The sequence below is a fragment of the Drosophila busckii genome, chromosome 3L (assembly GCF_011750605.1).
Source record: "Drosophila busckii strain San Diego stock center, stock number 13000-0081.31 chromosome 3L, ASM1175060v1, whole genome shotgun sequence".
Lineage (NCBI taxonomy): Eukaryota > Metazoa > Arthropoda > Insecta > Diptera > Drosophilidae > Drosophila > Drosophila busckii.
This window is the reverse complement of record NC_046606.1, coordinates 18,156,793-18,224,726: the sequence shown is the minus strand read 5'-3', so window position 1 is coordinate 18,224,726 and position 67,934 is coordinate 18,156,793. Positions and strand designations below refer to the sequence as shown.

The 67,934-nt window shown below is 38.9% G+C and overlaps 13 protein-coding genes across 15 annotated transcripts in view; 4 read left to right on the top strand and 9 right to left on the bottom strand.

Annotated features, from left to right (window-relative positions):
• The first annotated feature begins 85 nt into the window (after window positions 1–85).
• On the top strand, window positions 86–1,006 carry LOC108600858 (fas-associated death domain protein). The gene has a single exon (XM_017988663.2). It carries the CDS (start codon window positions 157–159, stop codon window positions 844–846), a length of 690 nt encoding a protein of 229 aa, XP_017844152.2. The 5' UTR covers window positions 86–156; the 3' UTR covers window positions 847–1,006.
• A 27-nt stretch (window positions 1,007–1,033) lies between these two features.
• Window positions 1,034–3,625, bottom strand: LOC108600857 (eukaryotic translation initiation factor 4E1). Of its 2 annotated transcripts, none has more exons than XM_017988662.2 (5): window positions 3,507–3,625; window positions 1,763–2,130; window positions 1,601–1,700; window positions 1,448–1,535; window positions 1,034–1,381 (listed from the first exon to the last, which is right to left on the bottom strand). In XM_017988662.2, the coding sequence occupies exons 1-5, from the start codon at window positions 3,528–3,530 to the stop codon at window positions 1,218–1,220; spliced, it is 744 nt and encodes a 247-aa protein (XP_017844151.1). In that variant the 5' UTR covers window positions 3,531–3,625; the 3' UTR covers window positions 1,034–1,217. The 2 variants fall into 2 exon arrangements, with proteins under 2 accessions (XP_017844151.1, XP_017844149.1); XM_017988660.2 differs by lacking the exon at window positions 3,507–3,625 and adding an exon at window positions 2,199–2,582.
• Window positions 3,626–3,800: 175 nt separating this feature from the next.
• On the bottom strand, window positions 3,801–4,601 carry LOC108599235 (transmembrane protein 70 homolog, mitochondrial). The gene is made up of 2 exons (XM_017986033.2): window positions 4,101–4,601; window positions 3,801–4,018 (listed from the first exon to the last, which is right to left on the bottom strand). Exons 1-2 carry the CDS (start codon window positions 4,548–4,550, stop codon window positions 3,812–3,814), a joined length of 657 nt encoding a protein of 218 aa, XP_017841522.2. The 5' UTR covers window positions 4,551–4,601; the 3' UTR covers window positions 3,801–3,811.
• Window positions 4,602–6,463: 1,862 nt separating this feature from the next.
• LOC108599069 (transcription initiation factor TFIID subunit 3-like) lies at window positions 6,464–8,402 on the bottom strand. Its single transcript, XM_017985851.2, has 4 exons — window positions 8,212–8,402; window positions 7,695–8,147; window positions 7,069–7,641; window positions 6,464–7,012 (listed from the first exon to the last, which is right to left on the bottom strand). The coding sequence occupies exons 1-4, from the start codon at window positions 8,375–8,377 to the stop codon at window positions 6,474–6,476; spliced, it is 1,731 nt and encodes a 576-aa protein (XP_017841340.2). The 5' UTR covers window positions 8,378–8,402; the 3' UTR covers window positions 6,464–6,473.
• A 1,255-nt stretch (window positions 8,403–9,657) lies between these two features.
• LOC108599171 lies at window positions 9,658–10,455 on the top strand. Its single transcript, XM_017985958.2, has one exon. The coding sequence runs from the start codon at window positions 9,754–9,756 to the stop codon at window positions 10,390–10,392; it is 639 nt and encodes a 212-aa protein (XP_017841447.2). The 5' UTR covers window positions 9,658–9,753; the 3' UTR covers window positions 10,393–10,455.
• Window positions 10,456–18,625: 8,170 nt separating this feature from the next.
• LOC108598882 lies at window positions 18,626–20,597 on the bottom strand. The gene is made up of 5 exons (XM_017985642.2): window positions 20,245–20,597; window positions 19,944–20,165; window positions 19,466–19,665; window positions 18,818–19,410; window positions 18,626–18,755 (listed from the first exon to the last, which is right to left on the bottom strand). Exons 1-4 carry the CDS (start codon window positions 20,533–20,535, stop codon window positions 19,134–19,136), a joined length of 990 nt encoding a protein of 329 aa, XP_017841131.2. The 5' UTR covers window positions 20,536–20,597; the 3' UTR covers window positions 18,626–18,755; window positions 18,818–19,133.
• An 844-nt stretch (window positions 20,598–21,441) lies between these two features.
• Window positions 21,442–26,607, bottom strand: LOC108599891 (UPF0687 protein C20orf27 homolog). 2 transcript variants are annotated; one of them, XM_017987079.2, is made up of 2 exons: window positions 26,422–26,607; window positions 21,442–22,020 (listed from the first exon to the last, which is right to left on the bottom strand). In XM_017987079.2, the coding sequence occupies exons 1-2, from the start codon at window positions 26,456–26,458 to the stop codon at window positions 21,515–21,517; spliced, it is 543 nt and encodes a 180-aa protein (XP_017842568.1). In that variant the 5' UTR covers window positions 26,459–26,607; the 3' UTR covers window positions 21,442–21,514. The 2 variants fall into 2 exon arrangements, with proteins under 2 accessions (XP_017842568.1, XP_033149692.1); XM_033293801.1 differs by lacking the exon at window positions 26,422–26,607 and adding an exon at window positions 23,839–23,989.
• Window positions 26,608–27,113: 506 nt separating this feature from the next.
• LOC108599889 (arginine-glutamic acid dipeptide repeats protein) lies at window positions 27,114–46,262 on the top strand. Its single transcript, XM_017987076.2, is given in 16 exon segments — window positions 27,114–27,619; window positions 28,374–28,615; window positions 36,757–36,888; window positions 37,841–38,074; window positions 38,134–42,727; window positions 42,730–42,951; window positions 43,015–43,138; window positions 43,207–43,351; window positions 43,417–43,574; window positions 43,820–43,879; window positions 44,108–44,191; window positions 44,262–44,379; window positions 44,867–44,966; window positions 45,067–45,161; window positions 45,222–45,265; window positions 45,795–46,262. Coding segments are annotated over 14 exon segments (6,057 nt in total). The 5' UTR covers window positions 27,114–27,619; window positions 28,374–28,615; window positions 36,757–36,825; the 3' UTR covers window positions 45,811–46,262.
• A 1,047-nt stretch (window positions 46,263–47,309) lies between these two features.
• LOC108598018 (carbonic anhydrase 2) lies at window positions 47,310–49,420 on the bottom strand. The gene is made up of 3 exons (XM_033293616.1): window positions 49,259–49,420; window positions 47,948–48,636; window positions 47,310–47,882 (listed from the first exon to the last, which is right to left on the bottom strand). The coding sequence occupies exons 1-3, from the start codon at window positions 49,311–49,313 to the stop codon at window positions 47,646–47,648; spliced, it is 981 nt and encodes a 326-aa protein (XP_033149507.1). The 5' UTR covers window positions 49,314–49,420; the 3' UTR covers window positions 47,310–47,645.
• A 1,350-nt stretch (window positions 49,421–50,770) lies between these two features.
• On the bottom strand, window positions 50,771–51,517 carry LOC108598017. The gene is made up of 2 exons (XM_017984631.1): window positions 51,487–51,517; window positions 50,771–51,399 (listed from the first exon to the last, which is right to left on the bottom strand). Exons 1-2 carry the CDS (start codon window positions 51,515–51,517, stop codon window positions 50,771–50,773), a joined length of 660 nt encoding a protein of 219 aa, XP_017840120.1.
• An 876-nt stretch (window positions 51,518–52,393) lies between these two features.
• Window positions 52,394–53,760, bottom strand: LOC108598015 (carbonic anhydrase 9-like). Its single transcript, XM_017984630.1, has 3 exons — window positions 53,697–53,760; window positions 52,669–53,318; window positions 52,394–52,616 (listed from the first exon to the last, which is right to left on the bottom strand). Exons 1-3 carry the CDS (start codon window positions 53,758–53,760, stop codon window positions 52,419–52,421), a joined length of 912 nt encoding a protein of 303 aa, XP_017840119.1. The 3' UTR covers window positions 52,394–52,418.
• Window positions 53,761–54,089: 329 nt separating this feature from the next.
• Window positions 54,090–57,164, bottom strand: LOC108598656 (carbonic anhydrase 1). Its single transcript, XM_017985367.1, has 3 exons — window positions 56,939–57,164; window positions 54,588–55,276; window positions 54,090–54,530 (listed from the first exon to the last, which is right to left on the bottom strand). The coding sequence occupies exons 1-3, from the start codon at window positions 56,991–56,993 to the stop codon at window positions 54,291–54,293; spliced, it is 984 nt and encodes a 327-aa protein (XP_017840856.1). The 5' UTR covers window positions 56,994–57,164; the 3' UTR covers window positions 54,090–54,290.
• A 4,899-nt stretch (window positions 57,165–62,063) lies between these two features.
• Window positions 62,064–67,934, top strand: part of LOC108598438 (opsin, ultraviolet-sensitive) — a 7,996-nt gene continuing 2,125 nt past the window's right edge. Inside the window, exons 1-2 of the mRNA XM_017985070.2 lie at window positions 62,064–62,138; window positions 67,335–67,904. Coding sequence (XP_017840559.1) covers window positions 67,681–67,904 — 224 coding nt within the window. The 5' untranslated portion in view covers window positions 62,064–62,138; window positions 67,335–67,680. The remainder of the gene's footprint in view (window positions 62,139–67,334; window positions 67,905–67,934) is intronic.

Here is a 67,934-nt window from a genome sequence, read left to right as displayed (position 1 = left end):
CAAATGAACAAACTGACTTTGATTGTTTACAGGTAACATCGATGCATCGGAAGATATCGTCAAAAAAAGCATCGATTGTCGATGTTTTTCTTTACAGTACAACTAGTGAGTAAACTAATTAAATAGACAATAGAAGTGCAATATTATATTGCTATAATGGCTGCTTCGGTAAGAGCTCATTGGGGCTACGATATGCTCAAAAAAATGGCAGTAGAAGGCGCCAATAAACAGGATCTCGACGAGCTAAAAAGCATGTTTGCCTCTGAAATAGGATCCATTAGAAAAAGTGATCGCATTTCGACCGTAGAAGATCTCATTGACTGCCTGGAACGCAATGATCAAATCAACGAGGAGAATGTGGAACCGCTGCGCAGCATAGCTGCTGGGAACGTGCAATTGCAGGAAGCGTTAAACGAATATCAACCTATGCCAATTTCTCGGACATTTAACTATTACCAAGATCAACGTTTGGCGGAGGAATTACAGCAGCAGCTACATATTAACAAAGTACGTGCACAGCCAGCTGTGCCACAGCAACAGAAATACGTAACAGTGGCTGCATTTACGGAAGAGAAGCGTTCGGCGGTTTATAAAAAGATATCACAAGAGCTGGGTCGCTCTTGGCGCGAGCTAGGCCGCAGACTGGATATCAGCGAAGGCACTATGGATGACATAGAGCAACGCTTTCCAAATGATCTTAAGTCACGCATACTACGACTTTTGCAGTTGTTTGAGGACGACGAGTGCAATGATCCCAGACAATTGTTGGTGCAGCTCTGTCGGGGTCTAGGCGAATGCGGTCGTAATGACTTGCGGCGCAAGGTGGAGCAGATCATGTCACATTAGTGATTCCATAGAATTAAGTGTCTATTGTGTACATAAAATCATAAGTGCTATAATTTTAAGAGAGGTCTTTTTTTACATATGTTGATCCCAAAACAAAGCTCTGATGTCTACGCTTTGGAACATCGCCTTTTTTCAAATTAAATACTACTTCAAAACATTGTTTACCTTAGTTTTTTGTTTTTTAATATTTTTTTCGCATATTCCATGACATTGACTACAAAAAGCGGAACCACTGATAATTTATGCCGGCTTTTTTCTTTATCTCTGTATTGTATTCTCTTCCTTCATTTTTAGATACGCTTAACCAACTACTAAAAAAGGCAGCACAAAAAATTCTGTGTGTGTAGCGTGTGTCGGCTCGCGGGCATCTTTTACAAAGTGTAGATAGATTTGACACTAGAGCCCTGCTTGACCATTGTGTCCTTGTGTAGTTGATATTGCAGCAAATTCTGACGTCCCAGACGCAGAGCATCGCGCAATTTGTGTCCGATCTCCAAAGCCGCCTCCTCATTGTTGCCATTGGCAGTCCAAATTGCTGGAAAAAAGAATCAGAATTTACATAAGATTACGAATTTATTTGTATTTGTTTTATACAGCTTACAAATCTTATTGCTCTTTCCACGTATGTTGACAACAGCGCCGCAAATCTGGTCAGAATGATCAAAGGCCTCGCCAATTAAACAAAGCAGCTAAAAAGTATAAAGTGAAATTAATATATCCAATTGTTTAAAGTTTAGGCTTAGCTTCTGCTTACCACATCTAGCCACAAGTTGTCCAAATCATTCTTGGAGCTTTTGTTAAGCGTTATTACCCAGCGACCTCCCTGCTTATTGGCAGCATCTTCCCACATAGGGCTGTAAATAATCAATGTCAATATAGCCCATCAAAGTCACAGTACGCATAAACGTGCACTTACCGTATGCCCTTCTTAAAGAGCGAGTAATCGCTGCCAAGCTTAATCTCACTTGGCGGCTTAATATGATTGTATAGACTCCAGAAATCTTCGACTGTGTCAAAGCTGGTTATCTCGTTTTGCATGTCCTCCCAGGATTTGGTGCGATCGTTTTCCAAATACCACAAAGTCCATGTGTTTTGCAGCGGATGCTTGAACAGATGCTCAGTGCGCACGGCGCCCTCATCAGACTGTTCGCTGGAATCTTTAGACTCTTCCTTATTCGCAGCTGGTGGAGGTACAATAGGTGCTGCATTCGGTGCTGGCTCCGGACGTCCTGGCACTACTGTGTTTGCATTGACTGCTTCGCTGCTAGCGGAGACAGCGCTGCTCTGTTAACAGGCAAAGGGAGAAAATTGGATTAACGAGTTATATATGTACTGATTTTATCATAGTTTACTTTGAACATGGCCTTGGGATTGGCAAAGTTCTTCATTCTGTGAAAGTCGCTCTGCATGTTGGTGCCGTACAGAAAAGTGTGTAAGAAAGAGTTTAAAACGTAGGTAAGGCTTTCTTTTGCTGACTGCTTGCGAGCTTTTACTGGCGCACACTTTTAAATATGTATATGTGTATGCGTGAGACGTTTGTTCACTTGACTTGGATATGTATTTATGTATATATGACGTATGTGATCTTGCGTGAGCTTTTTGTTGCTCTTTACGGTACGTATTTTTGCGTGTATTTGTCTTTGTTCGACAGGCCGGGCACAATTTATACGCCTGCAGTACTTTTTTTGTATTGTATTTTCTGAAAATTTTGTTATTTGTTTTAGAAATATGTGATTGCTTGAGCTGTTATGCTGCTTGCTGAGGCGAACGAGCCAATGACAGCCCCCTTGACACTGACTCCTCTTTCACTTATATGTCATGGTAAATTGGTAGTTGTTGTTATAATGTGCAAATATTGGCCCGAGTTTACTTTTGATTTCTGCACGCAATATTTAATATACACATATATATAAATATATGTTATGTTGAAACAAAATAACTTTTATCGGTTGCCTGCAAATGAAAGCTACAACTCCGAAATGAAATGTGATGCTAGCACGCTGAAATTTTTGACTACAACAACAAAACACACTCTGTTAGCTTTAAAACACAAAGTTTGCCCTGACGCACAAAAAATTTCAATCTGTGCTTCTTCTTCGTGTGCGTTTGGCAATAAGTGCTGAAAAAAACGGCACTTTAGCAGCGACGCCTTGCTATCGCCATAGCGAAAGAGACGTAACTGTTGTTACTTAGTTTGCTTATTGCACTGATTTACTTTGTCTACACACACATGTGCACACCTATACATTTAAATTTTTAAGGTATGCACAAAGTATTCCAGCAAGAAAAATTACAACAACCACAAATCCAACGCGCGGCGTGTTTCTAATATTAAAAAGAAAAAGATAACCGCGAATGCAAATAAGGCGGAGAGAACGTTACGTCAAATTGTGTTCACTTCAGTTTATGTTAAATTGTAATTTAAGATAAAGAGCGAGCGTGAAATCTTTTACAATTATTGAAAAAATGCAAAATTTCTAGAGTTTGACGATGACGTGCCCGTGCTGCCAGCTGCAGTCAAAACTCTGAAATAATTCGTCTCTCTCTCTTTCTCTCAACCGTAGCGGCCCCCTTCGCACTATAAGCTTGTGCAACAGCCCTGTTCATCGACGACGACCCTGCCACTGCTGAACCATGCGGCTCTGGGTTTTTTTTCTTACCTTTTCGTTTTCGGACACTACCATGTTAACAGCAAGGGTTTTTGTAGCTTTTAAACTATAAACTCTCCGCTTGCGTACTTAAAGTTGCGCTAATATTTGTTTGAAACGTTAAAAAACTGCGTGTCGTGTTTACAGTGCTGCCAACCAGCTGAATTTATAACTGCTCGATATTACAATTAGCAATCGCACAGCCGCCACAAACAAGATGAGGACTGTTCTCAAACATGTTTGATGGATTCCAGTTATGGCATTTTACAGCACTTACTGTTTGCCGAATTTCAAATACAAGATATGCTTGGTTTTCTTTATTTATCGTGCTTTTTAGTTTTCTGCAATTCATCATTTATATTCAGTTTAAAGTCAATGGGCTTGTCATATCCCATAAGGCGCACATAATGCTCAGGATCCTCAAAGAGAGCAGGATCCACAAAGAGCGGACGTTTGTTTACAACAAACGATGTAAACATGCCGGGGACTTCTGGTACTGTTACATCACTGGCTTTAAACTTTGTCTGTAATTAAAACAGAACGAGAGATGTGCAGTTAATACAAGAACAGCGTAATTGACTATTTTAACCTTTCGCTCTCACTTACTTGAATCTTCATCAGGAGTAACGATATTGTCGTGGCAGTGTACTCTTGTGTTGCGGGATTATAGTGCAGTTCGGTTACATATTTTTTTGTAACGAAATGCAATAATAATGGTGTAACAAATGTAAAAAAACCGCCAACACTGCAAAGAAACACTGCCATACCGGTGCCGCCAATTTTCATGCCCTGCTCCATTAAAATGGGCTGCGCTGCCAAACCTGCCAAGCTTGTAGAGAGCGAAAATAATTTAACAACTTTCATACGTGGTGCCAAAGTTCCGAAATAGATGCGTTGCAAGTTTTCATTTGCTGAAGATTGTGTTGCAAGCCATTTGTGTTGTTGCTGCTGTTGTGCAATTTTGTGAGCTAACTTCCACGCGCCGCAGTTACTTGATTGCAGTTGAGCGGACAAAAGCGAGGTAAGTTTTCTACTGCAACTGCTTATTCTTAACATTTTTGATATATTTTAAGCTTTAAAAGTAAAGCGTGTTTATAATTTACACTAAAAATATTGAATAACAACAGCTGTTTATATTAGCTACGTTAAGTTGGCTGCGTTTGCGCTCAGTGTTACAAAATGCAGGCTAATCGTAGAGAGGCGCGCAATCGAAATTTAAAGTGCTCGTTGTTTGTTGATAATGTTATTTCATTTATACAAAATTCGAATGTAACTGCAAATTAATATCCTATTATTGCGGTGCAGTTTGTGTGGAAAAACATGCTTTTTATTGCTGGATTGCGTACTGCCTTTAATTACTTAAGTTAAATTATATATCAGATATGAATACATTACATTACATTGTAGTATGTTAAATGATATTTTCAATCATCTTGCTTTAAATGACTTTAATTCATTACCGTTCAATTTAATTCAGCTTCACTCAGGCGTCACTAATCTAAAATTTTCAAAGTGACCAAAAATCACATTTGATTCTGTGCTAAGCCCCGTTGCATGCCACACACGCCCTCTAACTACCGCGTGCAAATTCGGTCAACTGGTCTGACAAGTGGCAGCCTTTTGTTATCCATTGCCTTTTGTTGTCATTTCATTATTGTTATTTCATGCATCATATTCATATAAGGCCTCCAAGTCCTGTCCCACCACAAACGCGGCTGATTTAGTTGTTGCTGCATGCCAATTGTTTTGCCCAAAAAAATGCATATGCTGACGAGCCCCGAAAATATTTCATGGCAAATAAAAAAAGAAAGAGATAGGGAGTGAGTGGGTAGTATAGAGCGGGGACATCGCATATTGCACACATTCAAGTTCGCTTTTTATAGCTTTTTCAAATAAAGCTTGTTTTTTTTTTGCACCATGCTCCTTTGATTAATGTGCATTTTGATTGCATTTGCAATTTGTTCAATTTAATATTTATATGCTGCCTGCTGTGCATTTAATGACTTTATTAATTTATCAAATTATGCGTAATTATTAATTTGTGGGCTGTCATTTTTTATACTCAACAGCATTTAATTGCAAATTATGCGCTCAATGTATAAATTACGCATACGCCGAGGTATGTTTGAGCTAAACGTTAAACCGCCCCTCAAGTCAAAACTCAGCGGCTGCAAAGCTTGAGAGGTATTAAGCCCTTGTCCTATCAGGGGTTGTATGTTGTTAGGACGTGTATGTATGGAACTTGAGTCAAAAAGTATAACTCAAGCTGCAAGCAGCTAAAGTACTCTTATACTTATACACTTTTCCCCAAGGTGTATGCAACGAAAATTGAACTCCTTCCAGTAGTCCTCCTACTTGCCGTAGTCCTTGCGCAACTCGAGCATGTTGTGTGGATGTTGTTTGAATCAAATATGTTGCCTGCTCTAGGGGTAGTTCGCGGAGTATAAGAGTCTTCAAAATAATTGAAACTGCAATATTTTTTTAATACACTTTTTTTTTGGATTTTTACATTTTTGTAAAAAATGGCAGACCCCATAAAGTATATATATTCTTGATCAGCAAGACATACTGGGTCGATACAGCCATGTACGAGCGCGTGTTTCTCAGCAACTATAAAAGCTAGATCAATCATAGTTTATAATGTATGTGCTCCCTATACCCAGGACATACCGCTTTTATTTTATTTTGTTTTATTTCTAAAATTTTAAAAAATTGCTATGTATCGCTAGTTACCTAATGAAACAAATTATAAAAATTTTTATAACAAAGCAAATAAAATTGGAAATATAAAAGAGTAATAAAATATGTGCTAATAATTTTTTAAAATTTATTTTGTAGCCTGAAGGCCTCAGTTGCTCTGGCCACATTATTGTAATAAAAATAAAATTATTGTTACAAATAAAATAAAAATTTTATTTAGATATTTATTTATTATATTAAAGTATACATCATATAGAATAAAGGTTTTATAAGCTCCGGTCATATGTTTTCTATTTTTTTTTTGTTGTGCAATTTATTTTTTTGTTTTTTGTAGTTGCCTGGTGAAAGTGACTTTGGTGGTCTTTCTCTTTTCTGCTTATTGTTAGTAAAAAGTTCATTGATTGGCTTCAATTCAAGTCGAGGATTGAAAATCGGAACGCTCGGTTCTTCAAATACTGTGGTGCCATTTTGTATCTCATTGTTAGCAGCTAACATGGACTTTTCAAGTTCTGTCATCTGCTTCTTTAACTTCTTTTTTGTATATCTTCTTTTATGTTTTTCCCCTATCTTTGCATTTGGATCGGCTTGATCGTTAACAGGCGTCTGCTTAATTTTTGTGTATTTCCTTTTAGGCTTTTCCGCTGGCCTTGGTTCGGTTTGATCTCTCTTTGTATTCTTATCGGAACTTTTTTTAGACAATAACTCAATAGCTGCAGCTGTAGCGCTGTTATCAATGTGGGGTTGGGAATTCAGTGCCGCTGCCTTTTGCCATTTAAAAATATCAAGTTGAGAGTTGCCAATCGGTGTCTTAAATTTGTCTAGAAGAAAATTGATATGTAAATTGATATACTTGACTTGTAAATAACAAACTCACTATTAATATCAGTTACAAATGCATTTGGAAGCCTTGCTGGTATAGCGGTTGAAATAAAATCAACGCCACTAATTGATTTGTTTTTTATATCTGCCGATGTCATTGGCAATTCGCTATACTTGTTCCATCTTGGCCAAGCTGTTTTCATCTTCTTGTCAGCATCTAACATATGCGTAGCGCTTTGATTTTGTTCGTCGTTTGCCTGTGGTAGCGAAGCTAATAATAAATCACGATCCACTTGCCTAAGCGACTCTTCAAGTTCTGCTATCTGCTTTGCAAGCTTTTGATTCCTTTTGGTGTATTTTCTGTTCTGATCGTTAACAGTCGCCTGCTTATTTTTTGTGTATTTTCTTTTAGGTTTTTCCGCTGACTTTGGCTCGCTTTGAGCTTTCTTTGTGCTCTTTTTGGAACTTTTGTTGGACAATAGCTTAATAGCTGCAGCTGCAGCGCTGTTATCAATATGGGGTTGGGAATGCTGCTGCGTATACAGGACTGCTGTCTTTTTAGTTGTAACAAGTTCACTGATTGGCTGCGATTTAAGTTGAGGTGGTGCTCTTAGCACATTAAGTTTGTCTGCAGCAAAATTCTTATTGTATTTTTTTTTGACTTGTAAATAACACACTTACCAATAATATTAGGTATAAATGCAGCAGGCAGCTTGCCCGCAATTGCAGGTACAATAAGCCCATCAGTTGTCATAACAACGCTACGTAGCTCATGTACTTGACCTTCCATGCTGACCATATCGCCAGTTGTCATTGGCAATTCGCCGTTTGCAGCTTGGAGCTCATTGTCAGTAGCTCCTTCATTTTGATTTGAGCGCTTTGCTGAATTGTTGTTTACTGTTGGATACATTGTTGGTAAATACTTATATATATGAGCTGGACGACTTAAAGCTTCAGCACTGCCAGTTTTGATGAAGTTCAGGGAGTTTTGCTTGGCCACTGGATACACTGGTATCTCGCGTGGAAATGCAACTGGTGCAACATTTTCAATATAGTTTAAAATATCAGGAATATTTATTTGCAGATTGGTCAAGCTAACTGCTGCATCCTTTATAGAAGGCTCAACGCGATTAGCTGCAACAAATATATATATATATAAAGTAGCGCTATTATAGCTAATAAAGGTCTCTAAACAAACCATGCTCAACTTGTCTGTGCAAATTAGTTGCAAACTGCTGAATGAAACGTTTCATATTATCTTGTAATAATTCCAAGGGCGCACTTTGTGTGCTGCTATAGCCAATTGTTTGACAAATTTGGGCAATAGCTACGCGCAACAGCTCTTGTGAATAATTTTCAGCCATTACAATTGTATTTTAACTTATTAAACACTAATTAGTAAAACAAATTTACAGCAGCAACGCTACAAAATCTCACAATCAGCTAAAAATTATTTTTGTGCTTTGATTTTGTTTGACAGCTTAGCCTGCTTTGTTTTTATACACTTTGACATTTTTGTAAAAAATGGAAAGGGTATTATGAAGTTGTTCAATGAATAGGTGGATAAACAGGGAGAAGGAGGATGGCAGCCCCAAAAGTTATCATATTCTTGATCAAGCTACGACGAGCTGAGTCGAATATAGCCAGTCCGTCATGTCGTCCGTCCGTCTGTATTGAAGTGCGTGTTGCTCAGCAACTATAGGAAAAGCTAGAGCAACCAATATTTTGCTATAAGAGTATGTACTGGTTGCCCTATATCCAGGACCACTACGCATGTTTATTTTATCTTTTTTATTTTCGCCCCTTTCCCTACGCAATCGAAAAAACTTATATAGCAGTACTACAAAAATCTTTCAAAAAATTAGAGGGAAAAATCACCAATTGCCTGATCATGTTTTCGACCGATTGTGAAATTTTTCAAAACGATTGGATAAATAACTTTAGGAATTACTTACATTTCAATTTTCAATATAGAAAGCGGGGTGCACGCGTGCTGACGAGCCATACAAACGTCGCTGCCGACGCAGCCGGCGGCGTGCTCGCTGACGACTACAGCGAAAGCAGACTAATGACGAAACGTTAGCTGTTTTTGTGATATGTGTTGTGAGTGCATGCTGGTGCTTGCTGCGACTACCCTAGTTCAAAAGTGATATTTAAAATTGTTGGTGGCGCCCACACTTTAACTCTGGTCCCCTTGTTTAAATTTACATTGCTGATTGGACATTCGCAGTTACTGTTAAGTTAGCAGGACAAATAGCAGGGTTAATAACAGTTTTTTAAATATGATGCATGCGCTGATCATGCAAAAGGTGAACTCAAATCTTTTATACACTTGGACACTTTTTAAGAGAGGATGGAAAAGGTATTTGAGTGTGAAGATGTATCGTAACAAAGTATATAATTCCTTTGATCAGCAAGACAAAACTGAGTCGATATAGCCATTACCGCTCCTGTCCTGTCCGTACTGTTATGAGAGCGGTGTTTTCCACCATCTATACAAAAAGCTAGAGCAACCAAACTTGGTTGTAGCAGCTCCTATACCCAGGACATATCGCTTTTATTTTATTTTGTTTTATTTCCTTATTACACCCACAATATTAAGCAATAGACAGCAATTCTCTGAAATAAAATTCAAAACCAAATTTTTGGTTTTTAAATTTTTTCTGGCAACATTTTTTGAAACAAAATTTTACATAGCAATTTGGTTTTCCAGCGCCTTCACAGCCCAAAAGCAAGAACGATGAATCTGGTGCGCATTATGCGTGTGCTAGTCCATGAATTTTTCTATCAACACTATCCGTTTATCTCAGTACTGTGTAGCTTAGTGGCCTTGGCCACTGCCTATCTGCACTATGAATGGAAGGTGCATAATTACGATTTAATGTCCTGGAAGCGGCTAAGCGAGGCCTGTTGCTCCGCCACAGATGTGGATTATTTTCAGCTCTGTGTGCTGCTTGCCATTTTGCTGATCAATGTACTGTTTGTCAGCCTGATTGTGGCCACTTATCTGCATCCGTTAGGGCCACGTGACACGGAGTTAACGTTGCTCGAGATTAAAGATCGTTATGCACGTTTTATACTGTTGCGACTTATAGCACGATTAGATCGTATACAAAGCAAGCTGTCTGCCAAACGTAAGTCGCTGAGTTTGCATCATTATACGCGTGCTCACAATAGCATGGTCAAGGCGGTGGCTGTGTTTCGCAAGGATGCGCGCAAGCTGCTCTTGCCCAATGAATCGGAAATTATGCAACCCATTGAGGATATTTACGGTGTGGCTGACGATGAGGAGCGCGCGCTGCGGCGTGAGGGCTACTTTAAGCTGCCTATCGATACTACAGATGCAACCGTCAAGAGCTTGTTTGCTGCCGCAAAGTGAAGCCATGCGATAACGATAACTTTAATGGAGATAATTTACAATAAATGCAGCACATGCAACATACACAATAGTTTAGTTAAATGCATTCGAATTGGCAAATTTGATTATGTGTTGAACAAGCGTACTATTCAATCTTTTTATTATAGCTCGGTAGCTGTAATTCTGAACTGTTAATAAAGCAAGTCATGCCCATTATAAGAACAAACAATCGATAACGATGTACTTAGCAGTTAAACACTACATACATATTTTAAAGCTTAAAATAAAGTTGTCTATTCTATTTTTTTAGCCGTTGCCTGTCAGCTTCAGGCACTATAATTGCTTTTATCTGTATGCGTGCAGCACTCCCCCGCAGCAACATTACCCTAGTGTCCCTAGCAATAGTGGTATAGTAGTGCTCAGTACTCGTACTCTTAAAGCCATTTTATTGTTTCAATTGTTCTGTTTGTTGCGGGCGCCTTTTGTTGCAACGACTTGCAGGCGCGGGCTTTTTATGGTCGCATTGTGCCACAGACGCAATAGCAACAACAAGCCAGTTGCACGATTACGTGTAGTCCATGTTGTCAGCAGTCTAACAAAACAAGTGAGAGGCAGAGAGAGAGAGAGAGAGAGAGAGAGAGAGTGAGAGCGTGAACTAAAACTCAAAACGCCATCGTCTGCAGCTCAAAAACAAAACACAATATCTAATGTTGTCTACGAGTCGAGAGTACTGACAAAATATTTTTGCAACGTCTTCTTTATCCCTTTTGTCGTTGTTGCTATTATTGCAGTTATTGTTTTCTTTTTTCAACGCTGCTTTAGCTTGTATTTAATATTAGCTAAAAGCTAGGCAAATTAGGGGATAACAAGAAACTTTGATTCAATGTTGAACAGAGTATTAACTTTGCAAGTTGCACCAAAAAAAAAGGATTTAGACAGCTTTAGCTATTTTTTCTTTTTTTTTTTTACTTTAAAGCGATTCTTTTAGCATTAGAGCATTAAATGTTGTTTTCATTTAACAAATTTTTCAATTGACAGATGCGTTAGTAGCTATTGCGTGTATCTTCCCCCGTTTGTATGTATGTGTAACTTCAAAGCATTGCGCGTTTCGCTGCAGCTCAAAAAGTAGCAGGAAAATTATTTACAAGAAAGAAAGGAAAGAAAAACAGCGCCTACTGCAAAACAATACCAGAAATGAGTGCCTAATTTACGTTAATGTGCCGTGTCCATTGAATCTGTAAAATTTTTTTAAGCAGCGTAGGAAAGAGAGCGAGACAGTGCGCGTTACACATACGCCACATAGGCCTAGGCCAAACTGCATTACTTCATTTTCAATGCGCATATTCTTTTTGTTGTTGTTGGTTGGGAAAAAGACATTAAGTAGATTATAGTCTGATTGCATATTTGCGGATATGCGCGCGCCATAAACACATACGGACGTGCTGCAACCGCAACAAGCGCAAATTGTAAGCCCAAAAAGCACGAAACAAACAACAACAACAATAACAAGTGATGCATAATAAAAAAAAAAAAATAGGTGGCAGGCAGGCGGAAAACCTGTAACATGAAAACGTACGTGCAGCTAACCGCAGACTAAATGATGCTTTTGCCTCAAACTCTACGGCGTCTCCTCGGTTTTTGCTGCAATGACAATGCGTTTAAAACAAAGCAAAAAAAAAAAAAAAAAAACAAAAAAATTTCTTCTAAGGACGCTTATGTTGTTAGTCTTAGTAAAGAATAACAAAAAACCATTAATAAAAATATGCTAACTAAACTAATGTCTAGCTATATATATGTGTATGTGTATGTGTATCTGTGTATCTGTGTGTTAACGTCCTAAGCCCAAATAGCAGCTACAAAATTGTAGCCAAAATACTGCTGATGGCTATTTGTGTGTATATGTGTGTGTTATTTTGTTGTGGGTGGCGTCAGTTCACTAATGCCGCTGGCAATAAACAAATAATCATAAAAAATGGTTTCGGTGCTCTACGCTAATTTCATTTATTTTTTTAATAGCACAGAATCCTGTAAATTAGCTATTAATTGTTGCTGCCATCAGCACTCTTTCCATCTTCCTATCGCTGTTGGATCTGCATAACATAATAGCCAAGAAGCTTGATTGCTATTCTTATAAGGTTGTTGCTTCAATTAGCCTTATGCTTATACTTCTACTTATGTCATATGCAAATGTTAAGACATCCCGACCAGCTAAAGCACTTGCGCTAGGCTAAATCATTAGCATAGTTTGGCTGGCGAGTGTGCACTGAGAGAATAGCAGCAGGTACTTAGGTCAAAAGTATCTTAACGATGACATACCTGGTAAGCTACTAACTGATATACTATCTTAGTTGCAATATATATATTTGTATTTTATTCTAACTTACAACACTCGTGAAATGTACTTAAACACATGTAGCCAACTTACAACACTAATGCCAATGGTTACTCTTATTATAGTTTTCAAACAACTCTTTTGAAAATTTTTGCAAGTGCAGCTAAAGCTTTGGGACATATCACTTTGGAATTGCTTTGATTTGAATGCGTGTGATTGTCTTAACTGCATAATTTTAAGCACACAAACGCTGCTGGAACTGTCTTGGGCTCTTTGTGGCACATAAGTTCAATCAGCTATGTAAAATCTATGTAAAATATTTATATTGGGCGATGCCAGTGCAACTCACACATGCAACATCAGGCAGCAACTGTCATTTGCATAACCATTGTCACACACACACATATATATATATGTGTAATTGGTTAAAGCAACTTGTTATGACATTTTGATTATTTATGTGGACAAAAGAGCTGCTGTCTATGAAAATTCGTGCAAAATTAGTTTGTTTTTCATAGGCAAAAGCCTGAAATCATTATCAAATAAATAAGCAGAAAACAGCGCTCACTCTCTCTTTCTCGTTATTTTTCTCTCCAGCGCATTTGTACTTGCTTCTATCTTTGCGGCAGCAGAAATTTGTTTAAGCTATCTATGGCAAGGATTCATATACATATAAATATATATTTATAAGCTGGCGCAACTTTGTACCACAAAACTGGACATTGTGGACACTAAAGCGTGTTGCCTGCATGTGAGTTTAGCAAATAGCTATTGCTTGAGAGAATTGAATGGGTTGGGTTGGGTGAATAGGTTTACGGAAATGTAGCATAAGTAAAGTCCTGCCAAATAAATATGCATAGCTATAACAACAAATACAAGATGTACAAACAACAACAAGTACGTGTCATGCGTGTGTTTATGTACGTGTGTGCTTATCTCTATTTCCTAAAAACCAACCATAGCTAACAAGCAGAGCCACCACTGCGTATACGTATATTTTTACAGTGCTTTATGCGTGCAAGCAAGATATAGCGGGAGGGAAAGTTTTACGGGGACTGCCTACTTGAGCGGTAATTGCGGTACACATAAATCACTTAAAATTTGTGCCAAATATAAGCCACAAATACTAGATTTTCTTGCTTGAAAGCTGTGCAAAAGTCACTTTACTCTCTCTCTTTTATTTATAAAGAAATGCAGCATTTAAAAAGTATGTAAGTAAATATATACAATACTCGTTGCAAAAGTCAATTGCAAATTTGTTGGCTTATGTGTGCTATCAAAGAGTGTACAATACTAGAGTATGAAATTAACTTCATTTCCTGAAGCGCCCCTTTGTGGCATGTGTGGCAAGCAAAAGTAATTCTCAATTGTGTAGTCGACGTTTTTGTTTCTACTCTTTGCTGGGTGTTAGAAACTTTTAATAATTAGTCTAGTATAGTAATAATTAGTCTTAGTTTAGGAAAAATCTTTAATAAATCACTGAAGTAGTAACAAGGGCTTATGGCTCAGCTCAGAAAAAATTTAGAGCGCAATATGTGAAACACAATATAGTCCATAAGATTTGATTTATAAATAATTTTAGATAAAGACAAAAGTTTTACAAAAAGCTTTTAAAATAGAAAATACTTTTAACACCTTTATTCGATCAATCAAAGTTGTATAGTTGCAGTCCTGGCTTCTTGAGCGCCTTGTTTCATTTGCTACAAGCCAACTTTTCTAAGAGTGCGAAGATTTGGAATTCTGTATAGTAAATATATTTCAATTATATTTACAACTAGTGGACTTCGACCCTAGTCCGATCGCTGCGTGAGCTACGCTACGTCAGTCCACTGCAAAAGTTTTTTCTAAGATACAACCTACAACGAAACTTTTGGATTATTTGATAGTTTTTGAAGTTACTTATAAGTTAAAACTATTACCCTGCCTCTACATAAATAAAACTTTTCTCTTAAAAATGTTATTGACAAAATTGGGTTTTCCCATATTTTTTGGATGATTCACTCCCATAAAGCACTTTAGATATGTTTGATAGAATTTTGGTGAAAATGTCAGCTCAGTGGCTCTTATGGGCTCGGCTTTACATCGAAGAAAAACTATTTAATATATATAGATGGAAAAAGAAAAGCAAGGCATGTTTAATATAAATTTTAGGTAGTAGTAGTATAAAAAATGGGAATTTATATAACAAGGAGAAGGAGGAGTATATATTATTGATCAGCAAAACAAACTAAGTAGATATAGCCATGTCCGTCTGTTGGTCCGTCCGTATTAGCAACGAGAACTCAGACACTATAAGAGCTAGAGCAACCCAATTTGCTAATATAAGTTCTCCTATTTCCGAAGCAATTCGCTTTACGTTTTTATACACTTTAACATTTTTAAAAATTGGTTGTTGCCCAACTTTATTGCGCCCATTTGTTTTTTTTTTTTAGCGGTGGTAGCACTATTCTCCCTAGGTCCCCGGATGACCGAGTTGAGACAGGTAGGCGGTAGATGGGGAGAGCTGATCGTTAAGCACATTCAAGTGAGCCAGAATAAAAACCAGATCTAAGGCGTGCGGTATGCGTGGCTATCAGACAATTTGGATTTTTTCCTGGCCAATTTAATTTTTGGATTCTGAACCCACGTCCATGCTCTACAAGACTCAGGGAAGAAGGGCGAAAAACGCTAGGGTTAGAGCCTCTGGTCGGCAGATCGACAAAAGAAGAGCTTTAGGTGGTGGTCGGCTGATCCCACTGAAAACTCAGTTGGTGTGCTCTGCAATAGATCCCGTTGCCTACAACTACACACAAATCTACGAAGTTTCAACTCTCTGCCTCTTGGACTAGACTTTATGTTATAAAAGTGGGTTTTTCGTGCAGTGTACGCTGTCTAAAGCCTATGCATCAAATATGTTTGCTGCCGTAATCAAGAGAGATTTATGCTGTAACTGCAGAGAGACTTGAACAGAAAATTTTCGACAGTCAAGCTAAGTGAAAGTGCAGGCTGCAAGGCATGCATATATTGTATGCGAAATAATATAAAAGTTTTGTTAGACCCAACCGCACACTCACACACATACACAGGCAAAATAAGAGAAAGAGAGAGGAAATAGTTGCATGGGCAATGTGTCGTATACGCAATGCAAAACTTAGCCATGCGTAAATGGATACATCTTGGCTATAAGTGCATGACAAACACACATAGTAATGTCACAAACATGCTCTCACACACATACAGCATAACATAACACAAAACATGATAACAATTAAAAGTTTGTACACTTGGCGTATTTACATTATTCATTTTCAAGTTTGTGGATTCTCTTGTCACATTGTGTAATCGTTGTTTGCTTTTTTCTTGTGTTATCATTCTCTGCTACAAGCACTCGCTCTCTTTCACTTGCAGACAAAACAAATATCCATAAAAAGAACTTTTACATATGCATTAACATTTGTCTTTCTCTCTCTTGCAGTTGCTGTGCTCAACGCTTAATAACATTTTAAAATAACTGTTAAATTTATGACAAAAGGTAATTACGTTTGGGCCAAGCGCAGGACTCTCTCTCTCTCTCTCTCTCCCATTTGGGCTGCACATGATATATGAAACCATAATTACTTTAATTAAGCAAATATTTTTTAAACGACGAAGTGGCTCTGCCCATTGTTGTTGTTGTTGCAGGTCAACGCATTGATTGAGCATATTTATTAAATGATTGTTATTGGCTCTCATTGCAGCAACAGCAGCAACAACAACAACAACAATAAATTGATGCATTTTAATTATCATTTATAGCGCGCGACAATGTAATGGGAACAATATTTGCGATAGGTGGGACAGGGGCAAGGCCAAACGTGTGTGAGACAGTAAGAGGTAGTCTTTATATATTTAAAGTTCTTATTTTGTGCAAAAATATAACGAATGAACGAGATTCAACTAGTTGTAAATTTCTTTCCGAGGGAAATTTGAGAAAAATTAAATACAGCTATTATTTTTAAGCTATTTGTTTTGTGTTTTGTTCTCAGGTTAATTGGAAACCAGCACAGCTTTGTTTAGGGCTTGACCAAATTGAAAGTGGTTTTAATAGATTAAGTTATAACATCGAATCTAATTTACTTTCCGTCTAAAGTCCCCAAAACATTGAGGAAATGGGAGTATATTTCAGACATTAGGAGGCGTGTTAGATCTCCGTGTGTGAATTCCTACATCTCTCAACTTAATTTGCGATATACATATTTTACAATACAGCTGTAAACTTTGGCTTATGAGCTTAGGGCTAAGATCTATATAGCTATTTTCTAATTTTAGAAAGAAACATAGAACGTATGTTTTTTAATTATAATTCCTTTTATACTGGAGCCATAGCCTTTAGTCACTTGCCCTATGCTGAGCAGCCGAGCTATAATGCACTCAATTGCAGAGCTCCCAAAATATGCTCAACCAAAACAGGGAAATATTATACAGACTCGCTCACTCTCTGAACAGAACACTTCCAACTGATTTCACTCGTGTTTTCTGTTTTATGTTGATCGGTGAGAGAACACACGATGCGCTCTTGCGACATCAGTTTGAAAGTGATATTTTTGCTCGGCGCTCTTCAACTGAGCCTCGGCATTTGCTCATTTGAGCAAAAACGATTTGCGTGTGTCTTTTCTGTTGTTGCTTCTAGAGATGGGGCCCCACGGGCCTCTAACAAAAAATGCGGGCCGCGGACCTAAATATGAGAAACGGGCTTTCTGCGTGCGGGCCTGGGCCTAGCAATAAAAGCCCGCAAAGCACGGCTTACTGAAATTAATATTGAATTTATATTGGTTCCAGTCGAGAATGTGTATGAATTTTCGCAATTTATAGACGTAAATTTTGCCAAAAAAAAAAATGGAAAAAACTGCTATTGACATTGAAATTGAAAAATATTTAAATTATTCAAGCACTGAAAAAGATGTTTTACAATTTTGGAACAATGCAAGTGGCTTTAAGATTTTACAAAGATTGGCGCGAAATGTTCTAAGCATTCCTGCTAGCTCAGCAACAAGCGAGCGTCTTTTTTCCACATCAGGCAGAATTTTGAACGAAAGACGAACTAGATTAAGCAGCCAGAATCTTGATATGTTAATTTTTTTGCACAAAAACATGTGAAAATATGTACAAGTATGTATAAGAAATGTAACAATAATAACATTGTTCTGTATTATAGATTTTGTTCTATAAAAAGAATGTAAATAAACAAAAAAAAAGTTCTTGTATCGTAAATTTTGCATATCTTTTGGGGTACGGGCCGGGCTTTTTTTTGGAAAAATGCCGTGCCGGGCCGGGTCGGGCCTCGAAAAATGTGCTGCGGGCTCAGTGCGTGCCGGGCCCGAAAATTGAGGCAGGTGCCCATCTCTAGTTGCTTCATTAGTGCTTTGTTCTTGCTTTATTTAATGATAGGCAAAGCGTGAAAGGGTGAAAGAGATAGAAATAATGGTCACTTGCTGGGACGTTAATGCGTAGGAATGTACACGGCGGTACAGAAATGTAGAACGGCATGAGTGTGCCCATGATACAATAATACATGGTAGAATAATACAAGGTAGCGGACTGCGCTCTTCTTTTTGAGTGTTTGGGTACTTAGCTTCATTCGCTCCCGCTCACACCGCTCACACACAAAACGAAAACAGCGAGAAAGCAGCAAAAAGGAACAAGAAGCTAAGTCATGGTAGAATTATTCTACCATGCTCTCACCGATTTAAAGTGTCTCGATTGAGCGCGTACATATAGAGAGCGATAAGAAACTCTCACTGATTGAGCAAAGAGCACGCTGAGTAAAAACAGGGTTGAAGTGTCTTTTTGATCCCGTTTTCAATTGTGTCTGCGAGCAACAGTTCTTTTTGGGACTTTTTGCAAAAAGGGACCACTTCTTGCGAGCTCTGCTCAATTGTGACTTAATCAATTGAACACTTATTGTTTGTAGATATTTTTTATTGTTATGGTTGCGTTTTGATTACATTTCTGAAAACTCAGCAACAGTTAAGCATTGCATATCTTGTGTATACTATAGGAAATGAAAATTGATCTGGTCGCAAGCGCTCAAAGTCTGGAAATAACAAAAAAGTCATATAATATTAGAGTAAATAAACGTAACAGATTAATACTAACCGCATAGGTCTAGGCCAGCAGGTAGACTGCTATAATAAATGCAAAGACCAAAACATTGACTGAGTACACCAAAAGTTTATTTCGCTTGAATGACATCATCTTAAACTGAATGTTGAAGTTGAAATGTGCAGCTATAAGCTCGAGGCGCTATTGACGACGATCAAACGATGAATGTTTACAAAAGCACAATGCGGAAACAGTAACAAGCTCGCGGCCAATGACCGAGACAGAGATTGAGAGAACGGTGAATTGAGTGCATTACAATGAGCACACTTTGTGCTTTGAGCCAAGCACAATAGTTGTGGCTTGTGTTAGCCTACTTCAAAGGCAAGATGCACATTTTCAATGCGCTATCTCCCATTAATAGAGGCGACCAGGCTCGACTCTTAATCTCCAAAAGCATGCTAAATCGATCCTCATATGGCATATCCAGAACTCTCATTGCATCCGCATTACCCTCAACTGCAGCCTCTATTAGACTTCTTACAGGCGGCGGCGAAAGCACGCGTAGCTTGATTTTGGTGTACCATTGATTCGGAGTGCTTTGCAGACCATATGCAAGATAACCACTACTAGTGAATGGAATAGTGCACCTGTAATGGGTGTGGAGTTAATATTGTAGCATATAGTTTATGTTAGCCAACTCACCTTACAGATTTACCGTACATTTCATAGGTCAATAGTTCGGCCATAATGCTAAGAAAAGTTATGAGCTTATTCTCAAGATGACCATGCTGAAAAGTATCGTAAATATTTCGGACTATTACATAGACACCTTTTATTTCTAGATTTAATTCCCAATGCATAAGGTTCATGCCAGAGCTAACTTTACTAAACTGTCCAAAGCTCTGTGGAATAAGAGTGAGAATGTAATATTATGTTATTATTATTATTGCCATGACCAGCATCAAAATACTAATGTATCGAAGCCGAGAAATCAAGTAAATGGTATATATAGTGTTGAGCTTTTTTAAAATGTATATTAAAAGTTAGTTAGACGGACAGGGCTAAATGGAATCAGATTGAGTTGCTGATCAACCCTTGGTTTAAAATAAACTTTGGAGGTGCTTGATGATCTTAATTTGATATACTCGGTTGGTCTACTGTGTATATCTGTATAACTCACTCTCAATAGATTCAATAGGGTTATGGTATAAAGCAACCGACGCCGCTGGAATTCATTCCGTGCTTGCACCGTTGTCGCGCGAAATTTGACTATACCGCTGTAATACTCGCGTAAAATTGTTCGCAAATACTTTCCTTCCGAAATACGGAGTGCATAAATTTGTTCAAAATCACGAGTTACATAGCCGCAGCTAAGAAAGCTATCTGAAGCCAGACCGAGTACCTGAAAAAGAGATATATTTATATAATTAAATATTATATATATATATATATATAATTATAATTAAAATTTAACTACTTACGCGCAAACCAATTTGTAGCTCGCGCTCACTGTTGCTTGTAGCTGGCTGCTGTAGAATCGGCTGTGCAAGTGATGTATATTTATGGATTATAAATGCAGTCAGTTCCAATTTCAACTGCTTGCTAGAACTTCGCAGCAACTGTTGACCAGCCCAAGAGGTTTTTGTTAATATAAGTTCCAAAATGCTTGAGGGTAAGTCTAAGAGACATAAAGCTGGAGTTGGACTGCTTTGAAGTCTTGCGCGTTTAGCTTGTGGTAACGCTTTTGCTTGTCGACGTTTTTTGGGTGGCATTTTTACAGGTACAAAAATATATATTAAAAAAATTTAAAAATTTCCCTATAACAAAATTGTTTGCCTTTTGTTTAACAATGAAAATGTGTATTTAATGAGCAAATTGGTATAATATTTTTAGCCTACTAATCCAGTCATTTTACATAGAAATTTTTTTTAACAGTTTTATACAATATAAAATTATTAAAGTGCTCGTTTGGTTTAAATGTGAGTTTAAAATTGCTTTCAAGTTTAGCTTCTTAATTAAGAAATGCCCATTTTGTTGTTGTATATAAGTAGAGCACCTTTAAAATTACATACATAATTTTTGATACATGCAATACAATTTCATATATATTACAAATATATAACGTTATATGTATATATAATAAGATTTTGTGTATGGCTTTTATACACAGTTTACATACTAGCTTTATTTTTTAGAATTTGTTTAAAAAGAAGGCCTGCAATATTGTTTTATTTGGTCTCTGAATTATTTTATAGGCTTTGATGTTTTCATGAAAATTTGAAAGGGTTACGTCAGTTGTATGTAACTGGGAGAAGGAGATGTGACTGAAACAAGCAATTGGAACCAAAAAAATACAATTTGGGAAAGTCACATTTCAATTTTCAGTATAAACAGCGGGGTGTCATGAGATAGTTTGCTACAATGCCCTAGTCAAAGCGTATAAAAAAGTTGGCTGTGCCCAACTTTAATTCGTTCTTTTTTTGTTATGAACAAATGCAAAAATACTTTTTTCAATTCTTTTGGATAGAAAATGTGTAAATTGAGCTAATTGCAATTCGAAATTTACATAAAGTTTCAAAAACACTTCAAAATCAACAGAATTTACATTGAACTTCTAAATCAACTTTAAGTACACGCCCAATGACGGCGTTTACTCTTTAACTATATATGTGTATATATAAATTAACATTATATATTCTGCATTAAATATATATCATAATTCAACTTAAAACACTAACAGCTGCTGTCACCTTAGGGCTTATCAAAGCCCGCAAAGTCTGACGCCTCAGATTCGTCATCATCATGCTCCACGCCTATGCAATGAATGCCGGTGCGCAACATTGGTGTTCCCTTGCCCTTGCCCAACACACGCGCCGCTATTACCAGCTGCAACAGTTCCTTATCATTCTTTGAGTTGACAATATGCAACACTTCCCTCAGCAGCTTCTCCTTGTAGGCGAAAAATTCAATTTTCATTTCAAAAAAGTCATGCTCATCATGCTTGGTGCCCGTAAACTCTTGTATGCGGCAGTGTAGATTCGGTGTGGCATCCACAACAGGCACAAACTTACTGCCAGGCGCGCCAGTATTCTCAAACAGATTAGCCGGCAGATTCAGATCAATCAGATAGCGATGGTTTATCTGCAGAAAGCCCAAGCTAATCACAATTGTGTCTCCCGACCGTTGAAATGTGACACAGCTATCCGAACCAAAGTCGTCAGTTTTTAAGGTGGTCGCATCAAAATGCACGTGGTGATCTGCTAAAGATAAAACTATGTTAGTGACAACTAGTGATGATTAAACCACAATCCTAATTTCCTTACAAATTTGCAATTGTTTTCTTTTTTTTAAAGAATTTTTGTACAGCTAACATTTTAACATCGACCGAAGTTTTCATTTTTCACATTTTCATTCACATTTCATTCCCAGTATACATGGATTCAGCCATTTTACCGGGTCTCGTAATGTTGACTGCGACCAAGTTTATATTTATTTTTTTTTGTTATTTATGGATGACGTCATGCGCCGTACAACAAAGTTGTCTCTTTGCAGCACAATTGAAAATTTGAAATGGTGATTAATTCAAAAATGGATTTAAACTCGTGTTCGTTTGTGATTACAACAAAATATAATTTAAGCAATGCAACAAACGTGTTGAAATGCAGCATTATACGTAAAATGATTTTTGGCTGTTATTTATAGCTGATATTTACTGTATATATATAGAAGAGAAATGTTTGCCAGTCAACAAATAGCACTGAACTGCCGCATTAATAAACAAATCAATTGAAATTTATCAATTGATCGATGGTCAAGCTTTGATAAAATAAAGATCAGCTGATCAATATATAAATATGGATACATAATATTAATTATTTTTTGTGGAGGCTTGTTAGTAACCTTTCATCAAAGTTCACTGACAGAGACTTTTTCTTATGTGAACATGGGAATATAACAGGCAGCACGTGAAGGCAACACTTGAGCTTTAAGCTGTCTGTAAATTAAAGACAGTCAAGCGTAAGGGAACGGGTTGGGGGCTCCTTGACTGACGTTGTTGTTCACTTACATTGAATGCGCATTTAAGCAAATTAAGCTGGCTTACAACAACAAATTGTGTGTGCTTGAAAAAAATACATTTCGCTTTAAATTTTGATTAGGCAGACACGCTGCAAAATTGTTATAAATTTCAATGACTAAACTGTGTACAAACACATATGTATATCGTTTTAAGTTTAAGAAATTCTTATGCTAATGACGTCTTTGCTTTAGCAGGCGATTGGATAGAGGAAAATTAAAAATAAAAAGCATTTCTGCTGGCGCAGACATTCTTCAGACCCAAAGAGGAGACAGCACAGCAAAATTATTTAAATAAATATGTATATTGTAAAATCAAAGCATGTAATAATATAATATATTGTTGAACCAAAGATCCATAAACTTTCAATTCATGAGATTTTGAATTATGCAGCTGTTGCTAATTTTTATTTGTTGTCAGCATTTTTCAAATTTTTTTTATCAAGGGTTTCTGACAAATTTATATTTTAAATGTCGCAATAATATTTGTGCAATTTCCCTCTGAATGTTGTCTTTGTTTTTGGTTCTTAAAATTTGAGCTATTTTTAGTACAGTTTCTGGCCCTGAACAATTTATTTTTCAACAGCGCGTCATTTTCTTCTGTGAGTTTGTTGATTTTTTAATGATATAAGAGCCTGTCATTCCCATCAGCTTATTTAACACTTACTAACATTTATGCTCTACAATCATTTGCTGCTAATTGTAAAAACAAACTGTCTATATTATATTTATAGTAAACGTGAATGGGCTGTAAAATCAATACGTCTGCTAATCATTCATTAATGCTGTTAAAAATTGTGCGGATGATTTATCTCGATTTATTCTGTTTGCATTGTATAGTACAGTACTCCTACTATTTGCTATTTGTTCTCCCTGTTTAACATCATTACTCATTACTGCTACGGCTCAAATTCAAAGTTAAATCTCCATCCATGTATTTTTGTAAATTTAATTTCCTCGCTTAAGTCAGCAAGCAGTTGTAACAAAAATACAATACAAACTGAAAGCCATGTTCCAAGTGCGCTGCTTCTGCTCCCAATTGACCCAAATTTAATGCAATTTAAGCCCACAGCGTCGGCCTTGACGCAACGCGGCGCAACAAAGTAAACGAATCCGAAATCCGCGTCAAAGCACAAACGGAAGTACTCGCACTCTTTCTTCCTTTTTGCGTTTTTAATTAGGCGCTTACACGGCAATTTCACAACGAACAAGGTTTATAATTTGTACATGAATATCGTCATCATCGTATTTGCAGGCGTTATGTGCTTGGAACAAGTTTACCTAACCGCAGGGCAAATGTTTGCATTAATTTTGTTTCACTTTGTTTTTGTTTGTTTGTTAACTTATCTATAAAAAATAAACCAAATGAAATAAATGTATAGATCCTCTAAAACTTTGTGTACGCTCCAATACAAATATTAGTCATGATAATTTTCTATTTCCCTGTCCCTGAATTTACAAATTGTAAAAATTACAAAGCAAGCCGACAGCAGCTGTTAACAGCTGCTTCGAGAATTTCAGAAGCAACTCGAGCGTTGTCTCTGGTCATGTTACACAGTCTAACTATCTATAAGAAAATATGATTAATGTTAAGTAGACAGCAGCGCACGACAATTGAGTTGCTGTCAAGTGCAATTGTTGCTTTTTTATAATATTAAAAGGTAATATTAAATTAATATACTGCCAATAAAATATATTTTTAAACAATCACCTATATACAAACTAAGAGCTTCTTTTATTTTATTCCGAATCTTTATTCGAACTTAAAAAAGGATTTGATTAAAAGTACCTGCAAATACTACGACAGTAAAAAGTTTTTTTCTGGAAAAATTTAAAATTTTGAAGCATCAGCCTAACAAGTTACAACCAGCACCCTAAACAAACTGCAAAATAACGTTAACGCTTTTTCTATATAATATTGGAGTGCCGCCTTTACAATAAAGAAAGATTCGAATACCTAAAACCAGCATTATACAAAAAATACCATAAGCATTTATCAACTCATAAAAAAATATGTAACACAATTTAGTATTTGATAACACTAAGTATGTACGCAAAAAAATTACACTACTAGCTTAGGGTGTTTTGTGGCATAAAAATCAAGTACGTCTTTCAACTGTCCACAATAATAATAATCAATAAATATTCCAAACTCATATTCCATACAATTTTGTTATTGTGCACTTGGACATCATTTGATTTTATTCTATAATTTTCCTACATTTTTCTAACTCAATCTATACAATGCTTTACAGATCTATCAAATTTCCACTAAAATAATTAAATATATTCCGCGAGCAATTTAGTTTGCCGGCGACCTTCCAATGAAGGTTCTCATCCAGCAAATAGATTGCCGAGCCGAAATGCAAAGCGGCAAACGTGTATGGGGAAGCTAAATAGCAAATGCATCTATGTTGGCAAACAAATCAAAACAATTGTTGAGGTGTCAGCGGGCAAATATCAATCAGGCAGCTCACACCTATTGCAATCAGTGGGAAAGGGGGCTAATGCCAATTATACAGAAAAACATTGCGAGAGAAATGGAGGGGGAATTACTCAAGCGCCCATTGCAACGAGGGCAATAGCTATAAATAGCATAGAAAGAAATCTATGCAAATATACTATGTACTCTCATGTCAGCTGTATAACAATAAAACATTTGTTAACAATCGCATCCATTGTGCAACTTAATTAAATAATTTTATCTTCATCTGAGTCGGCAACAGCTGGACTGAGATATAGAAATGATTATTAAACTGATCAGGTTACCTATAAACTAATTATCTTAAGTATCTTGTGTGCCTGTCTTACTACGTCACGAGCAAAATCACGAATGCTATTATATATCTTTAATATATTTTCGAGGTTTAAGGGCTTAGAGCGCCTTCATCATACATTATTGTCACAAATAACAAACTGTAAATTAAATAAAAATCTTATCTCAGCTGTCATTTTATAAGAGGTTGCGAATAGCTTGTTTAATTAATAATTTAATATAAAATATTGTCAACTTTAATTTTTCTCATTAAAACAAATGTCATACAATCTGCATAATTTCTAAATAAAATGTGAATAAAATTGTAATGCTTTTTTTTTTTTGCATAATAAATCATATGTTACTGAATTTCAATGATAACAATAATTTGCGCTTAAATGTTTGCATGCGCTTTGCTGATAATGTTTTTTCCCTAAGACCGAGATAAGTAAAACCACAATTGTTCACAGAGACATTGTACTTGTATATGAAGGAAAAGCACATACATACAACAGTTATGTAAATAATATATTGAAAATCGGCTTAAACTTGACCCTGTAGTGTGTGCAAAGCAAAAGCCATAATTATGATTTGTCAATATACTGATTTCTTGGCTTGTTAAGAAATGTCTGAAATTATTGTCAAGGCAACCACCCTGCGGGCAAGCGGCAGTGGGGGTTGGGAGCACACGCCAAATGCGTCAAATTTTTATAGATATGAATGTCGTGCCGGTAAATGCCAAAGGTGTCAATAATGATGCTGCTCTTGGCAAGTGTATGCGCTTCTAGACAAGGTAAACAAATCAGAAACTCGTGCACTATGCTCTCACCTGACTGATCCGGACCTTCGCCAGCTGCGTCCGACATTTTTAGTAGTAAATGTGTGTAGTGCTTATGAAATAAATGTCTGTTCCTTTCAGCAAACTGTGCAATTTGTTTGGAATTGTAAGGTTTTTACACAATTTTAGAGCCAAGCGAACAAACGCACGTCTGCTTCCTTTAAAAACAAAATTATAACAAATGTATCTTAATCGTTATTGTTAATCGATATCGTTATCTCTATGTCAGGCATCAGTACTGTAATGTTAAGTGAGCAACGAATTCAAAAACTAATCCCTGTAAACTGTAAATGTTAAAGTTAAAAACAACAGTACTTAATTTTATACTTACCCCTGTTTCTAGATTCTATCCAAGGCATCCAAATTATTAGCATATTAGTGTTGCACCTAGGATTGTTCTTGCTTAAGCATCTGCATCTAGTATCTGTCAATGAACATAAATATAACAACTACTTGTAATGTTGTTTGTTTATCTCAAAACCAAAACTCACCTCAATGTTCCCCTATTTAAACGGCATGCATTTTCACCACTTTATTTACATTAGTCTTACAGTCTGCCGAATCGGCATCACTATCCTAATGTGACCGTACGCAAATTAAAATTGGTATGTTAGCTCACTGTTAGCTGATTTCGATACTTCAGAAATTTACAGGGTGCAGGGCTGCATTTTACGTCGTTATCGTGTATCCAAAATGGTGGCTTCTGCTAAACGCGGAGAAATTTTGTTGTACCTTTAAGAACTAAAAAAACACGCATTTTGCTTGTTAAATATAGTGAAATTGTAGTGAAAAACATTGATGTGCATGCGTTGCTGGGATACGTGTGTGAAAGTGTTGACAAAACGGCGCTGAAAGCCTAGAAAAATATATTAAAAACTCTTCGGAAAGGCAATTGCAATAAAAAACGCAAAGCAAGCAAAGTGCGTGTGTATGAGTGTAAGTGGTGAGAGTGTGTGTTGTGCATGTGTATTGTAAGCGAAAAGTGTATGCAAAAAAGAAGAAGACAAAACAGAAGAGCATTAAAAAAACAGTATTGTTGGATTTGTTACCGCCACTGACGAGTTTTTTTTTTACATCTACACACGAACAACAACAACACCAACAGGAGGAGAAATAACAGTAGCAGTAACAACAAATACAACAACGAAACAGGCGACGACAAAATTTACAAGTTTCTCTAAAAAAAAATGTAAGCAGCCCCCAACAACAACTACATTTATATGTATATGCAAAGAGTGAGGGCAACAACTACAACAACAAGTGTGCGAAAATTAATTATTATTTAAGTGTGTCACTAATTTCATTTAATGCGCAGCGCAAAAATCATTAAAATTTATTTGGTGAAAAAAAAATACTAAAGCATTGTTGTTGCCGTCAACGTTGGCGTCGGCGCTGCAACTGTGTTTTGCACACACACATCCAAACACAAAGTAAAATGAAAATACCCGAGCGGATAAAAGTTGAAGAGGGGGGAAACGCGGCAACTGTTGTCGCGGGGGGTTTCTATTATGAACGTTTTTTGGGGTAGAACAATACAAGCAGCAAAAGCAACGACAGAAGACGGCAACGTCGACTCAAAGGCTCAACAAATTTTGTGTCTGAAAAGGAATCGCAAAGCGCAGCAACAGCGACAGCGAGGTTGCGTCTCGTCACCCACCACCAACGCAGCGCTGCCTACTGCCCGCTTAACCCTCATACGCCCGCTAGCTGATGCTGCTTCTGATGCCTTTTTAGCTGACGTTGGCTTTAAAATTATCGTATTGTTGTTTTACTATGCCTAGCGCCGTTTTTAGTTATAATATACATACATATGAATATTCGTATATATGTATATTATTTTGCCTTTGTTTTGCATTTTTTGCGACAGCTTTAGCTAATGTTTTATCACTTAATGTCTCTCTCACCTACGTCATCATCATCTTATGCTTGTGCTTCGTTTCCAGCTGCGCTCGTGCAAATTAACCAAAATATACAATTCCGGCGGCTCAGCTACCTCCTTCCTTCTCTAGAAGACGTCTCTGCTGGAGCAACAGTGCTGACAACAACAACGAACAATAGTTTGTATTGCCTTCTCGCTCGCGCAATTGGGAGCCACAGCCACCCGGTTTCGAGTTGCTCGCTGGGAAGCAGGCAAGGTCCAAAAAACGCACACGCACTTCAAAAACATATTTAGACTGGATTCATGGTAAGTTAACGCTGGAACTAGGCATATCTATAGTCTGTACAAATGTGTATCTAAAAAATTTAATTATTTGTTTGCCTGAGCTGAGGGCATTATGTATCAGAGGGTACAGTGAGATGTTAGCGCCCTTATTGAACTATAACTATAGGGGATTGCCTGCTGTGTTGGCCCAACAAATTATTGGGTTTCGCATTCTCGCTGTTGCTCTCCCACACACACACACACACACACACACACACACACAGAGACTCAGAAACACATCATAAACTAATTAGCTAAAGTGCCTCATGATGAGGCAATAACAGAGTCTTGAATTGATCCTTGCTAAACACCAAACAATTTAAATAAAAATTTAAATTTCTTCTACCAATGGTCAAACTTATGGGATTTTTAAAATTTTTAGTTGATAAAGCTAAAATAACGCGTGCGGTTATTGATTTTTAAATAAAGTATTATCCTATTGCTAAATAATATACACAGTAATGTGTATGTGTGTTCAAGCAGCTTGAAGTTTAGTTTTTTTTTCTTTATCATGTTATGTAATTTTTTTGTAAACAAATATTGGAATGTTTTTTATTACATCTAGTTGAAACTAGACATATGAAGTCTCAAAATGAACAGTTTTTCAGTCTTGTTCAAGCTAAAAGTCTTATCTGCAACGTAGTTTATTTATTTATAGTTTATTAAAAAACCTATTTTTAAACACAACAATCAAAATTTGTGCGCACACAAGCCGTAATTAACAAATTAATATGCGCTAATAAATAAATAAACAATGATAGCCAAGGCTGTTTTTATAGGCTTATATATATAGAAGTTTTCTTGGATTTACAAAGCAATTGTCAATGTATACATGTTTTAGCGTGTTGCTAATATATTCTTTATGTTATATAAAATAAAACAAATAGGTTCATTTTAATCTAGGTTGTTAAATTCGGCCTATGCACAGCGGTGTCAAATGCTAAAGTCTTAAGTCTGCTAACCTTCCACGAAAATATTAGACAACAGGTCTGCAAGCATATTGGGGGTCTTTATATATTCATAAGAATGTTTATTACTCTCGTTAATGAAGTCTGCGTTTATATAACGGTTCAGCTTATCGCACACCAAAGGTATCTGTAAAGTGTTTAATTAATAAATAACGCGCTAATAATGCATTCAATCAAAAAAACAACAAATTGACTGTGAAGCAGACAGACAAGCGAAAATAGAAGCTAGCTATTCAGCCCTGGCCACAGCGGAAACTCGAAAAGCTGTGCAAGAATGTAATGCCTGACGATCCCACTCAGTCAGTGAGTTGTCGGGGTATAAGGCTAGAGTGAGCAAAAGAGAACCATAAATGTTTCTGTGGGCTGGGCGGTGGGTGGTAGAAATCGGCCTTTGATGTTGATTTTTTGAGCGCTTTCATATTTTATTATTAGTCATTTTGGCTCGTTTATTTATAATGCGCTATTAAAGTTTACGTTTTATTAATCTGTTTGCTAGGCTTTTAATTTATAGTTTGCCGCTTTATCTGATTTGACGAGAAAAAAGGCGAGACACTTGGAATTCAAGTGTCGATTTATTGCCAATGATTATCAAATTTTAAACACACTCCATTTCAAACAAATAGGGATATAATTGATAAATATATACTTTAGAAAGCTACATTTGATATATTTAGCAAGATTGTTTATAAAAAATGAAATTCAGTGACTATTCCTTCGACATATTTGTATTTAGGTCTTTAAAATAAATCTAAATATCATACAATTTTTATTAACATTACGCTTATCGATATTCCACTGTATTTGCGCTCTAATTTGGCTTTTAGTGAATAAAACAATTCCAGCTGTGTGCTACTCCATTAGCGATAAGATAATTAACACACAAAGCGCTTATAAAATTTATTAGTGAGCATATTTATAAAACTTTTGTTGCCTCTGACAAACACACGGGCATAATGAAAAACACCCATAGACAATTCAGTATATCCATATAATAATGTTAATTAGGCGCACATTACAATCGATGTAAGAATCATTGAGCCATACAGAGGTGAAAGAATATAAATAATTATAATTAACAATAATAATAATAACAATAAAGCCAACACACATAAATCTTGTGCATAGTGTGAAATTCGATTAGGTGACGCGAAAAAAAAACTAAAGAGGGACAAGCACTTACACACACACACACACACACACAGAAATTCTGTGACAAGACTTAAATAGGCGCAAGAACAAATTCAACATAGTAAAGGGCAAGCAGAGTCTTCTCTTAAAAGAGCCCTACTACCTACCCTACACACTGTACTCCGCTCTTCGCTTCCGCAAACGTGCGACATAAGTAACACGAAACAATTTCCAAATGAAGCGCGGATAAGCCGCAAAATCCTTAAAATACTCGATAAAATTACATAAAACTAATCGCACAAGCACACGCACACACACATATACAGAGAGACAGGCAGACAAACAGACGCACACACACACACACATGTACATGCATCCATCCATACAAACATATTTATGTATATGCACACAGACAGAATGAGAGAGAGTGAGCAAGCGAGCGAGTGTGTAAGCGAGAGCGAATTGGCTGGATGAGTGTCTCAGTGACTGACTTACTGCTTGATAGGTGCGAGCGAGCAAGCAAGCGCTTGAGTGAGCGAGAGCGCGCGCAGAGTGCGGGGGAGCTTCAGAGTATGATGAAGGTATCTACACCGACAATCTGTTTAACAACTTCATGAGCAGCAAATCCAACAAATCGTATAAACGACAACAACAAGAACACCCATAACAGCAGCAAAAGCAACAACAACAACACCAACGACAATGACGGAAACGAAACGAAGTTCGGCCAATATACACGAACGCCAGCCAAATGATGCGCAGAGTTGAGAATCAACAAAGTCTCCAAAACGTTACATTACGTTTTCGTTCGCTTCAGAGTTTATTTGGTTTTGTTTGGTTTGCTTTGGTTTTGGCTTTGGCTTTTTAGAGCGCCGCAGTAGCAGCAGCAGCTACAACAGCAACAGCAACAGAACAACAACAGTAGCCTTAGCAGTCTCTGAATAGATGCTCAATTGTTCGCTTCAATGAAGAAAAGCCCCAGCCAAAGCGTATATGGCAGTATTTAGAGTTGATGGATAAGCAGTGAAGTGATGGGTACGGAGTGTTGGGGGTGTCATCATTGTCGGTAGCAGCAGCAGCGTCAGCTATGAATGCAGAATGAAGAGAATGTGTGGCATAATGTTCTTGTTGATGTTGAGTAATGGGCATAACAACTGTAAGCTCTTGCCACTCGAAAATCTTTAAACTCGTACACTCCGAGTCATTTCCATGTGGATACCAACAACAACAACAACAGCAGCAGAGGCAACGAAAAGAGAAATTGTTTTTAGTCTGGTTATGGGGTTAAATGCACAACGCAGTCGTTCGCAGTTGTCTTTTGTTTGTTTCATGCGTTTTTTGATTTTAACGTATAGCGACTGTTTTTATTTGTTTTGTGAAAATTCGTCTTTCACAACAAACTGCTGACACTCACACACAGACACACTTGTGTGTGTGTGTGTGCAACGTTGACCGGCCTCGGGATATTTAGTTTTCAGGTGCCCCAATATTTAATGGGGTTTCCGCACTTGACGTTGCAGACTCCACTCTTGCAACGAGTGCAGACTAGTGTTGCCATATTAGCTTATTATAAGGAATTTCTAGCTTTTTTGAAAGAGAAATAGCTTATAGAATTTGGAAATGGCTTATGGCCTTAAATCTAGCTCCTTTTAATTTTGTTCAATTGTCTTCATAATCGAATGAAATTTGCAGGCACTGTCCTTTTTTTTTTTTTTTTTTGAATCTATCTTATACTAGCTGCCTCTCAAAATCTGGCAACAGTGGTGCAGACAGCTCGAAGCTCGTAGGCGAAACTACTTTGATGGCAACTTGTGCTGTGTTTATAACTATAGCTATCTACTTACATATCTCTTGCTTAGCCACATGACGAAGCTTATTTTTATGACTAAGGCTCATTATATTATTTTTTATTTTGCATTCATTGTACGGTTTGCTCTTTACATGCTTTTTTCAACTTGTCAACATATATACATACATACATACATCATATATATGTGTGAGTATTTATTAATTTAAATTTGATTTTAAAAAATTCACTAAAATTACGTTTCCAAAGATTGCAGAATACTTATTATTTAAATAAATATAAATTCCCATATATGTGAAATGAATTCATTTAAACATTTACATAATGCTAAATGAACTGAACGACACTTACAAGAGTATAATAAATTAAATTTAAATGAACTTAGTCGTGACCAGAGCGAGAGAGAGAGCAAAGAGCTGTCCGTTAGTTAATAAATTAACATCAAGTTAATAACCACCCTAATGTACAGTTGTGTGTGTGTGTGTGTGTGTAGCGCATTCATCAGCAGTCGTAGCTGGCTGCTGTCTCTACGCTCGGCATAAAAGTGGGCGGTGAAGAGAGAGCGAGAGAGCGAGAGTGGGAGAAGGTTGAGTTGAGGCATTTTAAGTTGTCTGCTGCTCTTATTAACACGCCGCGCGTTGCGTTGCGCGTTGCTTGACTCTGTTGCTGACGTTTGCTGTTGTTGTTGTTGTTATAGGCTATTTGTCAGTCAATTAGTCAGCTTATTGGCAAGCGATGATTGCAGAGAGAAAAACAAGCTAAATACAAGCACATACGAGCGCTTACGAGCAAAAGCCAAACAACAAACGAGCGAACGAAAGACCGCCCGACATCTTTTCCATTTCAAAATTACGCTCACACACACTCAACCAACAACAGCAATAACAACACACACACGCAATGCACACACACACACACACACACACACACACTAGCTGCGTAGTCGTCGTTTAGCCGCGTGCGTACACACAATTTTCCGCTACTCATGATACAAATTGTTTATTGGATTTCCTCTTCGCTGCTAAGTTTTATTTTCATTTACATTTCTCGTTTTGATTTTTTTTTATGTTTATGGGCTGTTTAGAAAACAATTTGCGGCAGCGCCCAGCCATATACCCCTACCACACCCCTCCAACTTCTGTCGCTGCTTTTGATGTTGAATCTAGTGTTGTGTGTGTTGTGTGTGGTGCTTTGTGTATTAGTTGATAAAAACGCGTGTTGACATTAATCGAGCAGTATGCGCGCCGTTTGTAATTGACAGACGTTATAGACCTTAAATTTTTGTTGGCTTTGGCCTAAACGGCTAGCTGACTCACAAATTTTTTGCCCCCATGCCCTTTCAACTTTCCGTCCCCTTCAACCCTACAAGACACTCGAAACTGGCCAACAGTCAGTCACGTACTCACCGGGAACAACAACAACATCAACACAGCAGCAGCAATAGCAGCAGTAGTAGCGGCAACAGCAACCAACGCCCCATGGAGGCACAGTGGGCTGTCTAAACTAAATATGATCATAATATACATAAGGAAGTTAAAATAAAGAAGTACTCATGATTCTTCTATATATGATCTTTGAATAGATGAAGTCACATAGGTACAATTTGGTCAAATAGATTTATATTTATATTTTCCTTTACAAATTATTTTTTATATTTATTAATTACGTAGTAAATAAAGTTGAATAAATAAAGTTTTCACTGCCCAGTGCCATTGTGCAAATTAATAAATTTACTGTATGTATTATCGAAACATTCAAATAAAATATCAATGGAAGTTGGTTTAGACTACTGTGCGTAGCCTCACTGTAACTGCTGCTGTCTCTGCCATAATTTGTGGTCTTTACAGTAAGCTGCTGCTCCATTGTACTTGTTGTTGCTGTTGTTGTTGCTATATGCCGCAACCTCAGCGCAGGCCATTATGATATGGCTATTAATACATACACTCACAAAAGTACACACATACACACACATATATATATATATATATATATACATACATGCACATTCATGTGTATATAGAGGGGAGAATTGTATGGCCTGCTGGCTTGGCATAGGGTCGGACGGTTGGTTAGTCGTGCCATCACATTTTCGGTGGTGGCAAAAATTTCGAGCCTTTCATTTTGCCTTTTTAGTTTTTATGGACTTTACGAGAGTGTATGTATGTGCTTGTGCTTGTGTTTGTGTGTAAGTGTGCGTTACAACGGCATTTTTTGTAGTACATTTGGTTTTTTTCCTATATATTTTTTAACGGCTACCGCAGAAGCAGCAGCAGCAGTAACAACAATCCAGAAGGGATCTACTCTGGAATTGTAGTTGGGGAGCTTAGCACATTGCTCGCAGTTATTACACAATTTCCCCCAAAGCGCCAGCAATAGTAGCAGCAGCCACTTGGGTCATTCGCGTGCCCTGAGACCAACACAGAGCAGCAACAAACACACACACACAAACAAACACTGAGCGAAATTGGCAAAACCTTCGTTGCAGCTTACCTTCTGTTTATATGAACATTTTTCCACTCACGACTTTTATACTGCGCCATCTCTTCCCTCTATGTGCTACATCCATAAAAAGTTGCTAACCAAGCAGTTTCAGCCAGGCTGGCAGTCAACCCAACCTGGTGTTGCTGCCGTTGCTGCTGCTGCTGCTGCTGATGTCGCTGATAAGTGTTGGCCCCAAACGTAGCCGACTGCTGCACAGTGATGAATGTGTTACGAAAATTCAAGTACTTCAAAGATAGGGAATAGGAACTAAGAGTAAAAATATATGAATAACCAAGCCTATACCTTATTGTAATAAAAAAATGTCAAAGTGAAGCAAGCTTAGCGTTTAGCATTTAAATAAATCGAAAAGTCTACAATCCCTGAAATAAAAAAAAAAGAAATCAAATTTCAAATGGTCTATAGCAAAAGAAAATTCCTTTACTTTCCTTTTGACATCTTCAAGGCAGTGCCTGATACGAACAGAATAATTTCTTCTTGATTTGTTGGGGAAGGAGGCAAATATTAAAATTCGAAAATAAACATCATTTCATAAAATTTTTAACTGACCTACGGACCAAGTTTTGTGTCTCTAGCTTTTATATTTGTTGCTCTTATCTTGGGGCTGATACAGACAGACAGACATAGCTAAGTATATCGACTCAGCTCGTCAGTCTGATCACAAATATAGGATCTAAAAAACAAAGTGAAAACCATCTTTGGCAAAATAATTTACGATTTTTGGAAAAATATAAGTTGGTTTTGATAATATGCATTTTACATAAAAACATTTGCAACATATTTTTTCCTATAGCCTGAACCACTGTGCAACGCAGCCTGGGATGACTGGCAGTCATCCCCGTGCGTTTTTGTGGCCAAACGTTCGTTTTGGTCCGTCGGGGCGTTTCGAGGCCCCCTTGTCGTCGTTGTCGTTGTCGCCGTCAGTCATTTAGGCGGCGTGTCGTGCCTTATTGAGTGTAAATCTGTCGACAATATTTTTATTTAATTTTTTTTACGCCTGGGAAGGCCGAGTTGAGTCGAGTCGAGTCGAGCCGAGCCGAGCAGCAATGCCTGCCTGCCTGCTGTTGCTGCTGCTGCTGCATTTAATTAATTGATTTTAATTGCCATAATTTGTGTGCCGTTGCCACATAACCGCAACCGTCGGCATTCATGAGTGTGTAAACTTGTGCGTGTGTGTGTGTGAGTGTGTGTTTGATATTGATTCGTAAGCAAATTTAATGATAATACCCAAGTCGACCCGCTCCCTCTGCTGTTTTTTCATTCTCTACTTCTCTTGCTGTGCGCTGCCTTGTTACACTTATTCAACGAGTTACTTAAGCGGAAAATCTGTTTACAGCTGCACGCACACTTGAGAGCCAGCCAGAGCAAAGAGTGTGGCATCCGAGAGAGGGAGCGAAAAAATAACCATGCCCTGCAACCTGACCCTAACACTCCTCTCGCTCCCTCTGGCCTTTTAATGCTCACAGTGGGACTGTCTGTCATTTAACATATGCAAGCGATTATATATATATATATATATGGACGACTCCCTAATTTCAACGCCTGCTGGCCTCTCTCTCTCTCTCTCTCTCTTTGGGATTCCATTACATGGCATTATTTTTATGAATTACGCGCATATTTATTTATGCACATGTTAATATAAACTTCATTGCTTTTATTGATATGCATGTTGAATCCTTTTCACTCAATCATTCGATTTTCCCATCTTTATTTATTTGCAGTTGAATTTTCATATCGTAGCGGGCATAAAAAGGCTTAACACTGGACCGGAAGCGTGTTTTTAAAGGGTGATGGCGGCCTCCACTCAAGGAGAAATACGAGTGGGTCCCGGCCACCAGGTAAACGATGTCTATGTACGTACATAACTCTCACAATTCAGAAATTCAGCTCACGGTAACAAAAATTTGATCGAAATAAATCAAAGTGCAAAATCAAAAATACAAAAAATTGACAAAATTTCATGTAATTTTGCCTTTTTGTAAATTGTAATCGTAATGTTGCAAATTCTAATTGTAGCTATGTAATTACCACATGCATACTTCTACCCTGAGAATCCTTTGCATTGCTTTTCAAGGTTGCTGCAAAGGATGTATCAAATTTCTTCCAATATTACTCCCCTCTCTCTCTCTCTCTTCAAAGTTTCCTTTGCGTGCAACTTGTGTTATTCCCTTCCACCCAAAAAGTTCCGTAGTTATATAATCAATAACTAATCCCATTTGTAAATACACTTTTGTGTATTATTTAAGTTATTTACATAACATGAATATATAATTGGTGCATTTACACCTTGGTAGCAACCCGTTCCTCTTCATCCCTTCTTCTCCCCTTTCCCTATGGCTGACTTAAATATGTGCAGAGCCTTTAACAAACCAATTTCTAAGCATTGTCTAACCCTGCCAATCCCCACCTTACCAAACCACACACGAACACTTTACATTTATACATTATTCACTCATTTCATGCATTAGCTTTAAGTTTCATAGGCTTAGAGAGTGCTTGGCTGCAACAATAGACAAAGTTTGGAGTGCATTCAAAATGAAATTGAAACTCCATTGGAATTTGCATTAAAAGAAATAATTTAAAAGTATTTTGTCATATGAAATTCCATATTTTCGATCTTCAAGCTTGTCTATTGTATATGAATTTTTTATTTGTGTGTGAGTGTGTGTAACTAACTAACAGTTATTGTCATTGTTTGATTGTAGTTTGTTGTTGTTCTTGGTTGTTGTTGTGTTGTTGTTTTTTTTAACTAATCCCAAGAATTCTTCTGTCTTGTCTGTGATCCTTTCTGGTTGCTGACTGAAGGCAAAACTGCCCGATTATAATCCAATCTCAAGCTTCCCCGTCGACAAGGAAACTGACGAACGTGAATTAGAGGAAACAAGATGGAGTCCTGGTGTTGTGGCCGATGGCGATTTGTTAATGTTTTTGCGTGCGGCGCGATCTATGGCTGCATTTCAAGGAATGTGTGATGGCGGTTTAGAAGACGGTTGTTTGGCTGCCAGTCGCGACGATACAACAATTAACGCACTAGACGTGGTAAGTTGGGCATGGCATCACTCAAGATTTTTTTGTTTAACCCAGTTCATTATTGACAGCTCCACGATTCTGGTTACGATCCAGGCAAAGCTCTACAAGCACTCGTTAAGTGCCCCGTTTCAAAGGGCATCGATAAAAAGTGGACCGAGGACGAAACGAAAAAGTTCATCAAAGGTCTGCGACAATTTGGCAAGAATTTCTTTAGAATCCACAAGGATCTATTGCCGCACAAGGATACACCCGAGCTGGTCGAGTTCTACTATTTGTGGAAAAAGACTCCGGGCGCGAATAATAATCGTCCGCATCGGCGACGCCGGCAGAGCACGTTGCGCCGCAATCGTGTCACGCGCGCGAATAACAGTACACCAGCCTCCAAAAAGGAGGATACACCGGAACCACAAGCTGCGACGACGGCGACGACGGCGGCGTCGTCGGCTGCAGAGACGGCGAATCGCTCATCGCCCGCTGCCTCCAAGGAGGAGAACAGCTCCCTCACTGAGGACGACGCCAGCGAGTGCGACAGTGATTCGAGTCTGACCAACAAAAGGGATGAATCACCCTCTAGGATGAGGACCCGCAACAAACAACAGAATAACAACAACAACGCCAGTGGAGCTGGAGGCGTTAGCGTTGGCGCCACAGCCGCTGGTGCTGGTGGCAACACAACCACAGGCACGGCCAGTGGAGGCAAGGATCAGAGCACGGCCGGCGGTAATGCCGTGGCCAATGGCAAGCGTCCCAAGCGTGGCTCCGAAACGCCAGACGCTGGCATAACCGGGGATAGTCCCAAAACGCCTACCAAGGCTGTAGCAGAGGGTGGCGCGGCAGGCAATAAGCGCAAGGGCGGCAAACAGGATACACCAAACAAGAAGAAGCGCACCGGTGAGCCGGAGCCCAGCCAGGAGTCTCATGCTTCCGCCGGTGCCGCCACTGCACTTAACAACAGCGAGGATAACAACAGCGGCGTCTTGAAGGATAAACAACGCAAGCGTCCTGATAGCCCCTCAGCTGAGAGCATGAACTCGGATAGTCGTCCTGATTCGGTGCTAGATGATGGCGAATCCAACACTACGGATACGGATGTGCGCACGTCCACGTCGGAGCACCAGGCAGCGAGCAAGGACAGCAAAGATTTGCTCAACTGCAAGGAGGAGAGCAACGTGCCCGATGCGGACTCCAAGACCGACCTGCCGGAGGCCATCAAGTCTATAAAGGCTGAAACTCTTACCGAGGACAGCAAAGAGGCCATCAAGAACATGGACGAGGAGACAAATATACAAGCGCCCAGCAGCCAGATCCAGTTGGACAGTGGACTGCTCAAGGAGCAACAAACCGAGATGGCAGCATTGCCTATAAAGGTGCCACCTACCATAGCCACTGTGGAGGCGCTTAATGCTTCCGTTGATCGCAAAGAGGGCGTGGAAAAGATGGAGCTTGGTGAAAATGATGGAGTTGCTCGGGATCCAGAGTTGCTCAAGAAGCTGGCAAGCATAAAGCAGGAAATGTTGCCACAGCAGCAGCAGCAGCAGCAACAACAAGCTGGCCAAACGCCTGTGTCCGCCGCATCGGATGCTGTCTATATCAAAAAGGAGCCCATGGAGGACTCCATGGATGCCACCTGCAATCAAAACAGCAACGAGCCACAGGATCTCAAAGTTAAAATCGAAATCAAAAACGAGGATCTCAAGCTCAACACCAGCGGCGCCTTGCCGACAGCGTTAAATGTTCCGCTCACAGCGCCGCCACCTGCCTCGTTGCATCATAGTCAAGTCGAGGGCGTGGAACCACTGCAATTACAACACGGACAACAGCCACCGCCACCACCCGCTGGCTATCTTATCGAGGGCGGTCAGCTGAAGTATGCGCCGCCAGTCTCTGGTGCAGCAGTTCCACCACCACCCACGCAGCCGCCACCACAGCTGCATAGCGATACCACTGGAAATATGGCGCAGAAGTACGCCACCGAGCTGGAGCTCAAGTATGGCGAGGGTGCGGTCAAGTTTGAACCCGGCTCTGGCAAGTTTCAGCCACAGGAGCTTAAGTATCCGCTGCCGCCACCGCTGGATGCGCTCAAGTATAGCCAGGACATGCAGGCAGCGGCCGCTGCTGCTGCTGCTGCTGCCGCTGCCGCGGCTGCTGGCAAATACGATATGAAGTACATGCTGGAGCAGCAGAGCAAGTACAGCGGCGTCGAACTGGGACCACCTGGCAAGCCAGGCTATCAAGATGCGCTGAAGATACCCGATGTGAAGCCGGGCTTTGCGCATATGCCGCATCTGGATCCATCCAAATATGCTCCGCTACCAGGCGCAACTGGAGCAGGTGCAGCAGGGGGTCCGCTGGAGCAGCAACAACAAGTCCCGCCGGGGGCTACGCCACCACCTGGCATAGCTATGCCCAAGCCGCATTATCAGCATGAAGTGCAAACGCCGCCATTGGGACGACCTTTTGAGCCCGCCGGACTCATGCTCAAGTATGGTGAGCCGCTGGGTGCTAAATATGGTGCTCCACAGGATCTAAAGTATCCCATGCCGCCGGTCTCCGCTGGCAGCGCAACTGGCGAGAATCTAATCAAGTCCTCGCCTTATGGACCGCCGCCCGAGAGTCCCATAGATGCGTCTGCCCGCTCCACGCCAGGACAGGATAGCCAGGGTAGTAATAGCAACAGTAACTCACAGCCGCCGGCGCCTCCGCAAGCATCGGCCGTGCAGCCCCAGCAGTTCCAATCCCCACACCCCTCACCACACATGCCCTCACCTGCCGGCGGTGGTCTACCACCTGGCATGCATCCGCAAAATCTCATGACGCCGCATGGGGGTGCGCCTCCCGTCTCCGTGCCCAGCTCATTGCATCAGCCAATCTGCAGCACGGCGTCCGGATTACAGCATGGTCTGCCACCAGGAGCGCAGATTTCGGTGGCCAATTCGTTGTCAGGGCCCAGCACGCTATCCACTATGGCGCCATCACATTCGATGCATCCGCATATGCATCCACATGCGCAGCACGCTGCCCACTTGCAATCCCTGCAAACTCTGCATCGGCCCCACCCGGAACTGCCACCAGGCATGCACCCACATGCGCCCATGCCCATGTCACTGCAAGCACCTGGCGGACCACCACCGCCACCGCACAGTCACGCATCGCATATGCAGCCGGGTGGCCAGCCTGCATCAATAAGCTCCACAGTGCGTACGCCATCGCCGGCGCAGCAGCAACAGCAACAGCCGCCACGCAGCCTGCATGAGTCGCTGCCGCCCACATCACGAGAGCCGCCCAGCTCGCATACTACGACTGCGCCGAGTAGCAGTGGACCTGGCCAGTCCCACGGTCCGGGCATGCATCGCACCTCGCCGCTGCCGGGTCTGGCGCATCCCGGCGGACTAATTGGTCACCCCATGCCTATACATCCGCATTTGGCGCATTTGCCGCCTGGACATCCGGCACATGCAGCGCTGGCGCATCCCGGACACCATCTGCTTTCACACTCCATAGCTGGCTTGAGTCATGGTGGCGGGCCCATAGCGCTTCTCGCAGGACCCGGTGGACTGGGTGGTATGCCAGAGTCTGCATTAAGTCGGCGTACGCCACCCAGTCATCTATCGCATCCACATGTGTCATCAGGTGGACCAACAACGCCACATTCGGTAGTCAGCTCCAGCAGCACACCGGCCACGCCCACCTCGGTGCCATCGTCTGCCTTCAGTCGTGCCAGTCCCAGCGTGCAGATAACAAATGCTGCTCCACCGCCAGCTGGCCCTGGTGGGGTCAACAGTAGCAGTTCCACGCCCAATAGTTCTGCCGCTGCTGCTGCAGCTGCTGCGGCTGCTGCACATCGAGCCGCCTCACCTGCGTCCAGCGTGGGCAGCCTCAGTCGACAGAGTCCGCTGCATCCGGTTCCACAATCGCCTCTCAGCCATCATCCTTCCTCTTCCGCCTTGTCCGCTGCTGCCGCTGCCGTTGCCGAGCGGGATCGTCATGCGCTGCTGCGCCAGCAATCGCCGCACATGACGCCGCCGCCTGTTTCCAGCGCCTCCGGATTGATGGCCAGTCCATTGAGCAAGATGTATGCGCCGCAGCCTGGACAACGAGGTCTTGGCACCTCTCCGCCGCCGCATTTGCGTCCCGGGGCCTCACCGCCCGTCATACGACATCCCCAGATGCCTTTGCCGCTGCCCTTGATAGCGCCCGGTGGTGGATTGCCACAGATTGGTGTGCACCCTGGCCAATCGCCATATCCGCATCCTTTGCTGCATCCCTCGGTCTTCTACTCGCCGCATCATCACAATCCCTTCAACTCGCCCTATGGCTATGCGCCCTACGGTCCTGGATTCCCGGCCTACATGAAACCTCCCCCGCCTGCAGGTCCGCTTGATCCCGCCGCCGTCATGGCCGCACATCATGCCGGACTGCAGGGTCCACCGCCGCAATCGCGTCAGGAGGAGCAGCAGGTGGCTGCCGAGAAGCATGCCGCAGCGGCGGCAGCAGCAGCAGCTGCTGCAGCGCAGCAGCAACAACAACAACAACAACAGCAACAGCACAAGACGCCGCAGCAACAACAACAGCAACAACAACAGCAGCAACAGCAACAACAACAGCCCGGTGGACCCCAGCAGAACATAGCCACCAAAACGCCAAAGACCACACAAGGACAACCTGTGCTTTGGGCGGCCCGGGCACTCCCACAGGTTTGCCACCTGGCTCTTATCCGGGTACGCATATACCCGGTTACCCGCCACCGCCGCACTCGTCACCCTTTGCACCTCAGGATGGGCAGCCACATGGTCTCAAGCCCACTTCGCACATGGACGCGCTGCGTGCGCATGCGCATTCAGCCAACTCAGCGGGCTTGGGCGGACCACATCATTCCACAGAGCCGCGTAAGCTAACGAGAATTTTCTAAAAGATTTCAATTTATTCATGTTTTTCTACAAACTTGGCAGTGCCCATAGAAATCGAGCCGGATCCGGAGCCAGAGATACCCAGTCCCACGCACAATATACCGCGCGGTCCCAGTCCCGAAGCCAAGCCCGACGACACCGAGTGCCATCGCTCACAATCGGCAATGTGAGTCCCTCCCATTTACCATAAAAAGCACAATACTTATCCATACGCTTCTCACTCTCCTTCCGCAGCTTTGTGCGTCACATTGACCGTGGAGATTACAACTCTTGTACGCGTACTGATCTGATCTTCAAGCCCGTCGCGGACTCGAAACTAGCGCGTAAGCGTGAAGAACGCGATCGCAAGCTGGCCGAAAAGGAACGCGAGCGACGTCAAGTAAGAAAGTCTCTGAATTGAAGCTCGTGAGCATTCACAATTAATTTTCATAATTTCTTTTAAAGCAACAACAACAGCAGCAGCAGCAGCAACAGCAGCAGGCTGCGGCGGCACAGCAGGCAGCGCAGCAAGCAAAGCTCAAGGCTGAACTGAAACCGCCCTATGCGGACACGCCCGCTTTGAGACAGCTCTCGGAATATGCGAGACCGCATGTGGCCTTCAGGTAGGAATCGAGGACTCCATATTGTTAGATAAATTTTAAGTTCTTCAAAACGTATTTCTTTTCAACATTAGTTTAATTAGAAAATAGTATATTTTTTAATTATTTAAATTGTATGCTTATGAAATACTATTGAACTATTAATCATATCAATTATTTAATTCGAATTTAATTTGATTGCAGTATTTAATTGAATTAGAATTTTATAGTGTATTTGTAATTGTAATGAATTTCCATTTCGTTTACAGTCCTGTTGAGCAGATGGTGCCCTATCATCATCCAATGGGCCCCATGTATAGCAGAGAGAGGTACAGTACAAAACAAAGTACAAATACCTGCACACAAAATCCTCAGCTCACTAATACATACACCACAACATGCTCCTCAATTAACATTTAGTCAAACAATTGCTTTTCATTTCTACTAAATTGCTTGCCCACAAAACAAAACATAACCAAACGATTCCTAATCATTGCGCTTACATACGAAACAGAGATTTCAAAATTGTTAATGCCTCACATCTTGCTTATTTACAGAGAGTTGGAGGAGCTTAAAAACGCACAAGCGGCGGCAGCAAGTCAATCTCGCATAGATCCACACTGGATGGAATACTATAGACGGTAATTTATTTTACATATTTACAAACTAAAGTGTTTTTTTCTAACATGTTTTTTGAATTACAACTTATAGCAGCATACATCCTTCACAATTCCCGCTCTATGCAAATCCGGCTATATCACAAATGGAGCGAGAAAGATTAGGCATACCGCCACCACATCACGTGGGCATGGATCCAGGCGAACATATGGTGCGTATATAGCATGAACGCCAACCATTCATTTGTAATTCTCTCGCGTTACCACAATTCATATATTCACAAAATCAATCGTATTTGGAAGCAATTTAAAAAACCAAAAAAAAAAAAAAAGAGAACAACAAAGCAAATATAATTTGTAGCATACAACAATCACTGTTAAACTGTTTTAAACAAATTCTATCCATTTGCCATATGTGACCATTTACCATTTTCTCCAAGCACGCATTACATGCTAACCAATCAAAGCTAAGCTTCAAATTTTGTAAACATTGCCACATTCCAATCAAATATGTTTCCCTACAAAGCCATCAGTCGGTGCTCGTTCTATGTCATTTTCTAACACGCATTTCGAAACTAAATTCATAACTACATTTAAAAAAAACAACCGTACATTTGTATGCAAATACATAATTACAACTTTCAAGCGTGTATAGCACACTGGTGGGCTACCTGTTTACGAATATTCAATAAATTTCAGATACGATTGACGAGAGAATATCATGCACACTCTCATACTCATTTACATTTGCCTTTGCATCCACAGCCGCAACCACCGGAGGCCGGTTTCCAACTGCCACGTGAGTTTGTATAGCCTACGAGCTTAAGCTCCAAGCTCTTCCATCTGACGACAATTAATGCTAATCTATATTACTTATGACTTTACTTTACCTACACTAGCGAATGTTGGTCAATATCCGCGTCCAAATATGCTTATACCTAGGGAGCCCCATTCGGATGTATTACTGCGGATGTCTTATGCGGATCAACTACAGGTTTCCCAAATCCCTTATCTATATTCTAACTGATTAATTACATATATACAGTATTTACAGGCCGCCGAGTTTCAACGTCAATCGCTGCATGATCAATATTTCAGGTGAGTCTTTCTCAATCACTCTAGCTCGCGGCATCAGTCATCGATTATCATTTGTTTATATTCTTGACTTTGTGTGTTGTAATTTTTACTGTAACTGTATTTGTTTTGTGCTGTCATCAAACTCGTCAAACAATCTTCTTTTCCCACCCGCAGACAACGGCCCAGATAAGTGGAGAGTCAGGCAGGCAGGCAGGCAGGCAGGCAATCAATCAAGAAGCAACTCTGAACAAAAGATAAAATACTCACTATGCTGAGAGTGATTTTTGTGTTCAATTTCTAGCAAAAAAGAAAGAAAAGAAAAAACAAATCTAACGAACAACAATGGTCCAAACTTTATATATGTATATCTATATATGTCGTCTATTAAAAGCAACTTCAAGTTGTGCAACGATTTGTCCAAGTTTATTGTGCAAAGTTAGTAATATTTGCTTATAATTTTATTAAATGCATCCACATCTAAACTAATATGTGTTCTATTGCTTAGCGCAATAAATATTAATATGTCTTATATTGAAATTTTCTTATGCAGAAATCAGTTGCGCTAGATGCTGACTACCAAAACTCCCCCCTCAAACAGGATGGCATATAAAATCAAAAAGAACTACAAACACACCCAAGACGACGGTCGCAATAATTTAAGTAACGTTTTTATAGTGTATAGTGTTAAACAATTTAAGCTTGCGTGAATTGAAACATTTTTAAGGTTTTCAAATTGTAGAGGCACCAAAACTCTTTGATAAAAACAACCACAACTTTAATTAAAAAAAAACTACCACTAAGCTCGACTATGAATCAAATATAAAGCTAGACAAAACTTTGCTATTACCGCAACGGAGCAAAACCAAAACGTTAAGCCCAAGCAAACAAACAAAATTTAGCCTAAATCATAAAGCAATTGGATTTAGCTTGCATTGTACAAAGTAAAACGGCAAACAAAAAACCAAGCAGCTATATATAAATTTATTAAAAAAATTGTACTTCCAACTACACATACATATGCGCAATATATATGTATATGTATATATATACGCTTTGCTGCTTCAATTGATTTTTTTTAGCTAAAAAGTATTTTGCTTCTGTAGCATACAGTTTATGTTGAACTCTTAGCCTGGCTTTTTGCTTACAACTCATTAATTTATTATTATAATATTATTTGCTTTTACCTTAAGTATTATAATTATGCTTATATAAGGAAAAAAGAGGGCAACACTACTGGTGTTTTGTATAAAATCATCCAGAAAAACACCTACAAAAAACAACATAAACTTAGCGCCTAAGTAAACATAATTAATGTAAATCAAGTATGCGGTTTTCAAAGCAAGTTTAATACTGATTGCAATCACACACATACATGTGTAATATATATATATATATATATATGTATACATATATATTATATATATACATATATATTACAGCTGCAATTTTTCGAGGGCTTAATTTAATATTTAACGAATAATTTATATATACACTAACATATATTATATATATACGTGAAGCAGCAGCACACATTGTAAACAATAAAAAAATCTATATATGTAATTAAATTTAAACACAAAGGTTTATATTTAGCTACTAAGGCAATGCATATACAAATTCACTGACATACACAATTAAACTATAAAGAAATTGCATATTTTTAAATACAAATTTTTAATTTAAATTTCAAGCGTCGTATACACATTGAAACGCTAGTATATGCACACACACACAACAGTTATATGTATAGATATTGTAGCAGACTAAATTTGATAAAACCGCAGCTGCAAAGCCAGCACACAACAAATTCGAGACCCAGCATTGTGGGTCATAGTTAACATGTAAGATTGTAAAGTATAAAAAAAAATAAGAACTACACAGACGTACATATTTATATACAATTATATGTATACACACACACACACACCATGCAGCTATATATGCACACACACAAAAACAATTCGCTGAATGATAAATAATTATTTAAACAAAACAAAAAACCTGAAAAACGTGAAGTAAAACAAAAATAAAATTAGTTACATTAGTTACAAATCCATGACTTGTGTATTTATTTAAATTTTGGGAAAAGGTTAAGCTAAAATTATAAGTTAAAAGCAACAATTATGCTTATCGTAGCTTGCTGAAAATTCGAATAACAATAGTTAGATAACTTTTGTAATAAATCGATATGCTAGCCCTTTGTGTGCTTAAATTATGGTGTCAAGTGCTCAATTTGTCGTACTTTCCACTCTCTACGCTTCGCACGCCAAACAAAAGCCAGCGCGCCTGCTTTATGGTTTAGCTAAATTACAACGCTTAATTAAAATTTTGAGCATGCATTTAGCAAACACACACACACATACACAGCTTTGGGCCATGAACTCTTTCACTGGCAGAGCTTCTAATTAAAGGCCACTAAAAACCTGCCCTTGAGCTCTAGAGCAGTCAGCAAACTGAGCCCTAATAGGCCGCCAATGCCTAGGCGGGCAATCTGGCCAGCTGCATTCTCGCTCTCATTTGGTTTCGGCGGCTCGGGTGGAATATTTCGAAAAACTGTACGATTGTTTAACGGCTGAGTGGGGCGAAAGTTATTACGCAAATGTTCATCACTAGCCGTCAGCTGGCGAAAGAATTGTAACTGTAAATTGTAAAGTTGAGAAATTGTTGAGATTTGTATATAACAAAAGTTAGTTAATAGCACACCTGAAACTCTGATATTTCTATGGGCTTCTCAAAGTCCACCCACACTACGGCCTCGGAGCAGGGTGGCGTGGTCAATGAGCCGACATAGCTGTAATAATGCTGCACATCAGTAGATATAAAGCTACCCAAGCTTATGGGTGTATCTAAGTCCACAGATTCTCCTTTCCTTTTGATGAACTGCAATTTCTTCGTAAACTCCACATAATTGGGATTGTCCGCTTGCGTTATCTTAAAGAAAAATGCAAACACTGCAATGCCATGATCCTGACCTAAAGCCTGTGAAAAGTTTGTATATTCCATGCTGCGTATAACAACATGCAGCTCCGCTGGATAGGCACGATTGTTGATGGTATCCTCACTACCCATGGAATCGTTAATGCCCCAATGAAAGTGAAATTGCTCAAAGACATGCACCGCATCGCTTCTCAAGGGTCCATTCGACATATGCGGCTCCATATTATCGTTGTAGTACATGTTAACCAGCACAGTGTGGCCATTGTTGGTAAGCTTAATGTCACGCGGCACTCGCTCCAAGCCATGGATTTGGAATTCTCGAAACCTGCGTGGCACGACTTGCAAGGCGTCAATGTTAATGGGACTTTGATGCTTGCCGCTGCAGCGCTTGAAGCTTTCACCCCAGTGCGCGGGTCCTTCTCGACCGCCATAGCCAAAGTCCTCCGCAATGACAGCTGTAAATAAATTTATGCAACATTAAGAGTGTTAAGCTACTAATTGCAATTGAATTCTATCTGTCGTCTGAATCTTTGCGTTAAGCTCTGTATGCAAATTTTGCATGCATAAATTTCATATTAATTTGAGGCTTAGCGACAGGTGTTAATTGGTTTAAGTGACATGTAATCAAGTACTAGTTGTGTTTATTTAATTAATTTGCATATATTTACATCATTTCGATTCGATTTACTTTAATTATTTATTTGTTTCCTATACAAACGAGATTATTTAACTTTTTATTGTTGCTGAAATTGTGATTATGAGACAAGCCCTCAGTTTAAGATAACTAATATAAAAACTAATTTAAAATTTTTCAACTGCAGCTTAGTTATTTGTTAGAATATGGCGCTAAATGAACATATAACATTTGACCTTTATGTTAATGTTTATAGAGCAGTATAAAGTATTTTCTTTGTGGTCTGTTTTATGACTGATAACAATAAAGCAAATTGTATAGAATTAGAAAATTGAGTTGCGGCTTGGGGACAAATTTGTACAAAATATAAAAAGACTTAACTGGTTAAGTTTGCCATTTGTCAGTTTAAGTCTTTATATTTGCAACTTTAATAGCAAGCTTACCACAGGTCAGCAGCGCCAGCAGTGCAGCGTTGCATGCCACACGTAGCAATCTCATGACGTTAACACGAATTGAAACTGCCCGTTTTTTTTTTTTGCCTAAAGTCTTTTAGCCACAACCGCAGGCAAATTGACTGTGTTAATCCGTTAAATGTGTGCGCACAACTGCGCTCAAGTTAAACTTGCAAAGCGTTGCCTTAGCCTGATTTAAAGCGAATGCGTATATCTAACAGTAAGTGTAAATTTACAAGCTAAATGTGCTATATACTGCTTTACAGACAATAGTGCACTAACGATGCATATCAATATTTAATAAGTATCCTATATAGTAGTACTCTAACTGATTGCATTGAATTTACATATCTTGGTTTACAGATCAAAGCTGTAAATTACATTGGAATTGAAGCGCTTACGTTAGTCTTGCTGCACTATGGAGACAAACTACTTTTTATTGGCCAAAATTCTTTCCAAATATTCTCAATTGACAATAAAAAGACATTAATCTACAATGTGATGTGAAGCATAAATAGTAACATAATTTACCAACTTATGTTATCTAAACATACAAAAAGTCGAATAATAGTTCTTATAGAAATTGTTTCATATGCTTTATTCAATAAAACAATAAAATATATTTTTTTTATAAACTAATCTATATTTAGTACTCCTTTTGTTAACTAAAAAACAGGTGTGTCTTTCTTGTTATAAATGACAGCCATATATAAGCTCATAAATCGGTTTACTAGCTTGCATAAAAAAATGAAATTTGTACTTATTTTGGCTTGTGTAGTGCTCTATGTAGCCGTTGTCGATGCACAAAACTGCAAGGGGGAGTTCCGTCCAAGTCGAAATAGTAAAATTTAATTATATATGCGTTTTATTATTAATAATCAATTCACATTTTGTCAATAGATCCCCGTAGTTGTACGGCTCGTGTTATTTCAGGACATGGTCGAAATCCTGCTTGCCACAGGAATGCCAACGCGAATATGTGGAGCTACAATATAAGAAGCCGTAGATGCATCAGATTTTCGTATTTGGGGTGCGGTGGCAATGGCAATCGGTATTGTAGCTTACGTGAATGCAACGTCAATTTAAAAGTTAAAAATACATAATGAATTTATAAAACTATCTGCGTCATATAAATTCTGAAAGCAATATGTTATTTTATTTCTAGAAAAAGAGAAAGAAATAATTTTGACAGTTTATCTAAAAGCGAAATATATATATAGTTATATAAATAAATGTACATATTTTAATAATCGCAAGGCTCCAGATATAAAGCAAATGTTTTGGTGCTAGTGAAAAAAAGGCAGAGCAAGCCTGTCAGCCAGTTCCCAAATATAATATTATTAGCCGCATTAGGCGTAGGCCTAGGATAGTTCTTATATATAGTTTGATTGTTGATTGTCTGTATTTTATATTCCAAAAAGCTCTCGCTAAAGTTAAGTTTGCGAAATTTAGCCAACTGTGAAAGTTCGGAATTTCAACGAGCGTTCGCTTTGTAGGTAAGAATTAGTGCCTTACCTGATAGGATAATACATCTATGGGATCTACAAAGTCTACCCAAAGGACACGCTTGGAACAGCTTGTAATCAATGAACCTTCGTAGCTGTAATACGTATCTAAATCTTGGCTAACAAAGCTGCGAATAGACATACGTTTCATCAAATGCGCAGTGTCTCCTATTCCTTGTATAAATTCCAGGCTCTGTGTTAGCTCGTCATAAGGAGCATTATAATATTGGCTTGGTAAGATACTAAATGCCAACACTGCCAAGCCAAAATCCTCATCATGCCCTTCGAGGCGCCGCATTATCACATGGAGCTCACTGGGATAAGGTTCTGGCTCCAAAAAGTAAAAATAAAGATGATCCAAATCGTATGGTGCTTCTGTTTTTATTGGTCCCAAGTATACTTTTGGGTCTTGGCCTTGCCTAAAATCCATTTTAAGCACCACTGTTTGTCCATTGTTAATTATCTGCATATTGTCTGGGATTACCTCCCATCCATGAAAGGTGAGATTGTGAAACGTATTCTCAACTATATTAGCGTCAGCATAGTTGATGGGATTGAGATATTTGCCGCTGCAGATCTTGCCATGCTCTGGGTCAGTTTGTACGCCATAGGCGTATGGTGGTGCAGCTGCATTGGCATGGAGAACTACTGCTTATGTTAATCATATACCTCGTAAGCGTTATTTATACATAGAAGTTTTAGAAGCAAGCTTACCAGAGCTGAGTACCAAAAACTCTAATAGCATGACGGTGTTCTGCTGTTAATTCGAATGTCGAGTGGAAAATTGAGTGCACAACGTCTAGATCAGACGAACTCTGTAGTGCGTCTGTTGTTCTGTTTATCTTTGTTAAATCTTTACCAATAAGCTTGTTGGTAGCTCTATTGCATTTAGGGCTTGTATTAATATTTAATACAGCGAGTACTTACAATGATTGCATAGCTTTTAACTAAGTACATATCAAGTCTTGAAATTTCCGCCTTCCATTTACTTTTTTATACACTTTGACATTTTTTTAAAAAACGGATCAGCAAGCAAACTGATTCCATATAGCCATGTCAGTCTGTCCGTCCGCCCGTCTGTCTCGATGTATGAGCAACTGTTTCTCAGCAACTTTAAGAGTTAGAGCAACCAAATTTTGCTCCTGACCACATCGTTTTTATTTCATTTTTTTCCCTTCCCCCACCCCAACGAATCACAAAAACGATTTAAACCTACAATTTTGAACAGAAAAATCTAACAAAAAAAGCACAAAAACTCTTTGTCATGTTCTTGACCGTTGCCTAATATGCTGTTTTGTGTATATGTGAATGTGAGTACATGCCTGTGTTTGTTGCGATGCCCTAGTCAAAGTGTATATATATGTTGCTTGTGACCAACTTTAATGCGTACACCTGTTTTGCTTAGAACTTCTGCCTTTTACTTTGTAATTTTATTGGATCCAATAGTGGTAGCCCAATTGAGCAAAAGTAATAATAACTTAGCTTTTATATTTTATGATAGATTAGTATTTATTAAGAGTCAAAATACACAAATCAAAAGGTAATTTCCTATCTTTAGCAGGCATTACAAATCTTTTAACGTTACTTGTGGTAAGCATACAGAGAAACGAGCAATATTTTGAAAAGAATTGAAAATCTTTTCTATATTAAGGCATACCACAGTCAGCAGCAACCAGCAGGGTGATCATAAATAAAAAAGGCGTAAGTGCAGTAGTAGAATTCTCCAGTTGAGTAGCATTCTCTGGGGGCAAAGGAACATTCTTGTAAATAGTGAGATTGCGCAAGGCTTGAGTGTAAGTAATATTATTCGCATTATTTCCCGACAACAAACGAAAATTATCCAGCTGCGGGATAGAAATTACTTAGTAAGATAGATTATAATTCAAAAACAGTCACCTGATAGTATGAAATTTCAATGGGCTTCTTGTAGTACACCCATACAACTTGTTTGTCACACAGTGAATTATTGGTCAGAGCATCCACATAGGTGTAATAGTTTTCCAGATCGTCGCATACAAAGCTCTGCAAGGGAAGTAGTTCAAGCATATCACTTGACTGTCCTGGCTTCTGCACTTGCTGAATACGCTGGGTCAACTCGGCGTAAGCGGAGTTATCTCTCTCAGTTGGATTGAAGTAAAATGCGAGCACTGCAAATCCATGATCCTCATCCAAGGCTAACGTATAATTTATATGCATCAGGCTGCGCATAATCAGATGCAGCTGTGCTGGATAAACCTTGTGATTGCTCCAGTGAAAGTGAAACTGTTCAAGGTGATAGGGTGCGTCACTTTTCAGCGGTCCAAGTACCATTTGTGGCTCACGCCCCGGCTTGTAGGTCATTGTTACTTGTACAGTGTCGTCAAAGTTGGTTACCTTTATACCCTCTGGCAGTTCGTTCCAATCATAGTATGATGTCCTGCGGAATGTCTTCTCAATCATCCGCTCTTTTTCCAGGTTACGATAAGTTTGGTAATTGCTGCTACAGCGCTGAAAATCTTGCTCGTCATCATGCTGACTGGATAAGGGAATTTGCTGGCCAGACAAACCTAAAAATAAATTAATGGATAATTGTTGATCTGCGACTATTTTCGTCTTGCGATAAAAAGCCAAACAAAATTTGCATAATCAGTTAAATATATATTTGTCCTGAATTTAACATTCGTATGAATGTCACACGTGTTTGTGCAATTAATCAGTATCGATCTTCAAGACCACAATTTTTAACAATTTGAGGGGAGGGGACTGCAGACTTCGAAAATATTAAATTGTATATAAAGAAAGCAGTGGGTAGAAGTCGGACGCAGTTATTTGTGCAAGCGTATGTGAGTAGTCAAAGTGTATCAAAAAGTTGGCTGGACCCGATTTAAATGCGTGTTTGTTAGATAATTTAATAAGACAAAAGCGTAGCGTAATTTGATGCTTACCAGCGTTAAGTAGGATAAACAGAGCTGCTTGACCTCCTTGACCTAACACTGTTCTCATGATCATTGTAAGTACAATTGTTGCTGCTTACCGAAAGACTACAACCAGACTATAACTTAAAAACTACCATTTTGTCAACTGTGGCGTTTTTCACTTTATTGTTATCCGCACTTATATTTAATAATAGTTCAGCGCAGCAAGTACTTATGTTGGGATTACTTACCCTGATTACAGTGCAATTTATCTGACAGATCTAAGCAGCTTAATGGATTGTAATCGTGTGCCCATTGATTGCTTGTGAATCCCCTTGGGATAACTGATATTCTATATAGAACCATAAGAGTAATTATACTCTTTTTGTTTTTCAAAAAATCAGAGTAATTTTCAAAATTGGATAGTTTTGTTTAATATCTTTATTTTGCCAGTTTATTAAATCATTTCGTATACAGTTCAGTTAGCTTATTGCTAATCAAGATACTAAGCTCAAAAATCACAAGCACGCTTAAGTTATATTATAAATAAAAATGCAACTAGTTAAGCCTACTGCTAAGTTGCCTAAATGATTCTTAAAAAAATAACAAGTGTTAGCATTTATGCTAAAACAAGTTAACAACTAAAGCTAAGCCGCCTTTAAGCAACAGCAGTGTAAACAGGCTTAGCCCAACTACATTTTTTGCTGCATTGTCGGCATTCACAAAGGGGACAGCGCCCATATCTGACTTTTCCAGTGAAAAAGGATCATGTTTGTAGACAGTACGGTTGTTTAAGGGTTGCGTAGGACGAAAATTGTTCTTTAGATGATCATCGCTCGCGGTTAGCAGACGAAAGTATTCCAACTGTAAATATGTAAAATGTAAGGCTGTTCTGCAGCTTATAGTTATTTATTGTCAAACCTGGTTCTCGGAAATTTCAATGGGTATCTCATAGTCCACCCACACTACTTCCTCAGCACAGGGTGGTGTAGTTAAAGAGCCCACATATGTATAATAATTCTCCAAATTCTTGGAAACAAAGTTTGACAAGGGCTTGGCTATATCCATGTCTACAGATTGATCTTTATTCTTAATGGATGTTAGCAGCTCCGTAAAGTCGCTATAATTTGGATTGTCTGCCTGAGTGACCTTAAAGAAAAATGCCAACACTGCAATGCCATGATCCTTGCCCAAAGCCTCTGAAAAGTTTGTATATGCCAAGCTGCGCATAACCACATGTAACTCCGCTGGATAGGCACGATTGTTGATGGTATCCTCACTCCCAATGGTATCGTTTTCGCCCCAATGAAAATGAAACTGCTCGAATTGATAGGGCGACTCCGTTTGCAGTGGTCCGTGTAGTACTTGAGGCTCTTTGTTTTGGTGGTAGGTCATGGTGACCAGGACAGTGTGACCATTGTTGGTTAACCTAACACTTTTGGGTGTCCGGTTCCAGTTGTAATAGTTAAACTCAGGAAACCTTTTCTTTACCACACTCATTTCATCAATGTTAATAGGGCTTTGGTATTTTCCGCTACAACGCTTGTATTCCTCACCCCAATGCTCAGGTCCATGCCGGCCGCCATAGCCAAAGTCTTGTGCAGTTACCACTGTAGATAAAAATACGAAATTAAGCTATTAATAAATAACCATAAAAATAACCATAAAAGATAAACACATATTATGTGCTATTGAGTGCCAAATTCATTAGCATTAGTTTACTAGGCGCATGCTTTATATGGTCTTGAAATTTAGCATACGTCAGTGAGTTGTTTCCGAACACACGCTTCAGTGCCACTGGACGCTCTGCACGCGAGCACACCTCGAGAAACAATTTTTGACCTGGGCTCTCTAGTCTGACAAGTTATGTGTATGAGTGGCATGTACCTCCTCGGCATACCTCTGAGGCTTTTCCTCACGGCAATTGCTTAGTATTGTGTTTCAATGTATGTGACATGTATAAACCCTATCTCTTGTCTCTACAAATATGCGACAATTAAGAGTCGCGGCATGTCATGAGAGAATTTTGTAAGTTTTTATTCTGTATAAGTGGGTTAGTCAATCAGTGTGACTCGACGTGTCAGCTGATGCGTAAGGAGAGAGCGCTCAGTGTTCTTTCATTGCACCTCGGGCTGGGCTGCTCTTGTTGTTTGTTCATCCTAATTGTCGTATTCTTATGCATCCGCAGTGCCGGGCGAGGCAGGCCATGAGCGTGGACTGAGCAGCAGCTCGCTCTCGCTCATGTGCTAACTTTACGACTATTAGTCGTTGCTTCTCTTTCTTTTATTGTTGTTGTTTGTGTTCTCATTGTGTGCGCTGTGCCGTGACTCCAGTAGATATCTCACGACTAGTAGTGTATTAATCCGACTGCTTAGTTAACCTTGAATTACTCTGAGCGTATTGTTGTAAATTATTGCTACTATTAATTTTATTTATTTTTGCCCTCAAACCGCGTTAACATCCCTCGTCGCTATAACATACTCCCTCCTCTCTCTGCAGAATATACTAAATTATAGTAACAGACCTCTTGTGAATGTGCAGCAATGACGTTATGTACTGTATACCTTAAAATCAGGTGTTTTGAACTCTGATTTCGAGCAAACTAACGATATTAGTGCAGCCGCGATAAGCAGTTTGTCAAGAATACATCTAAAGATCAGTCAGGTCATATAGAAACTAAGAAAATTGATTCACTCCTATGATGCGTTGAGTATGTAGCTCAACATTAAGGTATTACTTTTTGTATGTGCGCAACTTACAGACGAATTGCCCACATTACCATGTCAACGAACTCACCAAGCGGTAGTAAGTTAACATGCTATTTTTAATGACGTTTACCACTCTTTATTTCTTGTTATTAATGTTCAACTATAATAAATATAAGTATTAGCATTATTAGAACTTTATAACTTTCCATATAAACTGATGCCTAGTGTAATGGCAATTTCAAGGTCGCAAAAATATAGCCAACGTTTCTAATTTGTTCTTATGCTCTCTAGGTCGCGCCTCAAGAGTATTATAGTGCACAATACTCCATGTCTATGTACTTGTTAAACTTTGTGCTGAATTTTCGTTTAAATGAAATAAAATGCTTGCCATAGACTCTTTGGCATAATTACAGCTGTCACAATATCAGAAAAATAATCAAAGCACTCGCTGTTTGTTCTAGATAATGCAATCAAGGCCTTCTTTTGCACATTTTTTTTTTTAACATTTTACCTTAATATACATATATGTATATTAATTTTTTCGCTGCTGTGTAAGTAGCTCACCGCACGTTAGTAAGCAAATCAAGGCAGCGCTTGCTGCTACACGTAGCTGCCACATGGTGCTAACACGAAATGAGCGTAAACTGCAAAATGTCAACGCTTTTTTCAAACCCCGTTAGCCACAACAAGCACAGTAAGCTACGCTGGCAAAGGCTGGTCTAGTTAGTATACAACGGATTCTGTGGGTTTAGTGCTCGGTCTGTTGTTAACCCGCCAAATGCGGTCGCACAACTGCGTTTAGGGCCAGCCAAGTTGCCGTAACTTATATCAGTTTTGCAGTTGCGCGACTATCTGTCAGTCTGTCTGTCTGTCTATCTGTCCGAGTCAAAAGTGACTCAAACTGAATTGAAATTTAAGTACGTAAAGCATATTATATATGTACATACATGTATTGCTTAAGCACACACATTGACATTGGCCTCTGAAACCGCTGACGACGTGTATCAATTTTTAATGGCTGTGTGGTATTAAAATTGGTTATAGAGTTGGCGGGCTCCGAGCATTGTGACTAACTGCTGTCAAGAGCTGACGCTAAGCTAGTTGTTCTCACAATTAATGCACATTCTGTAGCAATGTTAGCATTAATATTAATTTCAATAATTGAAAATGTCATAACCTTTGGCACGTGACCAGCTTCTATCATAAGTATATTTATATTTATTACGTATCCACCAGTACTGGGGTATTCGATTTGCTGTGTACTTTTGACAATGTGTCCAATTGTATCTGCGTGCGGCAAATAATCGCTGATTGCTTTTCAACAGTAAATAGATTGGGTAAACACTCATGCCCCACATACTTCCGGCTTGTTTCTAACATAAACTTTAAAGACTGTAGCTTAAGCTTTCCCTATACACTAGTTTTTCACAACTGCGTGCTTAGCATTTATTTGGCAATTGAGCACCGCAAATTGTTGCAACACCCTACCCCTCGTCAGATTTCCATAGTAGGTTGACAGTGCTTGTTTGTTTTTTTTTGTCAAGTAGTTTTGGTTTCATTAAAGCGCCAATCAATATGCATTCTCATTATATTAGAGCACTGTTTCGTACAAAAGAGAAGAGTCAATAGTTCGTTGGAAGTATGACGTAAATTATGACAAATGATGATTTTGAAACGCGTTTACTTCATGGAAAATTTAGTAACATATATAGCATATGGTATATTATATTATTTGATCTTCCACTTAGACGAATGACGTACAAACGTCACAATTGTCTCCATATATGTACGTCAATTTCATTTTTTTTGGGGCGCGCTCGCAAAACATTTTTTATGAATTGCTAAAAAGTGTGAAACACTTACATGACTTCCTATGTGAGCTCTAAGCTTTTTTTATCTTTCTCTGTCTATGCTTCTCTCTGTGTGTGTGTGTGTGTGTCTGCACTAATTACTTTGTGCGGTTAACGGTAATGGTGATGGCCCTGGCTATGTTGCAAATGCAAATGAAAGTGGAAGACCTTGTTGCCTGCCTAACTGTAAATTTCACTGTTCTGGCCTTTACAAATATGACAACAAAAACTGCAAGAAGCTGAGCCCCGTTTGGGGAAAACTTAAAATTTTTTTTTGCCATACTGGTTTGTATGATTTTTGATCAATTTAAAAGCTGTTCGTATGCATTAGATCAATATGGCGAAGTTGTACTATAAAATTGTTGAACCCACCGCCATAAATATAAGAGACATTTTTGGAGTGCAAAAGAATTACCAAAAGGAAAAACGAATTGCAGGGTCCATACAAATAATATATTAGAAATGATTGTTAAAAAACTATTTATCTAATGCAGTGGTGCCCAAACACTGCTTACGGCAGGGCACTTACTAATACATATGAACAAAACACACACATATATTAAATGAGAAAAAATTTAGTTGTCAACTTTTGCACTGAACAAAATTATTGGCAATTTCATTTCGAGTAGTTTGGGATCTCTAATTGATAGACGTAAACAAAAAAAACCCTAGCAAACCTGGCAAGTCACACACACCATTAAAAATACTATGCTTGTGTGTGTTCCATATGGAAGGGCACTGTATGTGTGAGCCTATGCCCCCCTATACACAAGTGTAAAACAAAAACCAATGGGCATGATGTGTATATGGGCTGGGCACCCCTGATCTAATGAATTAAAACAATTCACTTCAAGATTTTTTAGATCATGTATATTTATAAAAACTAAATTTTAATAGTTTTTTTAACAGTTAACTTAAGTTTATATTTGATTTCGCTTAATTTATAATCATAAGTAATCGAGCAATAATCTATAGTTCATTTTGAGTTTATTTAAATAATTACAAAATAGTTAAAAATAATAATATTTTAAATAGTTTACTACCTAAAGATATTATTTTCAATTATTTACTAATCGGGAATTATTTTTGATTATTTGTAATCAATTAGCAACTGCCATTATTTCTTATTCTTACAAATTTTTGACATAAATAATTTAATCGCAATTGAAGTCTAGACACTGTGGCTTATATTCACCTCTAAACCAAAGCCAACTACACTTTTGCAATGCTCGAACGAACCTAAAAAAAAAGTAATGAATTTCTTTGCAGCCGTAATGGGCTGTACTCAAGTCAAATTGTTTTGTATTTCTACTTTACACAAAGCTAGCTTTTTAATTTGTCAGCTCGGCAGACAACAAAGCAAATGCTAACTATATTTATACAGACATACTTTCATATTACTGTAAAGTAAGTCAAAAACCAGTTGAAAGCGACGCACAATAGTCACTGCCCGCAGCATTGACAGTAATGTCAAATGCAAATAACTTTTTTGATAATATATTAGCTGCTCAAAGCAGAGATTTATGTTTGTATGTGTGTGTGTGTGTGTGTGTGTGTGTGTGTGTGGCATTAGCGAAAAGTGCTTTTCGTTTTAGCCGATGACAGTTCAAAACTCTGCGCCGCTTCTTAGGAACAAAGTTCGTAAAACACACATACACATACACATACTGGTGCACATACAAGGGCAACATCAATAATGATTAAAACTATTGGCAAGTTGGTGACTATAGACATTAGCACAGAGTGTAGATGCTAGACTGATAGATAGAAAATTTAATGAAAACAATGTGAAATCAAAATGAAAGTCTTAGGGCTATAACAAATAACAAATTTTGTGAAGCGCAGCTTTTAGCCTTGCATACCCTATTTTGAGGCTGGAACTTGTTATTTATTTTTAATTAAAGTGCTTTGCTGTTGAAAGCCAATGAACAAATGCGGCAAGCTTTGCTCAATTTGCCTTCAACTGCATGACAGACAAAGCACAAAGTAGAATTAAATAGATGTTAACTGTTGATAGACGTGCGCTTTACAACATTTTAAATAATATATACATATAAATGTATATATATCTGCGCTGCAACGTGTTGAACATAGTATATTTATCTCTTTGTGTGCGTTTAAATGTGATTGCTTGCCACCGGCTATCTGCCATGGGCCACATATTGTGGCACGCGACGCATAACGCGCATAACATTTACCGCTAATTAGTTGGCAACTAATCGCCAATGAAGTGAAAGCTGTCAATACACACATACGTAAGCACTTGTCAAAATTTACACACACACATACAAACGCAGTTTGAAGTTCAAGTGCATGGCTAAGTATGCAACACTAATGAGTTATAATAACCTGCTTATACAATAGAGTTGCATCATAATGTTTGATGGAATTTATCACCAAACTGAAGGAATCAGTCTGTTGCTTGTACAATTGTGCACCTTGGTCTTTTGAGCTGAAATAGACATTTTTATTTTTCTGTAAAATAATTAATAGGCCACAGTGAATTACTAGCATTCTATTTCTTCGACGAATCAGAAAAAATGCAGATCTGAGAGCTATTAACTATTAAATTTAAAAACTGATTTATCTTTAAAGTTCGTTTTTTTTATGAAACAAGTGGATGGACTAAAGTTGGACGCAAGCAACTTTTATATACACTATGACTAGTGCATCGCAGCCAACAAACATATGCACTCACAAACACATATGCACATACATAACAGCTAAAGCGCCACAGTTAGTTTTCGCTCTAGCGTCAGCAGCGACTGTGCCGAATAACACGAAAGACTTAACTTGATAGCTCTAGCTCTTTTCGTCTCGGCGTTCTTGTTGCTCACACATATGTATATACAGACACACAGACGGATAGACAGACCGACGGACATGGCTATATCGACGCAGCTGGTCTTGCTGATCCAGAATATATATACTTTAAGGTATCTGCCACGCCTCCTTCTCGATGTTACATATCAAATACCCTTCAAATTCGTTGCTAATATAGACAAAGTTTTCTGTATAATCAAATTAATCAAACTAAAGCTTCTATATAAATTTACTAAGTTTATAACCTATGTACAAATCTATTATGTGCTTAGACCATGTTTCAACTCAAAACATAAGTATGTGCCAATAACTGTAGTTGCCAATTAAGGCTAAGCTTAATTTTTTTTCGAGACAAATGCATGCCATTTAAATTGATGCCTCAAAATCTGAGCTGAATTCTCTAATCTAAAATTGCCACGCACTTTCACTCACCTAAAGCTGCCTGACTGAACATATTTGTCAAAATCAGATTAACCTACACACGCTTGATGCAAAACAATTTAAAACCAGAAGCGCAAGCTATTAACAAGCCAACGACCAAGTTGCTTTTAAGAGCAGCAATCACATCACTCCCAGCTCACGTGCTCAGAGAGCTTGCGCTCTTACATGGCTTTGCAGGCTGCACTCTTACGCGCTCTCCCTCCAACGCTCTCACTCTCTCGCATAAAACACAGCATCATGCTGTGGCTGCTGTTGGGTAACTGGCGCCAAAGCAACAAATTTTCATTGATAAAAATGCCAGCTGCTGGATCCTGCGGCTCAGTCGCACGCGAGCCTTCAGTCAGTGTCAGTGTCAGTGTCAGAATCTAACAACGCTTACTACGTTTACCGTTACAGTACCGTTGGCGCTTAAGCGAGAAAACAAAAGTAATTCAAATGTTAAACTGCCGACAGCAGTGCGTATGCTTAATTAAAAAAAAAGCGCATACGACGCGTTGCCTTAACAATTCTTATCCCAGATAAGCTATAACTCAAGTTTAAGTGTATATATAGAAAAAGTTTTCCGCATCCCATTGGCGACACTCTGAAGCATTGTAGTCCGAAAAAACTTTTTGTCTCGCAGGATAATGGCACAAACTGTAAACAGCTAGGTAAGCAGTGCCCGCGTAAGAAAAACTTTTAAAGTATTTAAGTAAACTATGAATAACGCTGTTGCAAATCAGAAAGAATATAAAAGTCATAAGAATGTGAATGAAAATTCATAGAAAATTAAGTCCAGTGCTTCAAATTTATGCGTAGCTGATTCAATTTGGCTATGTAGCTATGACAAGAATTTGACAATGTTGGTAATTGGCAAAAAGATGCAAACACTTTTAGTGCCTGTCAATCCGAAGCGAAACAACAATCTTTGTGTCCATAGTTGACCTCGCAAGAATTTAATGCTGACAGCGGCCTAAATGCGTTAAGGCTTAGACTTTTAGCCCCAAGCAAACAAAGGAAAGCGGCTTACGATTTACCTTTAGACCACAATTGAAGTGTGCCAAAATATATGTACATATTAAATTATGGAATTTAAGCTGTCTCTTTTTATTACGTTTGCCTTTGTTGTGCTCAGGCTTGCGCTTGATTTGAGTTGCTTATAGCTTTGTCGCATTTATCAGGCTCTGATGCATAAAGTGGCCCGCTGGCTGACATGCGGGCTGCCCTCTGTCTCTGTCGCTCAGCTCGAAAGCTCAAGCCGTCGAGGCTGCCTGGAGTGTTGCCTGTGGTGCAGTTGCCGCACTTGTGCTGTCCGAACGATGAGTGCGCCACTGCCACTTGAGTCTGTGACAACTGTGCGACTACGACCCGGACGACAATAGTAATCCAAACCACTGCCTTAAGTTGTTACCTAGCCCAGTCTTGGCTTGGCATTTGAGCACATGTATGTTACGCTTTTAGAGATGGACAAAAGCTACGTGCTAAGCATTGAAAAGTACCTGCATACGGATTCCCTTATAATTTCTATATAAATTATCCAATGCGATTCAAGCTTTGAAAGGTCGAAGTTAAATGTTATATGGATTCTTCGAATCACAAACGTAAAATGAATCAATGCCTGAATTTGAAATGTAAAAGCTGTACACATTTATTTAAATTTGGCATGTACAAGCTTAAAAGGAATTAAATGTCACTCTTATAACGGAGCCAACAAAAGCATCAAAAAATTAATTATACTTAAATATATTAAATCAAATGCAAGAATCTGAGAAACATTTGCAGTTTAATCGCAATTCTCTCGCATTATTCAAATCCAATCCAATTCAAAGTGAGAATTCAATCTCGTATATGGTAGTTATTTAAAAATGGAAGCAGATTGTGATTTGAAGCACATCTCTAGTTAGGATCTATGCACAGCTATCTGCCGTTAAAACTCAGTGCATTGACTACCTGGCAGAATATACGTATGCAAATTTGTTTATATGTATGTAATATAGATATGTAACTGTAGCTCAATATACAGCATTTAGTGCTCTTTAAGTGCCTGTTGACAATGGCGCGTATTCAATCTTCTGTGGCTTACACAGCCTTGAGCTACCAACATTCTGAGTGGACTTTGCAACAACATTGCATTTGTGGGCGCGAAGGCGTGACAGGGTACTACTGCTTGTGCATAAGGGCTTAAAGCTTGATGGCAGCATTAACTGCACCAAAAAAAAAAATTGAAAACCGGCGCGAACATAAATCAATATATGTATATGCATGTAAGAGGCAACCGTACTACATCCCCAGCCACAAGGGAACAGGGTAAGAGGAGATTATGGTGCGCAAAACTGCCATATTACTGTCAGCATGTAATAATCTTAGATTGAGCCTTAGCTTAGCACAGTTGGCTGCACAGACACACATTCGATTTAAAAAAAAAATTGCTACAAGCTCAAATTACTTATGAATACAGATTGCACAAAAAGAACAAACCTTAAAGGTCCCATTCTGGCAAATAATATGACTGACATGCTTGTGCTACAAAAATAATAACTACATAGAAACAAAAACACATTAAAATTGGTCGCAGTCAACTTTAAAATACACGTTAAGTGTATATGTTTTTAGCTCTTATGGTCTCTGAGTTCGTGATGCTCATACAGACGGACGGACAGAGAGACAAGACTCAATCGACACAGTTTGTCTTGCTGATCAAGAATAGACATACCTCATTAGGTCTGTCACGCCACCTTCTCCCTGTTACATACATTTGCACTGCTTCATGATACCCCTTTCCATTTCGTAAAAAAATGACAAAGTGTGTGAAAAAAAAAATATATGTATGTATATGTGTTTGTGTATAGTATGTAAGCTGTCTGTAGTTGTTTCGCTCGTTAATCAACGTGTTTTGCCAAGCACACACTTTTTTGCGCATTTTTATATATAAAATGTTTTGCTTTTAGTTGACAGAGTTCAGAACATTTGTGCCAATTATTAATAAAATCCCAAATGCTCACAGAAACATCCAAATATTATGAATTCTATGCTGTTTCAAGTTTTGTTAGAGAAAGCCCAACTTTTGGCAGATAATTAAAAATTATTAAGCCATATGAAATCGCAATATTGGGCTTTAAAGGTCTGCTGCTTTTATTTAATTTAAAGTTGTTACAGATTCCAGCACCCAGATTCTACATTTTTTTGTCAATCCAATTTACATACATAAATTGCTTTAAGGAGTTTGCTGTGTTTATACAATTTTTCAGACACTTGAACATGCAACGCCATTTATTTGCAGATAGAGCATTATTTTACAAAATATGAACCATTAAAATGCAATTTTTTGTATTGCTTTCGTTGCTGACAAGTATTTTGCGCGTGCTGCTGCTCCTCGACAAGAAAATTAAATGTTATTTTATAAAATAATCGTAGCATGCTTTTAGGCACTCTGCTCATGCTGCAATTTCCTCCAGCCAAGCATTTTGATATAATTTTTTTTGGTCACAAGACTACAAAAGCAATTGCTGTGTAATTGTTGTTTCAATAGCGCGGTATAAGTGCCATCTACCCTGGCAGCAGCTCTCTCTCTCTCCGTGCCCAAGCATTCTAATTGCAAGCCAAGCGTTTGTTATTAACGCATTGTTAAACATGCAAGTTATATGCACTCGCAAAAGAATGCCATTGAAATACATTTAGTTGACAGATGAGGCGCATAATGCAATCATTTTTATATACTCTATGTTACTAGATGTATATATAGATACCAAACTATGTAGATATGCTTGTGTACGAGGTCAGCAAGTGTATTGAAGCGCGGCGAAGCTGCCAGACGTGCCTCGTGCTTCAATGGCATTTTGCATAAAAGGCGCTCCAAACACAAATTGGCTGAGGAACGCAAATTGGGCTTAAAAGGACACAAACAGACGGCACAATGGCTCCGCCTGCTTAGACATTTCTAATGTGAGCTGACAATTTACGCAAACTTAAAAACAACTCACAGATTTCGTTTGCTTAGAACTTTTGTGCGCAAAACATTGCTCAAGCTGTTCGGCAGCTATTTGCAACAGCATAATTAATTTACTTGCGGCGCACACAGATTACAGCAAATTGTCATTGAAAGCAGCAGCTTAAATCTTTTGGCTGCACAGCAAATAATTGGGTTTGTGTGTTAGCTTAGGTGTATAAGGACATTCAGCGAAATAAAATTTTATTCATTTATTCTAAAAACTGCTTATACTTAACTTACTTATACCTACTTTAAGGTATAACGTTAAGATTTTTTAAAGAGAATTACTAACGTCGTACTACTTTTCTTTATAACTTGTTGAATTTATGTTAAAAATTAAGCGTTGTTATATGCTGTACACCAGTAAATAGTTGTCTAATGCCTTAGATGACAATGTCTAATTGGCGCCCAAATTGCACCCTTTGAGCACAAGGACGCAAGACTGAACCGCCATGTTGACTATACACAAACAAAATTAGCTTGGCGTGTGACTGTGTGTGTGTGCAATTTTGGCCAATTGACACATTTAAATTGGCATCGGCCAATTAGTGGCAATTAAGTATACGCAGCCAAAAAGGCATTGCCAAGAACATGCTAAACGCTTACAAAAGACACAAAAGCTGGCTTTACTTTTCCCTGCTGCAACTGGTGCTGCTGCTGTTGTTGTTGTTGTTGTTGTTGTTGAGAGCAAATGTAATAAGATGTTGAAACTTAGAACTTCTGGCTGTTGAAACAGTTGTTGCTGCGCTGCACTTGTTACAGCTGTTGCGCCTGGCCAAGAAAGTTCCAAATGACTACGGGCCGCTGGCTGCTGTGCAGCTTTTGAGGCCAATGGCAGTTGTCCAACTTCAAGTGCTGCTTATGTTTGAGTTTGTTACTTGTTTGTATTTAAGTTGCGAGTTGTGCCCGCGATGCTGCTGCTGATACGGCTTCCAGTTATTTAATAAGCAATTAACTAGCTTTAATTAAATGCGGCTCGTCCAGCGATTTACATAAGCTCACGCACCACCAGTTCAGCTCAGGGCCAATAATTGAGTTTGATGAAAATCAGAAAAACAGCCAAGACCCACTATGGATGCGATCCTCAAGGGCTTACTGCTGCCACCAGCTGATGACAATTTACAGCAGCAAATAAACACTACCAGCTGAACTTGATTGACATGGATTTTTCTAAGAAATTTCTAGTTCAAAATGCAATCGATAAAAAAACACAATGAAGCTTAAAAAAAAAGGTTACGATGCTAAGCTACAAAAATAACAAATCTCACTCACAAACACACTTAACACCTTACGCGTCGGCACCGCCGTCAGCAAGCGCCCCCTGTTGTAGATATACGAAATTTAAATGGAAATTACCTCAGCTCTGCTTAAATAGTTATTCATTTTGATTCATTCAACATAAAGCTGATTTATCATTACTACATAAAGAGTTTCTGGAGTTGGAGTTCTTGAGTTGCTTATACTGACGGACAGATATGGTCCAATCGACTAAGTTTGTCTTGTAGATTCAAAATATATACTTACTGGAATGCACAAATTTATGTTGGCCCCGTTTAATTTTTTTTCTACAATGCTTAAGCGTATAAAAATACAGAAAAACTTTGTCTAAAGTGCGAAGTGCAAGTTATGCAGCAATGTTATTATTTACATAACTTTTTCCCAGAGATTTGGTAAATAGTAGAACAAACGCAGAGAAAAGCAGAGAATAGTGTTAAAGCTTGCTATAAACTTTCGATCTGTGGTCTAAGTGCTTTTGCTAAGCATAATGAGTTTAAGGACTTTAAGTGATTAAGGCTACGAACTTTAGTTTTAATTTCAAAGCACATTTTATGAGGCAATACAAAAGCTAATGTTTTTACATTTAACTATCTGGTTTCAGTGCTCAACAGTGCTACGTCATGACTTAATTAATTGAAATCAAACATAGGGCGCCGTCAATTGAAGACAATCGCAATGCCAAATCTTCGGTCTACTCCAGCATCCAGTTGCCATTGCATTGGTAATTGAGACCAACAAGCATTACATCAACATCCAAAGCGTGTACGTCTCAAGGGCAGCAGCACATATCAGTCCTTTAATGCCAGTCACGGCTGCATTTAAAAATCACGTATACGTCACATGGCAACGGTCGAATTTCTACTGCTGCTGCCGCTGCGTGCACTCTAAACGTTTGTAAAACATTTTGACAACAAAAAAGATATCGGTGAGCAACTGGAACATCCAACATGGAGCACATCATGTCAACATTGCCCGCACTTACCGCAGACGATTCCAGCCTCTGGCTAACCAGCGCCTTGTCCGAGGTGCTCGCCAGCAGCGATGTCGAACATAACGTAACGTTAGCTGCCACAGCGGCTGTGGCTTCCACAGTGGCCACAGCCGCAGCGAGCGCTGTCAAAGCACATGGCAAGCACACGCATTCGGTGAATACCAGCGAAGCGGATTTGGGGTGAGTAAAACTAACTGTAACAGTAAGTGG

Excerpts from the sequence above, each read along its gene's own strand:
- LOC108600858 (XM_017988663.2), top strand. The coding sequence starts at position 157 with ATGGCTGCTTCGGTAAGAGCTCATTGGGGCTACGATATGCTCAAAAAA.
- LOC108600857 (XM_017988660.2), bottom strand. The coding sequence starts at position 2,255 with ATGCAGAGCGACTTTCACAGAATGAAGAACTTTGCCAATCCCAAGGCC. Across the intron at positions 1,701-1,762 it reads CTCTTTAAGAAGGGCATACG|CCCTATGTGGGAAGATGCTG; the intron begins GTAAGTGCACGT and ends GATTATTTACAG. Across the intron at positions 1,536-1,600 it reads ACAACTTGTGGCTAGATGTG|CTGCTTTGTTTAATTGGCGA; the intron begins GTAAGCAGAAGC and ends TATACTTTTTAG.
- LOC108599235 (XM_017986033.2), bottom strand. The coding sequence starts at position 4,550 with ATGTTAAGAATAAGCAGTTGCAGTAGAAAACTTACCTCGCTTTTGTCC. Across the intron at positions 4,019-4,100 it reads TACTCCTGATGAAGATTCAA|ACAAAGTTTAAAGCCAGTGA; the intron begins GTAAGTGAGAGC and ends TTTTAATTACAG.
- LOC108599069 (XM_017985851.2), bottom strand. The coding sequence starts at position 8,377 with ATGGCTGAAAATTATTCACAAGAGCTGTTGCGCGTAGCTATTGCCCAA. Across the intron at positions 8,148-8,211 it reads GCACAGACAAGTTGAGCATG|CTAATCGCGTTGAGCCTTCT; the intron begins GTTTGTTTAGAG and ends TATTTGTTGCAG. Across the intron at positions 7,642-7,694 it reads ATTTATACCTAATATTATTG|ACAAACTTAATGTGCTAAGA; the intron begins GTAAGTGTGTTA and ends ATTTTGCTGCAG.
- LOC108599171 (XM_017985958.2), top strand. The coding sequence starts at position 9,754 with ATGAATCTGGTGCGCATTATGCGTGTGCTAGTCCATGAATTTTTCTAT.
- LOC108598882 (XM_017985642.2), bottom strand. The coding sequence starts at position 20,535 with ATGCCACCCAAAAAACGTCGACAAGCAAAAGCGTTACCACAAGCTAAA. Across the intron at positions 19,666-19,943 it reads CCCTATTGAATCTATTGAGA|AGCTTTGGACAGTTTAGTAA; the intron begins GTGAGTTATACA and ends CTTATTCCACAG. Across the intron at positions 19,411-19,465 it reads ATGTACGGTAAATCTGTAAG|GTGCACTATTCCATTCACTA; the intron begins GTGAGTTGGCTA and ends CACCCATTACAG.
- LOC108599891 (XM_017987079.2), bottom strand. The coding sequence starts at position 26,458 with ATGTCGGACGCAGCTGGCGAAGGTCCGGATCAGTCAG. Across the intron at positions 22,021-26,421 it reads CGAAGGTCCGGATCAGTCAG|ATCACCACGTGCATTTTGAT; the intron begins GTGAGAGCATAG and ends TATCTTTAGCAG.
- LOC108598018 (XM_033293616.1), bottom strand. The coding sequence starts at position 49,313 with ATGAGATTGCTACGTGTGGCATGCAACGCTGCACTGCTGGCGCTGCTG. Across the intron at positions 48,637-49,258 it reads GCTGGCGCTGCTGACCTGTG|CTGTCATTGCGGAGGACTTT; the intron begins GTAAGCTTGCTA and ends ATTTATTTACAG. Across the intron at positions 47,883-47,947 it reads TAGAAATATCAGAGTTTCAG|TTACAATTCTTTCGCCAGCT; the intron begins GTGTGCTATTAA and ends TACAATTTACAG.
- LOC108598017 (XM_017984631.1), bottom strand. The coding sequence starts at position 51,517 with ATGCTATTAGAGTTTTTGGTACTCAGCTCTG. Across the intron at positions 51,400-51,486 it reads GTTTTTGGTACTCAGCTCTG|CTGCACCACCATACGCCTAT; the intron begins GTAAGCTTGCTT and ends ATGCCAATGCAG.
- LOC108598015 (XM_017984630.1), bottom strand. The coding sequence starts at position 53,760 with ATGATCATGAGAACAGTGTTAGGTCAAGGAGGTCAAGCAGCTCTGTTT. Across the intron at positions 53,319-53,696 it reads GTTTATCCTACTTAACGCTG|GTTTGTCTGGCCAGCAAATT; the intron begins GTAAGCATCAAA and ends ATTTATTTTTAG. Across the intron at positions 52,617-52,668 it reads TTGAAATTTCATACTATCAG|CTGGATAATTTTCGTTTGTT; the intron begins GTGACTGTTTTT and ends TCTATCCCGCAG.
- LOC108598656 (XM_017985367.1), bottom strand. The coding sequence starts at position 56,993 with ATGTGGCAGCTACGTGTAGCAGCAAGCGCTGCCTTGATTTGCTTACTA. Across the intron at positions 55,277-56,938 it reads GATTTGCTTACTAACGTGCG|TGGTAACTGCACAAGACTTT; the intron begins GTGAGCTACTTA and ends TTTTATCTACAG. Across the intron at positions 54,531-54,587 it reads TTGAAATTTCCGAGAACCAG|TTGGAATACTTTCGTCTGCT; the intron begins GTTTGACAATAA and ends ACATATTTACAG.